Source organism: Ranitomeya variabilis, chromosome 4, assembly GCF_051348905.1.
Source record: "Ranitomeya variabilis isolate aRanVar5 chromosome 4, aRanVar5.hap1, whole genome shotgun sequence".
NCBI lineage: Eukaryota > Metazoa > Chordata > Amphibia > Anura > Dendrobatidae > Ranitomeya > Ranitomeya variabilis.
In genome coordinates this window covers 749,955,767-750,027,855 of record NC_135235.1, presented here as the reverse complement: position 1 = coordinate 750,027,855, position 72,089 = coordinate 749,955,767, and the positions used below count along the sequence as shown (strand labels likewise).

Below are 72,089 nucleotides of genomic sequence, written 5' to 3'. Positions count from 1 at the left end.
GGAGATCAGGTACTGCACTCACTATATTACTATGTGTACAGAGGAGACACCTGCAGGAGGAGATCAGGTACTGCACCCACTATATTACTATATGTACAGAGGAGACACCTGCAGGAGGAGATCAGGTACTGCACTCACTATATTACTGTATGTACAGAGGAGACACCTGCAGGAGGAGATCAGGTACTGCACTCACTATATTACTATATGTACAGAGGAGACACCTGCAGGAGGAGATCAGGTACTGCACTCACTATATTACTATATGTACAGAGGAGACACCTGCAGGAGGAGATCAGGTACTGCACTCACTATATTACTATATGTACAGAGGAGACACCTGCAGGAGGAGATCAGGTACTGCACTCACTATATTACTATATGTACAGAGGAGACACCTGCAGGGGGAGATCAGGTACTGCACTCACTATATTACTACCTGTACAGAGGAGACACCTGCAGGAGGAGATCAGGTACTGCACTCACTATATTACTACCTGTACAGAGGAGACACCTGCAGGGGGAGATCAGGTACTGCACTCACTATATTACTACCTGTACAGAGGAGACACCTGCAGGAGGAGATCAGGTACTGCACTCACTATATTACTATATGTACAGAGGAGACACCTGCAGGAGGAGATCAGGTACTGCACTCACTATATTACTACCTGTACAGAGGAGACACCTGCAGGAGGAGATCAGGTACTGCACTCACTATATTACTATATGTACAGAGGAGACACCTGCAGGAGGAGATCAGGTACTGCACTCACTATATTACTATATGTACAGAGGAGACACCTGCAGGGGGAGATCAGGTACTGCACTCACTATATTACTACCTGTACAGAGGAGACACCTGCAGGGGGAGATCAGGTACTGCACTCACTATATTACTACATGTACAGAGGAGACACCTGCAGGGGGAGATCAGGTACTGCACTCACTATATTACTACCTGTACAGAGGAGACACCTGCAGGAGGAGATCAGGTACTGCACTCACTATATTACTACCTGTACAGAGGAGACACCTGCAGGGGGAGATCAGGTACTGCACTCACTATATTACTACATGTACAGAGGAGACACCTGCAGGGGGAGATCAGGTACTGCACTCACTATATTACTATATGTACAGAGGAGACACCTGCAGGGGGAGATCAGGTACTGCACTCACTATATTACTATATGTACAGAGGAGACACCTGCAGGAGGAGATCAGGTACTGCACTCACTATATTACTACCTGTACAGAGGAGACACCTGCAGGAGGGGATCAGGTACTGCACTCACTATATTACTATATGTACAGAGGAGACACCTGCAGGAGGAGATCAGGTACTGCACTCACTATATTACTATATGTACAGAGGAGACACCTGCAGGAGGAGATCAGGTACTGCACTCACTATATTACTGTATGTACAGAGGAGACACCTGCAGGAGGAGATCAGGTACTGCACTCACTATATTACTACCTGTACAGAGGAGACACCTGCAGGGGGAGATCAGGTACTGCACTCACTATATTACTATATGTACAGAGGAGACACCTGCAGGGGGAGATCAGGTACTGCACTCACTATATTACTATATGTACAGAGGAGACACCTGCAGGAGGGGATCAGGTACTGCACTCACTATATTACTACCTGTACAGAGGAGACACCTGCAGGAGGGGGATCAGGTACTGCACTCACTATATTACTATATGTACAGAGGAGACACCTGCAGGAGGAGATCAGGTACTGCACTCACTATATTACTATATGTACAGAGGAGACACCTGCAGGAGGAGATCAGGTACTGCACTCACTATATTACTATATGTACAGAGGAGACACCTGCAGGAGGAGATCAGGTACTGCACTCACTATATTACTACCTGTACAGAGGAGACACCTGCAGGAGGAGATCAGGTACTGCACCCACTATATTACTACCTGTACAGAGGAGACACCTGCAGGAGGAGATCAGGTACTGCACTCACTATATTACTACATGTACAGAGGAGACACCTGCAGGAGGAGATCAGGTACTGCACTCACTATATTACTATATGTACAGAGGAGACACCTGCAGGGGGAGATCAGGTACTGCACTCACTATATTACTATATGTACAGAGGAGACACCTGCAGGAGGAGATCAGGTACTGCACTCACTATATTACTATATGTACAGAGGAGACACCTGCAGGAGGAGATCAGGTACTGCACTCACTATATTACTACCTGTACAGAGGAGACACCTGCAGGAGGAGATCAGGTACTGCACCCACTATATTACTACCTGTACAGAGGAGACACCTGCAGGGGGAGATCAGGTACTGCACTCACTATATTACTATATGTACAGAGGAGACACCTGCAGGAGGAGATCAGGTACTGCACTCACTATATTACTATATGTACAGAGTAGACACCTGCAGGAGGAGATCAGGTACTGCACTCACTATATTACTATATGTACAGAGGAGACACCTGCAGGAGGAGATCAGGTACTGCACCCACTATATTACTACCTGTACAGAGGAGACACCTGCAGGGGGAGATCAGGTACTGCACTCACTATATTACTACCTGTACAGAGGAGACACCTGCAGGAGGAGATCAGGTACTGCACTCACTATATTACTACCTGTACAGAGGAGACACCTGCAGGGGGAGATCAGGTACTGCACTCACTATATTACTATATGTACAGAGGAGACACCTGCAGGAGGAGATCAGGTACTGCACTCACTATATTACTACATGTACAGAGGAGACACCTGCAGGAGGAGATCAGGTACTGCACTCACTATATTACTACCTGTACAGAGGAGACACCTGCAGGAGGAGATCAGGTACTGCACTCACTATATTACTACATGTACAGAGGAGACACCTGCAGGAGGAGATCAGGTACTGCACTCACTATATTACTATATGTACAGAGGAGACACCTGCAGGAGGAGATCAGGTACTGCACTCACTATATTACTACCTGTACAGAGGAGACACCTGCAGGAGGAGATCAGGTACTGCACTCACTATATTACTACCTGTACAGAGGAGACACCTGCAGGAGGAGATCAGGTACTGCACTCACTGTATTACTACCTGTACAGAGGAGACACCTGCAGGAGGAGATCAGGTACTGCACTCACTATATTACTACCTGTACAGAGGAGACACCTGCAGGGGGAGATCAGGTACTGCACTCACTATATTACTACCTGTACAGAGGAGACACCTGCAGGGGGAGATCAGGTACTGCACTCACTATATTACTATATGTACAGAGGAGACACCTGCAGGAGGAGATCAGGTACTGCACTCACTATATTACTATATGTACAGAGGAGACACCTGCAGGGGGAGATCAGGTACTGCACTCACTATATTACTATATGTACAGAGGAGACACCTGCAGGAGGAGATCAGGTACTGCACTCACTATATTACTATATGTACAGAGGAGACACCTGCAGGGGGAGATCAGGTACTGCACTCACTATATTACTATATGTACAGAGGAGACACCTGCAGGAGGAGATCAGGTACTGCACTCACTATATTACTATATATACAGAGGAGACACCTGCAGGAGGAGATCAGGTACTGCACTCACTATATTACTACATGTACAGAGGAGACACCTGCAGGGGGAGATCAGGTACTGCACTCACTATATTACTATATGTACAGAGGAGACACCTGCAGGGGGAGATCAGGTACTGCACTCACTATATTACTATATGTACAGAGGAGACACCTGCAGGAGGAGATCAGGTACTGCACTCACTATATTACTACCTGTACAGAGGAGACACCTGCAGGAGGAGATCAGGTACTGCACTCACTATATTACTATATGTACAGAGGAGACACCTGCAGGGGGAGATCAGGTACTGCACTCACTATATTACTACCTGTACAGAGGAGACACCTGCAGGGGGAGATCAGGTACTGCACTCACTATATTACTGTATGTACAGAGGAGACACCTGCAGGAGGAGATCAGGTACTGCACTCACTATATTACTACCTGTACAGAGGAGACACCTGCAGGAGGAGATCAGGTACTGCACTCACTATATTACTGTATGTACAGAGGAGACACCTGCAGGAGGAGATCAGGTACTGCACTCACTATATTACTATATGTACAGAGGAGACACCTGCAGGAGGAGATCAGGTACTGCACTCACTATATTACTACCTGTACAGAGGAGACACCTGCAGGAGGAGATCAGGTACTGCACTCACTATATTACTATATGTACAGAGGAGACACCTGCAGGGGGAGATCAGGTACTGCACTCACTATATTACTACCTGTACAGAGGAGACACCTGCAGGAGGAGATCAGGTACTGCACTCACTATATTACTACCTGTACAGAGGAGACACCTGCAGGAGGAGATCAGGTACTGCACTCACTATATTACTACCTGTACAGAGGAGTCACCTGCAGGAGGAGATCAGGTACTGCACTCACTATATTACTATATGTACAGAGGAGACACCTGCAGGAGGAGATCAGGTACTGCACTCACTATATTACTATATGTACAGAGTAGACACCTGCAGGAGGAGATCAGGTACTGCACTCACTATATTACTACCTGTACAGAGGAGACACCTGCAGGAGGAGATCAGGTACTGCACTCACTATATTACTATATGTACAGAGGAGACACCTGCAGGAGGAGATCAGGTACTGCACTCACTATATTACTACCTGTACAGAGGAGACACCTGCAGGAGGAGATCAGGTACTGCACTCACTATATTACTACCTGTACAGAGGAGACACCTGCAGGAGGAGATCAGGTACTGCACTCACTATATTACTACCTGTACAGAGGAGACACCTGCAGGAGGAGATCAGGTACTGCACTCACTATATTACTACCTGTACAGAGGAGACACCTGCAGGAGGAGATCAGGTACTGCACTCACTATATTACTATATGTACAGAGGAGACACCTGCAGGGGGAGATCAGGTACTGCACTCACTATATTACTATATGTACAGAGGAGACACCTGCAGGAGGAGATCAGGTACTGCACTCACTATATTACTACTGTACAGAGGAGACACCTGCAGGAGGAGATCAGGTACTGCACTCACTGTATTACTATATATACAGAGGAGACACCTGCAGGGGGAGATCAGGTACTGCACTCACTATATTACTATATGTACAGAGGAGACACCTGCAGGGGGAGATCAGGTACTGCACTCACTATATTACTATATGTACAGAGGAGACACCTGCAGGAGGAGATCAGGTACTGCACTCACTATATTACTATATGTACAGAGGAGACACCTGCAGGAGGAGGTCAGGTACTGCACTCACTATATTACTATATGTACAGAGGAGACACCTGCAGGAGGAGATCAGGTACTGCACTCACTATATTACTATATGTACAGAGGAGACACCTGCAGGAGGAGATCAGGTACTGCACTCACTATATTACTACCTGTACAGAGGAGACACCTGCAGGAGGAGATCAGGTACTGCACTCACTATATTACTACATGTACAGAGGAGACACCTGCAGGAGGAGATCAGGTACTGCACTCACTATATTACTATATGTACAGAGGAGACACCTGCAGGGGGAGATCAGGTACTGCACTCACTATATTACTATATGTACAGAGGAGACACCTGCAGGAGGAGATCAGGTACTGCACTCACTATATTACTACCTGTACAGAGGAGACACCTGCAGGAGGAGATCAGGTACTGCACTCACTATATTACTATATGTACAGAGGAGACACCTGCAGGAGGAGATCAGGTACTGCACTCACTATATTACTATATGTACAGAGGAGACACCTGCAGGAGGAGATCAGGTACTGCACTCACTATATTACTATATGTACAGAGGAGACACCTGCAGGGGGAGATCAGGTACTGCACTCACTATATTACTATATGTACAGAGGAGACACCTGCAGGGGGAGATCAGGTACTGCACTCACTATATTACTACCTGTACAGAGGAGACACCTGCAGGAGGAGATCAGGTACTGCACTCACTATATTACTACCTGTACAGAGGAGACACCTGCAGGAGGAGATCAGGTACTGCACTCACTATATTACTATATGTACAGAGGAGACACCTGCAGGAGGAGATCAGATACTGTACTCACTATATTACTACATGTACAGAGGAGACACCTGCAGGAGGAGATCAGGTACTGCACTCACTATATTACTATATGTACAGAGGAGACACCTGCAGGGGGAGATCAGGTACTGCTCTCACTATATTACTATATGTACAGAGGAGACACCTGCAGGGGGAGATCAGGTACTGCACTCACTATATTACTATATGTACAGAGGAGACACCTGCAGGAGGAGATCAGGTACTGCACTCACTATATTACTGTATGTACAGAGGAGACACCTGCAGGAGGAGATCAGGTACTGCACTCACTATATTACTATATGTACAGAGGAGACACCTGCAGGAGGAGATCAGGTACTGCACTCACTGTATTACTATATGTACAGAGAAGACACCTGCAGGAGGAGATCAGGTACTGCACTCACTATATTACTACCTGTACAGAGGAGACACCTGCAGGAGGAGATCAGGTACTGCACTCACTATATTACTACCTGTACAGAGGAGACACCTGCAGGAGGAGATCAGGTACTGCACTCACTATATTACTACCTGTACAGAGGAGACACCTGCAGGAGGAGATCAGGTACTGCACTCACTATATTACTATATGTACAGAGGAGACACCTGCAGGAGGAGATCAGGTACTGCACTCACTATATTACTATATGTACAGAGGAGACACCTGCAGGAGGAGATCAGGTACTGCACTCACTATATTACTATATGTACAGAGGAGACACCTGCAGGAGGAGATCAGGTACTGCACTCACTATATTACTATATGTACAGAGGAGACACCTGCAGGGGGAGATCAGATACTGCACTCACTATATTACTACCTGTACAGAGGAGACACCTGCAGGGGGAGATCAGGTACTGCACTCACTATATTACTACCTGTACAGAGGAGACACCTGCAGGGGGAGGTCAGGTACTGCACTCACTATATTACTATATGTACAGAGGAGACACCTGCAGGAGGAGATCAGGTGCTGCACTCACTATATTACTATATGTACAGAGGAGACACCTGCAGGGGGAGATCAGGTACTGCACTCACTATATTACTACCTGTACAGAGGAGACACCTGCAGGAGGAGATCAGGTACTGCACTCACTATATTACTATATGTACAGAGGAGACACCTGCAGGAGGAGATCAGGTACTGCACTCACTATATTACTACCTGTACAGAGTAGACACCTGCAGGGGGAGATCAGGTACTGCACTCACTATATTACTACCTGTACAGAGGAGACACCTGCAGGAGGAGATCAGGTACTGCACTCACTACATTACTGTATGTACAGAGGAGACACCTGCAGGAGGAGATCAGGTACTGCACTCACTATATTACTACCTGTACAGAGGAGACACCTGCAGGGGGAGATCAGGTACTGCACTCACTATATTACTACCTGTACAGAGGAGACACCTGCAGGGGGAGATCAGGTACTGCACTCAGTATATTACTATATATACAGAGGAGACACCTGCAGGAGGAGATCAGGTACTGCACTCACTATATTACTATATGTACAGAGGAGACACCTGCAGGAGGAGATCAGGTACTGCACTCACTATATTACTACCTGTACAGAGGAGACACCTGCAGGAGGAGATCAGGTACTGCACTCACTATATTACTATATGTACAGAGGAGACACCTGCAGGAGGAGATCAGGTACTGCACTCACTATATTACTACCTGTACAGAGGAGACACCTGCAGGAGGAGATCAGGTACTGCACTCACTATATTACTATATGTACAGAGGAGACACCTGCAGGAGGAGATCAGGTACTGCACTCACTATATTACTATATGTACAGAGGAGACACCTGCAGGAGGAGATCAGGTACTGCACTCACTATATTACTACCTGTACAGAGGAGACACCTGCAGGGGGAGATCAGGTACTGCACTCACTATATTACTATGTGTACAGAGGAGACACCTGCAGGGGGAGATCAGGTACTGCACTCACTATATTACTACCTGTACAGAGGAGACACCTGCAGGAGGAGATCAGGTACTGCACTCACTATATTACTATATGTACAGAGGAGACACCTGCAGGAGGAGATCAGGTACTGCACTCACTATATTACTACCTGTACAGAGGAGACACCTGCAGGGGGAGATCAGGTACTGCACTCACTATATTTCTATATGTACAGAGGAGACACCTGCAGGAGGAGATCAGGTACTGCACTCACTATATTACTATATGTACAGAGGAGACACCTGCAGGAGGAGATCAGGTACTGCACTCACTATATTACTACCTGTACAGAGGAGACACCTGCAGGAGGAGATCAGGTACTGCACTCACTATATTACTACCTGTACAGAGGAGACACCTGCAGGAGGAGATCAGGTACTGCACTCACTATATTACTATATGTACAGAGGAGACACCTGCAGGAGGAGATCAGGTACTGCACTCACTATATTACTATATGTACAGAGGAGACACCTGCAGGAGGAGATCAGGTACTGCACTCACTATATTACTATATGTACAGAGGAGACACCTGCAGGAGGAGATCAGGTACTGCACTCACTATATTACTATATGTACAGAGGAGACACCTGCAGGGGGAGATCAGGTACTGCACTCACTATATTACTATATGTACAGAGGAGACACCTGCAGGGGGAGATCAGGTACTGCACTCACTATATTACTACCTGTACAGAGGAGACACCTGCAGGAGGAGATCAGGTACTGCACTCACTATATTACTACCTGTACAGAGGAGACACCTGCAGGAGGAGATCAGGTACTGCACTCACTATATTACTACCTGTACAGAGGAGACACCTGCAGGAGGAGATCAGGTACTGCACTCACTATATTACTACCTGTACAGAGGAGACACCTGCAGGAGGAGATCAGGTACTGCACTCACTATATTACTATATGTACAGAGGAGACACCTGCAGGAGGAGATCAGGTACTGCACTCACTATATTACTACCTGTACAGAGGAGACACCTGCAGGAGGAGATCAGGTACTGCACTCACTATATTACTATATGTACAGAGGAGACACCTGCAGGGGGAGATCAGGTACTGCACTCACTATATTACTATATGTACAGAGGAGACACCTGCAGGAGGAGATCAGGTACTGCACTCACTATATTACTACCTGTACAGAGGAGACACCTGCAGGAGGAGATCAGGTACTGCACTCACTATATTACTATATGTACAGAGGAGACACCTGCAGGAGGAGATCAGGTACTGCACTCACTATATTACTACCTGTACAGAGGAGACACCTGCAGGGGGAGATCAGGTACTGCACTCACTATATTGCTACCTGTACAGAGGAGACACCTGCAGGAGGAGATCAGGTACTGCACTCACTATATTACTATATGTACAGAGGAGACACCTGCAGGAGGAGATCAGGTACTGCACTCACTATATTACTATATGTACAGAGGAGACACCTGCAGGAGGAGATCAGGTACTGCACTCACTATATTACTATATGTACAGAGGAGACACCTGCAGGGGGAGATCAGGTACTGCACTCACTATATTACTATATGTACAGAGGAGACACCTGCAGGAGGAGATCAGGTACTGCACTCACTATATTACTACCTGTACAGAGGAGACACCTGCAGGAGGAGATCAGGTACTGCACTCACTATATTACTATATGTACAGAGGAGACACCACTCACTATATTACTATATGTACAGAGGAGACACCTGCAGGAGGAGATCAGGTACTGCACTCACTATATTACTATATGTACAGAGGAGACACCTGCAGGGGGAGATCAGGTACTGCACTCACTATATTACTGTATGTACAGAGGAGACACCTGCAGGAGGAGATCAGGTACTGCACTCACTATATTACTACCTGTACAGAGGAGACACCTGCAGGAGGAGATCAGGTACTGCACTCACTATATTACTATATGTACAGAGGAGACACCTGCAGGGGGAGATCAGGTACTGCACTCACTATATTACTATATGTACAGAGGAGACACCTGCAGGAGGAGATCAGGTACTGCACTCACTATATTACTACCTGTACAGAGGAGACACCTGCAGGAGGAGATCAGGTACTGCACTCACTATATTACTATATGTACAGAGGAGACACCTGCAGGGGGAGATCAGGTACTGCACTCACTATATTACTATATGTACAGAGGAGACACCTGCAGGAGGAGATCAGGTACTGCACTCACTATATTACTACCTGTACAGAGGAGACACCTGCAGGAGGAGATCAGGTACTGCACTCACTATATTACTATATGTACAGAGGAGACACCTGCAGGAGGAGATCAGGTACTGCACTCACCATATTACTATATGTACAGAGGAGACACCTGCAGGGGGAGATCAGGTACTGCACTCACTATATTACTATATGTACAGAGGAGACACCTGCAGGAGGAGATCAGGTACTGCACTCACTATATTACTACCTGTACAGAGGAGACACCTGCAGGAGGAGATCAGGTACTGCACTCACTATATTACTACCTGTACAGAGGAGATACCTGCAGGAGGAGATCAGGTACTGCACTCACTATATTACTATATGTACAGAGGAGACACCTGCAGGAGGAGATCAGGTACTGCACTCACTATATTACTACCTGTACAGAGGAGACACCTGCAGGAGGAGATCAGGTACTGCACTCACTATATTACTATATGTACAGAGGAGACACCTGCAGGAGGAGATCAGGTACTGCACTCACTATATTACTACATGTACAGAGGAGACACCTGCAGGGGGAGATCAGGTACTGCACTCACTATATTACTATATGTACAGAGGAGACACCTGCAGGAGGAGATCAGGTACTGCACTCACTATATTACTACCTGTACAGAGGAGACACCTGCAGGAGGAGATCAGGTACTGCACTCACTATATTACTACCTGTACAGAGGAGACACCTGCAGGAGGAGATCAGGTACTGCACTCACTATATTACTATATGTACAGAGGAGACACCTGCAGGAGGAGATCAGGTACTGCACTCACTATATTACTATATGTACAGAGGAGACACCTGCAGGAGGAGACCAGGTTCTGCACTCACTATATTACTATATGTACAGAGGAGACACCTGCAGGAGGAGATCAGGTACTGCACTCACTATATTACTACATGTACAGAGGAGACACCTGCAGGGGGAGATCAGGTACTGCACTCACTATATTACTACCTGTACAGAGGAGACACCTGCAGGAGGAGACCAGGTTCTGCACTCACTATATTACTATATGTACAGAGGAGACACCTGCAGGAGGAGATCAGGTACTGCACTCACTATATTACTACATGTACAGAGGAGACACCTGCAGGGGGAGATCAGGTACTGCACTCACTATATTACTACCTGTACAGAGGAGACACCTGCAGGAGGAGATCAGGTACTGCACTCACTATATTACTACATGTACAGAGGAGACACCTGCAGGAGGAGATCAGGTACTGCACTCACTATATTACTATATGTACAGAGGAGACACCTGCAGGAGGGGATCAGGTACTGCACTCACTATATTACTATATATACAGAGGAGACACCTGCAGGGGGAGATCAGGTACTGCACTCACTATATTACTATATGTACAGAGGAGACACCTGCAGGAGGAGATCAGGTACTGCACTCACTATATTACTATATGTACAGAGGAGACACCTGCAGGAGGAGATCAGGTACTGCACTCACTATATTACTACCTGTACAGAGGAGACACCTGCAGGAGGAGATCAGGTACTGCACTCAGTATATTACTATATGTACAGAGGAGACACCTGCAGGGGGAGATCAGGTACTGCACTCACTATATTACTATATGTACAGAGGAGACACCTGCAGGAGGAGATCAGGTACTGCACTCACTATATTACTACCTGTACAGAGGAGACACCTGCAGGAGGAGATCAGGTACTGCACTCACTATATTACTACCTGTACAGAGGCGACACCTACAGGAGGAGATCAGGTACTGCACTCACTATATTACTATATGTACAGAGGAGACACCTGCAGGAGGAGATCAGGTACTGCACTCACTATATTACTATATATACAGAGGAGACACCTGCAGGAGGAGATCAGGTACTGCACTCACTATATTACTACATGTACAGAGGAGACACCTGCAGGAGGAGATCAGGTACTGCACTCACTATATTACTACATGTACAGAGGAGACACCTGCAGGAGGAGATCAGGTACTGCACTCACTATATTACTGTATGTACAGAGGAGACACCTGCAGGAGGAGATCAGGTACTGCACTCACTATATTACTATATATACAGAGGAGACACCTGCAGGGGGAGATCAGGTACTGCACTCACTATATTACTATATGTACAGAGGAGACACCTGCAGGGGGAGATCAGGTACTGCACTCACTATATTACTATATGTACAGAGGAGACACCTGCAGGAGGAGATCAGGTACTGCACTCACTATATTACTATATGTACAGAGGAGACACCTGCAGGAGGAGATCAGGTACTGCACTCACTATATTACTACCTGTACAGAGGAGACACCTGCAGGAGGAGATCAGGTACTGCACTCACTATATTACTATATGTACAGAGGAGACACCTGCAGGAGGAGATCAGGTACTGCACTCACTATATTACTATATGTACAGAGGAGACACCTGCAGGAGGAGATCAGGTACTGCACTCACTATATTACTATATATACAGAGGAGACACCTGCAGGAGGAGATCAGGTACTGCACTCACTATATTACTATATGTACAGAGGAGACACCTGCAGGAGGGGATCAGGTACTGCACTCACTATATTACTACATGTACAGAGGAGACACCTGCAGGGGGAGATCAGGTACTGCACTCACTATATTACTACATGTACAGAGGAGACACCTGCAGGAGGAGATCAGGTACTGCACTCACTATATTACTATATGTACAGAGGAGACACCTGCAGGAGGAGATCAGGTACTGCACTCACTATATTACTATGTGTACAGAGGAGACACCTGCAGGAGGAGATCAGGTACTGCACTCACTATATTACTACATGTACAGAGGAGACACCTGCAGGAGGAGATCAGGTACTGCACTCACTATATTACTATATGTACAGAGGAGACACCTGCAGGAGGGGATCAGGTACTGCACTCACTATATTACTACCTGTACAGAGGAGACACCTGCAGGGGGAGATCAGGTACTGCACTCACTATATTACTACATGTACAGAGGAGACACCTGCAGGAGGAGATCAGGTACTGCACTCACTATATTACTATATGTACAGAGGAGACACCTGCAGGAGGAGATCAGGTACCGCACTCACTATATTACTATATGTACAGAGGAGACACCTGCAGGAGGAGATCAGGTACTGCACTCACTATATTACTATATGTACAGAGGAGACACCTGCAGGAGGAGATCAGGTACTGCACTCACTATATTACTACCTGTACAGAGGAGACACCTGCAGGAGGAGATCAGGTACTGCACTCACTATATTACTACCTGTACAGAGGAGACACCTGCAGGGGGAGATCAGGTACTGCACTCACTATATTACTATATATACAGAGGAGACACCTGCAGGAGGAGATCAGGTACTGCACTCACTATATTACTATATATACAGAGGAGACACCTGCAGGAGGAGATCAGGTACTGCACTCACTATATTACTATATGTACAGAGGAGACACCTGCAGGGGGAGATCAGGTACTGCACTCACTATATTACTATATGTACAGAGGAGACACCTGGAGGAGGAGATCAGGTACTGCACTCACTATATTACTATATATACAGAGGAGACACCTGCAGGGGGAGATCAGGTACTGCACTCACTATATTACTATATGTACAGAGGAGACACCTGCGGGGGGAGATCAGGTACTGCACTCACTATATTACTATATATACAGAGGAGACACCTGCAGGAGGAGATCAGGTACTGCACTCACTATATTACTATATGTACAGAGGAGACACCTGCAGGAGGAGATCAGGTACTGCACTCACTATATTACTACATGTACAGAGGAGACACCTGCAGGGGGAGATCAGGTACTGCACTCACTATATTACTACCTGTACAGAGGAGACACCTGCAGGAGGAGATCAGGTACTGCACTCACTATATTACTACATGTACAGAGGAGACACCTGCAGGAGGAGATCAGGTACTGCACTCACTATATTACTATATGTACAGAGGAGACACCTGCAGGAGGAGATCAGGTACTGCACTCACTATATTACTATATGTACAGAGGAGACACCTGCAGGAGGAGATCAGGTACTGCACTCACTATATTACTACCTGTACAGAGGAGACACCTGCAGGAGGAGATCAGGTACTGCACTCACTATATTACTACCTGTACAGAGGAGACACCTGCAGGAGGAGATCAGGTACTGCACTCACTATATTACTATATGTACAGAGGAGACACCTGCAGGGGGAGATCAGGTACTGCACTCACTATATTACTACCTGTACAGAGGAGACACCTGCAGGAGGAGATCAGGTACTGCACTCACTATATTACTACCTGTACAGAGGCGACACCTACAGGAGGAGATCAGGTACTGCACTCACTATATTACTATATGTACAGAGGAGACACCTGCAGGGGGAGATCAGGTACTGCACTCACTATATTACTACCTGTACAGAGGAGACACCTGCAGGAGGAGATCAGGTACTGCACTCACTATATTACTATATGTACAGAGGAGACACCTGCAGGGGGAGATCAGGTACTGCACTCACTATATTACTACCTGTACAGAGGAGACACCTGCAGGGGGAGATCAGGTACTGCACTCACTATATTACTACCTGTACAGAGGAGACACCTGCAGGGGGAGATCAGGTACTGCACTCAGTATATTACTATATGTACAGAGGAGACACCTGCAGGGGGAGATCAGGTACTGCACTCACTATATTACTATATGTACAGAGGAGACACCTGCAGGAGGAGATCAGGTACTGCACTCACTATATTACTATCTGTACAGAGGAGACACCTGCAGGAGGAGATCAGGTACTGCACTCACTATATTACTATATGTACAGAGGAGACACCTGCAGGAGGAGATCAGGTACTGCACTCACTATATTACTACATGTACAGAGGAGACACCTGCAGGAGGAGATCAGGTACTGCACTCACTATATTACTACCTGTACAGAGGAGACACCTGCAGGAGGAGATCAGGTACTGCACTCACTATATTACTATATGTACAGAGGAGACACCTGCAGGAGGAGATCAGGTACTGCACTCACTATATTACTACATGTACAGAGGAGACACCTGCAGGAGGAGATCAGGTACTGCACTCACTATATTACTATATGTACAGAGGAGACACCTGCAGGAGGAGATCAGGTACTGCACTCACTATATTACTATATATACAGAGGAGACACCTGCAGGAGGAGATCAGGTACTGCACTCACTATATTACTATATGTACAGAGGAGACACCTGCAGGAGGAGATCAGGTACTGCACTCACTATATTACTACCTGTACAGAGGAGACACCTGCAGGAGGAGATCAGGTACCGCACTCACTATATTACTACCTGTACAGAGGAGATACCTGCAGGGGGAGATCAGGTACTGCACTCACTATATTAGTACCTGTACAGAGGAGACACCTGCAGGAGGAGATCAGGTACTGCACTCACTATATTACTATATGTACAGAGGAGACACCTGCAGGAGGAGATCAGGTACTGCACTCACTATATTACTATATGTACAGAGGAGACACCTGCAGGAGGAGATCAGGTACTGCACTCACTATATTACTATATGTACAGAGGAGACACCTGCAGGGGGAGATCAGGTACTGCACTCACTATATTACTACATGTACAGAGGAGACACCTGCAGGGGGAGATCAGGTACTGCACTCACTATATTACTATATGTACAGAGGAGACACCTGCAGGAGGAGATCAGGTACTGCACTCACTATATTACTATATGTACAGAGGAGACACCTGCAGGAGGAGATCAGGTACTGCACTCACTATATTACTATATGTACAGAGGAGACACCTGCAGGGGGAGATCAGGTACTGCACTCACTATATTACTACATGTACAGAGGAGACACCTGCAGGAGGAGATCAGGTACTGCACTCACTATATTACTACCTGTACAGAGGAGACACCTGCAGGGGGAGATCAGGTACTGCACTCACTATATTACTATATGTACAGAGGAGACACCTGCAGGGGGAGATCAGGTACTGCACTCACTATATTACTATATATACAGAGGAGATACCTGCAGGAGGAGATCAGGTACTGCACTCACTATATTACTATATATACAGAGGAGACACCTGCAGGAGGAGATCAGGTACTGCACTCACTATATTACTACCTGTACAGAGGAGACACCTGCAGGAGGAGATCAGGTACTGCACTCACTATATTACTACCTGTACAGAGGAGACACCTGCAGGAGGAGATCAGGTACTGCACTCACTATATTACTATATGTACAGAGGAGACACCTGCAGGAGGAGATCAGGTACTGCACTCACTATATTACTATGTGTACAGAGGAGACACCTGCAGGAGGAGATCAGGTACTGCACTCACTATATTACTATATATACAGAGGAGACACCTGCAGGATGAGATCAGGTACTGCACTCACTATATTACTACCTGTACAGAGGAGACACCTGCAGGAGGAGATCAGGTACTGCACTCACTATATTACTACCTGTACAGAGGAGACACCTGCAGGGGGAGATCAGGTACTGCACTCACTATATTACTACCTGTACAGAGGAGACACCTGCAGGGGGAGATCAGGTACTGTACTCACTATATTACTACCTGTACAGAGGAGACACCTGCAGGAGGAGATCAGGTATATATTACTATATGTACAGAGGAGACACCTGCAGGAGGAGATCAGGTACTGCACTCACTATATTACTATATGTACAGAGGAGACACCTGCAGGGGGAGATCAGGTACTGCACTCACTATATTACTATATGTACAGAGGAGACACCTGCAGGAGGAGATCAGGTACTGCACTCACTATATTACTACCTGTACAGAGGAGACACCTGCAGGGGGAGATCAGGTACTGCACTCACTATATTACTATATGTACAGAGGAGACACCTGCAGGAGGAGATCAGGTACTGCACTCACTATATTACTACCTGTACAGAGGAGACACCTGCAGGAGGAGATCAGGTACTGCACTCACTATATTACTACATGTACAGAGGAGACACCTGCAGGAGGAGATCAGGTACTGCACTCACTATATTACTATATGTACAGAGGAGACACCTGCAGGAGGAGATCAGGTACTGCACTCACTATATTACTATATATACAGAGGAGACACCTGCAGGAGGAGATCAGGTACTGCACTCACTATATTACTATATGTACAGAGGAGACACCTGCAGGGGGAGATCAGGTACTGCACTCACTATATTACTACCTGTACAGAGGAGACACCTGCAGGAGGAGATCAGGTACTGCACTCACTATATTACTATATATACAGAGGAGACACCTGCAGGAGGAGATCAGGTACTGCACTCAGTATATTACTATATGTACAGAGGAGACACCTGCAGGAGGAGATCAGGTACTGCACTCACTATATTACTATATGTACAGAGGAGACACCTGCAGGAGGAGATCAGGTACTGCACTCACTATATTACTACCTGTACAGAGGAGACACCTGCAGGAGGAGATCAGGTACTGCACTCAGTATATTACTATATGTACAGAGGAGACACCTGCAGTGGGAGATCAGGTACTGCACTCACTATATTACTACATGTACAGAGGAGACACCTGCAGGGGGAGATCAGGTACTGCACTCACTATATTACTATATGTACAGAGGAGACACCTGCAGGAGGAGATCAGGTACTGCACTCACTATATTACTGTATGTACAGAGGAGACACCTGCAGGAGGAGATCAGGTACTGCACTCACTATATTACTGTATGTACAGAGGAGACACCTGCAGGAGGAGATCAGGTACTGCACTCACTATATTACTGTATGTACAGAGGAGACACCTGCAGGAGGAGATCAGGTACTGCACTCACTATATTACTACCTGTACAGAGGAGACACCTGCAGGAGGAGATCAGGTACTGCACTCACTATATTACTATATATACAGAGGAGACACCTGCAGGGGGAGATCAGGTACTGCACTCACTATATTACTATATGTACAGAGGAGACACCTGCAGGAGGAGATCAGGTACTGCACTCACTATATTACTATATGTACAGAGGAGACACCTGCAGGAGGAGATCAGGTACTGCACTCACTATATTACTATGTGTACAGAGGAGACACCTGCAGGAGGAGATCAGGTACTGCACTCACTATATTACTACATGTACAGAGGAGACACCTGCAGGAGGAGATCAGGTACTGCACTCACTATATTACTACCTGTACAGAGGAGACACCTGCAGGAGGAGATCAGGTACTGCACTCACTATATTACTACCTGTACAGAGGAGACACCTGCAGGAGGAGATCAGGTACTGCACTCAGTATATTACTATATGTACAGAGGAGACACCTGCAGGGGGAGATCAGGTACTGCACTCACTATATTACTACATGTACAGAGGAGACACCTGCAGGGGGAGATCAGGTACTGCACTCACTATATTACTATATGTACAGAGGAGACACCTGCAGGAGGAGATCAGGTACTGCACTCACTATATTACTGTATGTACAGAGGAGACACCTGCAGGAGGAGATCAGGTACTGCACTCACTATATTACTGTATGTACAGAGGAGACACCTGCAGGAGGAGATCAGGTACTGCACTCACTATATTACTGTATGTACAGAGGAGACACCTGCAGGAGGAGATCAGGTACTGCACTCACTATATTACTACCTGTACAGAGGAGACACCTGCAGGAGGAGATCAGGTACTGCACTCACTATATTACTATATATACAGAGGAGACACCTGCAGGGGGAGATCAGGTACTGCACTCACTATATTACTATATGTACAGAGGAGACACCTGCAGGAGGAGATCAGGTACTGCACTCACTATATTACTATATGTACAGAGGAGACACCTGCAGGAGGAGATCAGGTACTGCACTCAGTATATTACTATATGTACAGAGGAGACACCTGCAGGGGGAGATCAGGTACTGCACTCACTATATTACTACATGTACAGAGGAGACACCTGCAGGGGGAGATCAGGTACTGCACTCACTATATTACTGTATGTACAGAGGAGACACCTGCAGGAGGAGATCAGGTACTGCACTCACTATATTACTACATGTACAGAGGAGACACCTGCAGGAGGAGATCAGGTACTGCACTCACTATATTACTATATGTACAGAGGAGACACCTGCAGGGGGAGATCAGGTACTGCACTCACTATATTACTACCTGTACAGAGGAGACACCTGCAGGGGGAGATCAGGTACTGCACTCACTATATTACTATATGTACAGAGGAGACACCTGCAGGAGGAGATCAGGTACTGCACTCACTATATTACTATATGTACAGAGGAGACACCTGCAGGAGGAGATCAGGTACTGCACTCACTATATTACTATATGTACAGAGGAGACACCTGCAGGGGGAGATCAGGTACTGCACTCTCTATATTACTACCTGTACAGAGGAGACACCTGCAGGGGGAGATCAGGTACTGCACTCACTATATTACTACCTGTACAGAGGAGACACCTGCAGGAGGAGATCAGGTACTGCACTCACTATATTACTATATGTACAGAGGAGACACCTGCAGGGGGAGATCAGGTACTGCACTCACTATATTACTATATGTACAGAGGAGACACCTGCAGGAGGAGATCAGGTACTGCACTCACTATATTACTACCTGTACAGAGGAGACACCTGCAGGAGGAGATCAGGTACTGCACTCACTATATTACTATATATACAGAGGAGACACCTGCAGGGGGAGATCAGGTACTGCACTCACTATATTACTATATATACAGAGGAGACACCTGCAGGGGGAGATCAGGTACTGCACTCACTATATTACTATATATACAGAGGAGACACCTGCAGGGGGAGATCAGGTACTGCACTCACTATATTACTATATATACAGAGGAGACACCTGCAGGGGGAGATCAGGTACTGCACTCACTATATTACTATATGTACAGAGGACACACCTGCAGGAGGAGATCAGGTACTGCACTCACTATATTACTATATGTACAGAGGAGACACCTGCAGGGGGAGATCAGGTACTGCACTCACTATATTACTATATGTACAGAGGAGACACCTGCAGGAGGAGATCAGGTACTGCACTCACTATATTACTATCTGTACAGAGGAGACACCTGCAGGAGGAGATCAGGTACTGCACTCACTATATTACTACCTGTACAGAGGAGACACCTGCAGGAGGAGATCAGGTACTGCACTCACTATATTACTACCTGTACAGAGGAGACACCTGCAGGAGGAGATCAGGTACTGCACTCACTATATTACTACCTGTACAGAGGAGACACCTGCAGGAGGAGATCAGGTACTGCACTCACTATATTACTATATATACAGAGGAGACACCTGCAGGGGGAGATCAGGTACTGCACTCACTATATTACTATATATACAGAGTAGACACCTGCAGGAGGAGATCAGGTACTGCACTCACTATATTACTATATGTACAGAGGAGACACCTGCAGGAGGAGATCAGGTACTGCACTCACTATATTACTACCTGTACAGAGGAGACACCTGCAGGAGGAGATCAGGTACTGCACTCACTATATTACTATATATACAGAGGAGACACCTGCAGGGGGAGATCAGGTACTGCACTCACTATATTACTATATATACAGAGGAGACACCTGCAGGAGGAGATCAGGTACTGCACTCACTATATTACTATATGTACAGAGGAGACACCTGCAGGAGGAGATCAGGTACTGCACTCACTATATTACTATATGTACAGAGGAGACACCTGCAGGGGGAGATCAGGTACTGCACTCACTATATTACTATATGTACAGAGGAGACACCTGCAGGAGGAGATCAGGTACTGCACTCACTATATTACTACCTGTACAGAGGAGACACCTGCAGGAGGAGATCAGGTACTGCACTCACTATATTACTACATGTACAGAGGAGACACCTGCAGGAGGAGATCAGGTACTGCACTCAGTATATTACTATATGTACAGAGGAGACACCTGCAGGGGGAGATCAGGTACTGCACTCACTATATTACTATATGTACAGAGGAGACACCTGCAGGAGGAGATCAGGTACTGCACCCACTATATTACTATATGTACAGAGGAGACACCTGCAGGGGGAGATCAGGTACTGCACTCACTATATTACTATATGTACAGAGGAGACACCTGCAGGGGGAGATCAGGTACTGCACTCACTATATTAGTACCTGTACAGAGGAGACACCTGCAGGAGGAGATCAGGTACTGCACTCACTATATTACTATATGTACAGAGGAGACACCTGCAGGAGGAGATCAGGTACTGCACTCACTATATTACTACCTGTACAGAGGAGACACCTGCAGGAGGAGATCAGGTACTGCACCCACTATATTACTATATGTACAGAGGAGACACCTGCAGGAGGAGATCAGGTACTGCACTCACTATATTACTACCTGTACAGAGGAGACACCTGCAGGAGGAGATCAGGTACTGCACTCACTATATTACTACATGTACAGAGGAGACACCTGCAGGGGGAGATCAGGTACTGCACTCACTATATTACTGTATGTACAGAGGAGACACCTGCAGGAGGAGATCAGGTACTGCACTCACTATATTACTGTATGTACAGAGGAGACACCTGCAGGAGGAGATCAGGTACTGCACTCACTATATTACTATATGTACAGAGGAGACACCTGCAGGAGGAGATCAGGTACTGCACTCACTATATTACTGTATGTACAGAGGAGACACCTGCAGGGGGAGATCAGGTACTGCACTCACTATATTACTACCTGTACAGAGGAGACATCTGCAGGGGGAGATCAGGTACTGCACTCACTATATTACTATATATACAGAGGAGACACCTGCAGGAGGAGATCAGGTACTGCACTCACTATATTACTATATGTACAGAGGAGACACCTGCAGGAGGAGATCAGGTACTGCACTCACTATATTACTATCTGTACAGAGGAGACACCTGCAGGGGGAGATCAGGTACTGCACTCACTATATTACTACCTGTACAGAGGAGACACCTGCAGGGGGAGATCAGGTACTGCACTCACTATATTACTACCTGTACAGAGGAGTCACCTGCAGGAGGAGATCAGGTACTGCACTCACTATATTACTACCTGTACAGAGGAGACACCTGCAGGGGGAGATCAGGTACTGCTCTCACTATATTACTATATGTACAGAGGAGACACCTGCAGGAGGAGATCAGGTACTGCATTCACTATATTACTATATATACAGAGGAGACACCTGCAGGAGGAGATCAGGTACTGCACTCACTATATTACTATATGTACAGAGGAGACACCTGCAGGAGGAGATCAGGTACTGCACTCACTATATTACTATATGTACAGAGGAGACACCTGCAGGGGGAGATCAGGTACTGCACTCACTATATTACTGTATGTACAGAGGAGACACCTGCAGGAGGAGATCAGGTACTGCACTCACTATATTACTACCTGTACAGAGGAGACACCTGCAGGGGGAGATCAGGTACTGCACTCACTATATTACTATATGTACAGAGGAGACACCTGCAGGAGGAGATCAGGTACTGCACTCACTGTATTACTACCTGTACAGAGGAGACACCTGCAGGGGGAGATCAGGTACTGCACTCACTATATTACTACCTGTACAGAGGAGACACCTGCAGGGGGAGATCAGGTACTGCACTCACTATATTACTACATGTACAGAGGAGACACCTGCAGGAGGAGATCAGGTACTGCACTCACTATATTACTACCTGTACAGAGGAGACACCTGCAGGAGGAGATCAGGTACTGCACTCACTATATTACTACCTGTACAGAGGAGACACCTGCAGGGGGAGATCAGGTACTGCACTCACTATATTACTATATGTACAGAGGAGACACCTGCAGGAGGAGATCAGGTACTGCACTCACTATATTACTATATATACAGAGGAGACACCTGCAGGAGGAGATCAGGTACTGCACTCACTATATTACTATATATACAGAGGAGACACCTGCAGGGGGAGATCAGGTACTGCACTCACTATATTACTACCTGTACAGAGGAGACACCTGCAGGAGGAGATCAGGTACTGCACTCACTATATTACTACCTGTACAGAGGAGACACCTGCAGGGGGAGATCAGGTACTGCACTCACTATATTACTGTATGTACAGAGGAGACACCTGCAGGAGGAGATCAGGTACTGCACTCACTATATTACTACCTGTACAGAGGAGACACCTGCAGGAGGAGATCAGGTACTGCACTCACTATATTACTACATGTACAGAGGAGACACCTGCAGGAGGAGATCAGGTACTGCACTCACTATATTACTACCTGTACAGAGGAGACACCTGCAGGAGGAGATCAGGTACTGCACTCACTATATTACTACCTGTACAGAGGAGACACCTGCAGGAGGAGATCAGGTACTGCACTCACTATATTACTACATGTACAGAGGAGACACCTGCAGGAGGAGATCAGGTACTGCACTCACTATATTACTATATGTACAGAGGAGACACCTGCAGGAGGAGATCAGGTACTGCACTCACTATATTACTATATGTACAGAGGAGACACCTGCAGGAGGAGATCAGGTACTGCACTCACTATATTACTACCCGTACAGAGGAGACACCTGCAGGAGGAGATCAGGTACTGCACTCACTATATTACTATATGTACAGAGGAGACACCTGCAGGAGGAGATCAGGTACTGCACTCACTATATTACTATATGTACAGAGGAGACACCTGCAGGAGGAGATCAGGTACTGCACTCACTATATTACTATATGTACAGAGGAGACACCTGCAGGGGGAGATCAGGTACTGCACTCACTATATTACTACCCGTACAGAGGAGACACCTGCAGGAGGAGATCAGGTACTGCACTCACTATATTACTACCTGTACAGAGGAGACACCTGCAGGGGGAGATCATGTACTGCACTCACTATATTACTACCTGTACAGAGTAGACACCTGCAGGAGGAGATCAGGTACTGCACTCACTATATTACTATATGTACAGAGGAGACACCTGCAGGAGGAGATCAGGTAGTGCACTCACTATATTACTGTATGTACAGAGGAGACACCTGCAGGAGGAGATCAGGTACTGCACTCACTATATTACTATATATACAGAGGAGACACCTGCAGGAGGAGATCAGGTACTGCACTCACTATATTACTATATGTACAGAGGAGACACCTGCAGGAGGAGATCAGGTACTGCACTCACTATATTACTATATATACAGAGGAGACACCTGCAGGAGGAGATCAGGTACTGCACTCACTATATTACTACCTGTACAGAGGAGACACCTGCAGGAGGAGATCAGGTACTGCACTCACTATATTACTATATGTACAGAGGAGACACCTGCAGGAGGAGATCAGGTACTGCACTCACTATATTACTATATATACAGAGGAGACACCTGCAGGAGGAGATCAGGTACTGCACTCACTATATTACTACCTGTACAGAGGAGACACCTGCAGGGGGAGATCAGGTACTGCACTCACTATATTACTACCTGTACAGAGGAGACACCTGCAGGAGGAGATCAGGTACTGCACTCACTATATTACTATATGTACAGAGGAGACACCTGCAGGGGGAGATCAGGTACTGCACTCACTATATTACTACCTGTACAGAGGAGACACCTGCAGGAGGAGATCAGGTACTGCACTCACTATATTACTATATGTACAGAGGAGACACCTGCAGGGGGAGATCAGGTACTGCACTCACTATATTACTACCTGTACAGAGGAGACACCTGCAGGAGGAGATCAGGTACTGCACTCACTATATTACTACCTGTACAGAGGAGACACCTGCAGGAGGAGATCAGGTACTGCACTCACTATATTACTACCTGTACAGAGGAGACACCTGCAGGAGGAGATCAGGTACTGCACTCACTATATTACTATATGTACAGAGGAGACACCTGCAGGGGGAGATCAGGTACTGCACTCACTATATTACTATATGTACAGAGGAGACACCTGCAGGAGGAGATCAGGTACTGCACTCACTATATTACTACCTGTACAGAGGAGACACCTGCAGGAGGAGATCAGGTACTGCACTCACTATATTACTATATGTACAGAGGAGACACCTGCAGGAGGAGATCAGGTACTGCACTCACTATATTACTATATGTACAGAGGAGACACCTGCAGGAGGAGATCAGGTACTGCACTCACTATATTACTACCTGTACAGAGGAGACACCTGCAGGAGGAGATCAGGTACTGCACTCACTATATTACTACCTGTACAGAGGAGACACCTGCAGGAGGAGATCAGGTACTGCACTCACTATATTACTATATGTACAGAGGAGACACCTGCAGGAGAGATCAGGTACTGCACTCACTATATTACTACCTGTACAGAGGAGACACCTGCAGGGGGAGATCAGGTACTGCACTCACTATATTACTATATGTACAGAGGAGACACCTGCAGGAGGAGATCAGGTACTGCACTCACTATATTACTATATGTACAGAGGAGACACCTGCAGGGGGAGATCAGGTACTGCACTCACTATATTACTATATGTACAGAGGAGACACCTGCAGGGGGAGATCAGGTACTGCACTCACTATATTACTATATGTACAGAGGAGACACCTGCAGGAGGAGATCAGGTACTGCACTCACTATATTACTATATGTACAGAGGAGACACCTGCAGGAGGAGATCAGGTACTGCACTCACTATATTACTATATATACAGAGGAGACACCTGCAGGGGGAGATCAGGTACTGCACTCACTATATTACTACCTGTACAGAGGAGACACCTGCAGGAGGAGATCAGGTACTGCACTCACTATATTACTATATGTACAGAGGAGACACCTGCAGGAGAGATCAGGTACTGCACTCACTATATTACTACCTGTACAGAGGAGACACCTGCAGGAGGAGATCAGGTACTGCACTCACTATATTACTACCTGTACAGAGGAGACACCTGCAGGGGTAGATCAGGTACTGCACTCACTATATTACTATATGTACAGAGGAGACACCTGCAGGGGGAGATCAGGTACTGCACTCACTATATTACTACATGTACAGAGGAGACACCTGCAGGAGGAGATCAGGTACTGCACTCACTATATTACTATATGTACAGAGGAGACACCTGCAGGAGGAGATCAGGTACTGCACTCACTATATTACTATATGTACAGAGGACACACCTGCAGGAGGAGATCAGGTACTGCACTCACTATATTACTATATGTACAGAGGAGACACCTGCAGGGGGAGATCAGGTACTGCACTCACTATATTACTATATGTACAGAGGAGACACCTGCAGGAGGAGATCAGGTACTGCACTCACTATATTACTATATGTACAGAGGAGACACCTGCAGGGGGAGATCAGGTACTGCACTCACTATATTACTACCTGTACAGAGGAGACACCTGCAGGAGGAGATCAGGTACTGCACTCACTATATTACTACCTGTACAGAGGAGACACCTGCAGGGGGAGATCAGGTACTGCACTCACTATATTACTACCTGTACAGAGGAGACACCTGCAGGAGGAGATCAGGTACTGCACTCAATATATTACTATATGTACAGAGGAGACACCTGCAGGAGGAGACCAGGTACTGCACTCACTATATTACTATATGTACAGAGGAGACACCTGCAGGAGGAGATCAGGTACTGCACTCACTATATTACTACCTGTACAGAGGAGACACCTGCAGGAGGAGATCAGGTACTGCACTCACTATATTACTACCTGTACAGAGGAGACACCTGCAGGGGGAGATCAGGTACTGCACTCACTATATTACTACCTGTACAGAGGAGACACCTGCAGGAGGAGATCAGGTACTGCACTCACTATATTACTATATGTACAGAGGAGACACCTGCAGGGGGAGATCAGGTACTGCACTCACTATATTACTACCTGTACAGAGGAGACACCTGCAGGGGGAGATCAGGTACTGCACTCACTATATTACTACCTGTACAGAGGAGACACCTGCAGGAGGAGATCAGGTACTGCACTCACTATATTACTATATGTACAGAGGAGACACCTGCAGGGGGAGATCAGGTACTGCACTCACTATATTACTACCTGTACAGAGGAGACACCTGCAGGAGGAGATCAGGTACTGCACTCACTATATTACTATATGTACAGAGGAGACACCTGCAGGGGGAGATCAGGTACTGCACTCACTATATTACTACCTGTACAGAGGAGACACCTGCAGGAGGAGATCAGGTACTGCACTCACTATATTACTATATGTACAGAAGAGACACCTGCAGGAGGAGATCAGGTACTGCACTCACTATATTACTATATATACAGAGGAGACACCTGCAGGAGGAGATCAGGTACTGCACTCACTATATTACTACTGTACAGAGGAGACACCTGCAGGAGGAGATCAGGTACTGCACTCACTATATTACTATATGTACAGAGGAGACACCTGCAGGGGGAGGTCAGGTACTGCACTCACTATATTACTATATGTACAGAGGAGACACCTGCAGGAGGAGATCAGGTACTGCACTCACTATATTACTACCTGTACAGAGGAGACACCTGCAGGAGGAGATCAGGTACTGCACTCACTATATTACTATATGTACAGAGGAGACACCTGCAGGAGGAGATCAGGTACTGCACTCACTATATTACTATATGTACAGAGGAGACACCTGCAGGGGGAGGTCAGGTACTGCACTCACTATATTACTATATGTACAGAGGAGACACCTGCAGGAGGAGATCAGGTACTGCACTCACTATATTACTACCTGTACAGAGGAGACACCTGCAGGAGGAGATCAGGTACTGCACTCACTATATTACTACATGTACAGAGGAGACACCTGCAGGAGGAGATCAGGTACTGCACTCACTATATTACTATATGTACAGAGGAGACACCTGCAGGGGGAGATCAGGTACTGCACTCACTATATTACTATATGTACAGAGGAGACACCTGCAGGAGGAGATCAGGTACTGCACTCACTATATTACTATATGTACAGAGGAGACACCTGCAGGAGGAGATCAGGTACTGCACTCACTATATTACTATATGTACAGAGGAGACACCTGCAGGAGGAGATCAGGTACTGCACTCACTATATTACTATATGTACAGAGGAGACACCTGCAGGAGAGATCAGGTACTGCACTCACTATATTACTATATGTACAGAGGAGACACCTGCAGGAGAGATCAGGTACTGCACTCACTATATTACTACCTGTACAGAGGAGACACCTGCAGGAGGAGATCAGGTACTGCACTCACTATATTACTACCTGTACAGAGGAGACACCTGCAGGGGTAGATCAGGTACTGCACTCACTATATTACTATATGTACAGAGGAGACACCTGCAGGGGGAGATCAGGTACTGCACTCACTATATTACTACCTGTACAGAGGAGACACCTGCAGGGGGAGATCAGGTACTGCACTCACTATATTACTATATGTACAGAGGAGACACCTGCAGGGGGAGATCAGGTACTGCACTCACTATATTACTATATGTACAGAGGAGACACCTGCAGGAGGAGATCAGGTACTGCACTCACTATATTACTACCTGTACAGAGGAGACACCTGCAGGAGGAGATCAGGTACTGCACTCACTATATTACTACCTGTACAGAGGAGACACCTGCAGGAGGAGATCAGGTACTGCACTCACTATATTACTACCTGTACAGAGGAGACACCTGCAGGAGGAGATCAGGTACTGCACTCACTATATTACTATATGTACAGAGGAGACACCTGCAGGGGGAGATCAGGTACTGCACTCACTATATTACTACCTGTACAGAGGAGACACCTGCAGGGGGAGATCAGGTACTGCACTCACTATATTACTACCTGTACAGAGGAGACACCTGCAGGAGGAGATCAGGTACTGCACTCACTATATTACTATATGTACAGAGGAGACACCTGCAGGGGGAGATCAGGTACTGCACTCACTATATTACTATATATACAGAGGAGACACCTGCAGGGGGAGATCAGGTACTGCACTCACTATATTACTATATATACAGAGGAGACACCTGCAGGAGAGATCAGGTACTGCACTCACTATATTACTACCTGTACAGAGGAGACACCTGCAGGGGGAGATCAGGTACTGCACTCACTATATTACTACCTGTACAGAGGAGACACCTGCAGGGGGAGATCAGGTACTGCACTCACTATATTACTACCTGTACAGAGGAGACACCTGCAGGGGGAGATCAGGTACTGCACTCACTATATTACTACCTGTACAGAGGAGACATCTGCAGGGGGAGATCAGGTACTGCACTCACTATATTACTATATGTACAGAGGAGACACCTGCAGGAGGAGATCAGGTACTGCACTCACTATATTACTACCTGTACAGAGGAGACATCTGCAGGGGGAGATCAGGTACTGCACTCACTATATTACTACCTGTACAGAGGAGACATCTGCAGGAGGAGATCAGGTACTGCACTCACTATATTACTATATGTACAGAGGAGACACCTGCAGGAGGAGATCAGGTACTGCACTCACTATATTACTACCTGTACAGAGGAGACACCTGCAGGAGGAGATCAGGTACTGCACTCACTATATTACTACCTGTACAGAGGAGACACCTGCAGGAGGAGATCAGGTACTGCACTCACTATATTACTATATATACAGAGGAGACACCTGCAGGGGGAGATCAGGTACTGCACTCACTATATTACTACCTGTACAGAGGAGACACCTGCAGGAGGAGATCAGGTACTGCACTCACTATATTACTACCTGTACAGAGGAGACACCTGCAGGAGGAGATCAGGTACTGCACTCACTATATTACTACCTGTACAGAGGAGACACCTGCAGGAGGAGATCAGGTACTGCACTCACTATATTACTATCTGTACAGAGGAGACACCTGCAGGAGGAGATCAGGTACTGCACTCACTATATTACTATATGTACAGAGGAGACACCTGCAGGAGGAGATCAGGTACTGCACTCACTATATTACTATATGTACAGAGGAGACACCTGCAGGAGGAGATCAGGTACTGCACTCACTATATTACTATATGTACAGAGGAGACACCTGCAGGGGGAGATCAGGTACTGCACTCACTATATTACTATATGTACAGAGGAGACACCTGCAGGAGGAGATCAGGTACTGCACTCACTATATTACTATATATACAGAGGAGACACCTGCAGGAGGAGATCAGGTACTGCACTCACTATATTACTATATGTACAGAGGAGACACCTGCAGGAGGAGATCAGGTACTGCACTCACTATATTACTATATGTACAGAGGAGACACCTGCAGGGGGAGATCAGGTACTGCACTCACTATATTACTATATGTACAGAGGAGACACCTGCAGGGGGAGATCAGGTACTGCACTCACTATATTACTACATGTACAGAGGAGACACCTGCAGGGGAGATCAGGTACTGCACTCACTATATTACTATATGTACAGAGGAGACACCTGCAGGGGGAGATCAGGTACTGCACTCACTATATTACTACATGTACAGAGGAGACACCTGCAGGGGAGATCAGGTACTGCACTCACTATATTACTACCTGTACAGAGGAGACACCTGCAGGAGGAGATCAGGTACTGCACTCACTATATTACTATATGTACAGAGGAGACACCTGCAGGAGGAGATCAGGTACTGCACTCACTATATTACTATATGTACAGAGGAGACACCTGCAGGGGGAGATCAGGTACTGCACTCACTATATTACTATATGTACAGAGGAGACACCTGCAGGGGGAGATCAGGTACTGCACTCACTATATTACTATATGTACAGAGGAGACACCTGCAGGAGGAGATCAGGTACTGCACTCACTATATTACTATATGTACAGAGGAGACACCTGCAGGGGGAGATCAGGTACTGCACTCACTATATTACTATATGTACAGAGGAGACACCTGCAGGAGGAGATCAGGTACTGCACTCACTATATTACTATATGTACAGAGGAGACACCTGCAGGAGGAGATCAGGTACTGCACTCACTATATTACTACCTGTACAGAGGAGACACCTGCAGGAGGAGGTCAGGTACTGCACTCACTATATTACTATATGTACAGAGGAGACACCTGCAGGAGGAGATCAGGTACTGCACTCACTATATTACTATATGTACAGAGGAGACACCTGCAGGGGGAGATCAGGTACTGCACTCACTATATTACTACATGTACAGAGGAGACACCTGCAGGGGAGATCAGGTACTGCACTCACTATATTACTACCTGTACAGAGGAGACACCTGCAGGGGGAGATCAGGTACTGCACTCAGTATATTACTATATGTACAGAGGAGACACCTGCAGGAGGAGATCAGGTACTGCACTCACTATATTACTATATGTACAGAGGAGACACCTGCAGGGGGAGATCAGGTACTGCACTCACTATATTACTATATGTACAGAGGAGACACCTGCAGGAGGAGATCAGGTACTGCACTCACTATATTACTATATGTACAGAGGAGACACCTGCAGGAGGAGATCAGGTACTGCACCCACTATATTACTACCTGTACAGAGGAGACACCTGCAGGAGGAGATCAGGTACTGCACTCACTATATTACTATATGTACAGAGGAGACACCTGCAGGAGGAGATCAGGTACTGCACTCACTATATTACTATATGTACAGAGGAGACACCTGCAGGAGGAGATCAGGTACTGCACTCACTATATTACTACCTGTACAGAGGAGACACCTGCAGGGGGAGATCAGGTACTGCACTCACTATATTACTATATGTACAGAGGAGACACCTGCAGGAGGAGATCAGGTACTGCACTCACTATATTACTACCTGTACAGAGGAGACACCTGCAGGAGGAGATCAGGTACTGCACTCACTATATTACTATATATACAGAGGAGACACCTGCAGGGGGAGATCAGGTACTGCACTCACTATATTACTATATGTACAGAGGAGACACCTGCAGGGGGAGATCAGGTACTGCACTCACTATATTACTATATGTACAGAGGAGACACCTGCAGGAGGAGATCAGGTACTGCACTCACTATATTACTATATGTACAGAGGAGACACCTGCAGGGGGAGATCAGGTACTGCACTCACTATATTACTATATGTACAGAGGAGACACCTGCAGGGGGAGATCAGGTATTGCACTCACTATATTACTATATGTACAGAGGAGACACCTGCAGGAGGAGATCAGGTACTGCACTCACTATATTACTATATGTACAGAGGAGACACCTGCAGGGGGAGATCAGGTACTGCACTCACTATATTACTATATGTACAGAGGAGACACCTGCAGGGGGAGATCAGGTACTGCACTCACTATATTACTATATGTACAGAGGAGACACCTGCAGGAGGAGATCAGGTACTGCACCCACTATATTACTACCTGTACAGAGGAGACACCTGCAGGAGGAGATCAGGTACTGCACTCACTATATTACTACCTGTACAGAGGAGACACCTGCAGGAGGAGATCAGGTACTGCACTCACTATATTACTACCTGTACAGAGGAGACACCTGCAGGAGGAGATCAGGTACTGCACTCACTATATTACTATATGTACAGAGGAGACACCTGCAGGAGGAGATCAGGTACTGCACTCACTATATTACTACCTGTACAGAGGAGACACCTGCAGGGGGAGATCAGGTACTGCACTCACTATATTACTATATGTACAGAGGAGACACCTGCAGGGGGAGATCAGGTACTGCACTCACTATATTACTATATGTACAGAGGAGACACCTGCAGGGGGAGATCAGGTACTGCACTCACTATATTACTACATGTACAGAGGAGACACCTGCAGGGGGAGATCAGGTACTGCACTCACTATATTACTACCTGTACAGAGGAGACACCTGCAGGGGGAGATCAGGTACTGCACTCACTATATTACTACCTGTACAGAGGAGACACCTGCAGGAGGAGATCAGGTACTGCACTCACTATATTACTATATGTACAGAGGAGACACCTGCAGGAGGAGATCAGGTACTGCACTCACTATATTACTACATGTAGAGAGGAGACACCTGCAGGGGGAGATCAGGTACTGCACTCACTATATTACTATATGTACAGAGGAGACACCTGCAGGAGGAGATCAGGTACTGCACTCACTATATTACTACCTGTACAGAGGAGACACCTGCAGGAGGAGATCAGGTACTGCACTCACTATATTACTATATGTACAGAGGAGACACCTGCAGGGGGAGATCAGGTACTGCACTCACTATATTACTACCTGTACAGAGGAGACACCTGCAGGAGGAGATCAGGTACTGCACTCACTATATTACTATATGTACAGAGGAGACACCTGCAGGGGGAGATCAGGTACTGCACTCACTATATTACTACCTGTACAGAGGAGACATCTGCAGGGGGAGATCAGGTACTGCACTCACTATATTACTACCTGTACAGAAGAGACACCTGCAGGAGGAGATCAGGTACTGCACTCACTATATTACACCTGTACAGAGGAGACACCTGCAGGAGGAGATCAGGTACTGCACTCACTATATTACTACCTGTACAGAGGAGACACCTGCAGGAGGAGATCAGGTACTGCACTCACTATATTACTACCTGTACAGAGGAGACACCTGCAGGAGGAGATCAGGTACTGCACTCACTATATTACTATATGTACAGAGGAGACACCTGCAGGAGGAGATCAGGTACTGCACTCACTATATTACTACCTGTACAGAGGAGACACCTGCAGGAGGAGATCAGGTACTGCACTCACTATATTACTATATGTACAGAGGAGACACCTGCAGGGGGAGATCAGGTACTGCACTCACTATATTACTACCTGTACAGAGGAGACACCTGCAGGAGGAGATCAGGTACTGCACTCACTATATTACTACCTGTACAGAGGAGACACCTGCAGGAGGAGATCAGGTACTGCACTCACTATATTACTACCTGTACAGAGGAGACACCTGCAGGAGGAGATCAGGTACTGCACTCACTATATTACTATATGTACAGAGGAGACACCTGCAGGAGGAGATCAGGTACTGCACTCACTATATTACTATATGTACAGAGGAGACACCTGCAGGGGGAGATCAGGTACTGCACTCACTATATTACTACCTGTACAGAGGAGACACCTGCAGGAGGAGATCAGGTACTGCACTCACTATATTACTATATGTACAGAGGAGACACCTGCAGGGGGAGATCAGGTACTGCACTCACTATATTACTATATGTACAGAGGAGACACCTGCAGGAGGAGATCAGGTACTGCACTCACTATATTACTATATGTACAGAGGAGACACCTGCAGGGGGAGATCAGGTACTGCACTCACTATATTACTATATGTACAGAGGAGACACCTGCAGGAGGAGATCAGGTACTGCACTCACTATATTACTATATGTACAGAGGAGACACCTGCAGGGGGAGATCAGGTACTGCACTCACTATATTACTATATGTACAGAGGAGACACCTGCAGGAGGAGATCAGGTACTGCACTCACTATATTACTATGTGTACAGAGGAGACACCTGCAGGAGGAGATCAGGTACTGCACTCACTATATTACTATGTGTACAGAGGAGACACCTGCAGGAGGAGATCAGGTACTGCACTCACTATATTACTATATGTACAGAGGAGACACCTGCAGGGGGAGATCAGGTACTGCACTCACTATATTACTATATGTACAGAGGAGACACCTGCAGGGGGAGATCAGGTACTGCACTCACTATATTACTATATGTACAGAGGAGACACCTGCAGGAGGAGATCAGGTACTGCACTCACTATATTACTACCTGTACAGAGGAGACACCTGCAGGGGGAGATCAGGTACTGCACTCACTATATTACTACCTGTACAGAGGAGACACCTGCAGGAGGAGATCAGGTACTGCACTCACTATATTACTACATGTACAGAGGAGACACCTGCAGGAGGAGATCAGGTACTGCACTCACTATATTATTATATGTACAGAGGAGACACCTGCAGGAGGAGATCAGGTACTGCACTCACTATATTACTATATGTACAGAGGAGACACCTGCAGGAGGAGATCAGGTACTGCACCCACTATATTACTATATGTACAGAGGAGACACCTGCAGGGGGAGATCAGGTACTGCACTCACTATATTACTACCTGTACAGAGGAGACACCTGCAGGGGGAGATCAGGTACTGCACTCACTATATTACTACCTGTACAGAGGAGACACCTGCAGGAGGAGATCAGGTACTGCACTCACTATATTACTATATGTACAGAGGAGACACCTGCAGGGGGAGATCAGGTACTGCACTCACTATATTACTATATGTACAGAGGAGACACCTGCAGGGGGAGATCAGGTACTGCACTCACTATATTACTATATGTACAGAGGAGTCACCTGCAGGAGGAGATCAGGTACTGTACTCACTATATTACTATATGTACAGAGGAGACACCTGCAGGAGGAGATCAGGTACTGTACTCACTATATTACTATATGTACAGAGGAGACACCTGCAGGAGGAGATCAGGTACTGCTCTCACTATATTACTACCTGTACAGAGGAGACACCTGCAGGGGGAGATCAGGTACTGCACTCACTATATTACTATATGTACAGAGGAGACATCTGCAGGAGGAGATCAGGTACTGCACTCACTATATTACTACATGTACAGAGGAGACACCTGCAGGAGGAGATCAGGTACTGCACTCACTATATTACTACCTGTACAGAGGAGACATCTGCAGGGGGAGATCAGGTACTGCACCCACTATATTACTATATGTACAGAGGAGACACCTGCAGGAGGAGATCAGGTACTGCACTCACTATATTACTATATGTACAGAGGAGACACCTGCAGGGGGAGATCAGGTACTGCACTCACTATATTACTACCTGTACAGAGGAGACACCTGCAGGAGGAGATCAGGTACTGCACTCACTATATTACTATATGTACAGAGGAGACACCTGCAGGGGGAGATCAGGTACTGCACTCACTATATTACTACCTGTACAGAGGAGACACCTGCAGGAGGAGATCAGGTACTGCACTCACTATATTACTACCTGTACAGAGGAGACACCTGCAGGAGGAGATCAGGTACTGCACTCACTATATTACTATATGTACAGAGGAGACACCTGCAGGAGGAGATCAGGTACTGCACTCACTATATTACTATATGTACAGAGGAGACACCTGCAGGAGGAGATCAGGTACTGCACTCACTATATTACTATATGTACAGAGGAGACACCTGCAGGAGGAGATCAGGTACTGCACTCACTATATTACTACATGTACAGAGGAGACACCTGCAGGAGGAGATCAGGTACTGCACTCACTATATTACTACCTGTACAGAGGAGACACCTGCAGGAGGAGATCAGGTACTGCACTCACTATATTACTACCTGTACAGAGGAGACACCTGCAGGAGGAGATCAGGTACTGCACTCACTATATTACTATATGTACAGAGGAGACACCTGCAGGAGGAGATCAGGTACTGCACTCACTGTATTACTATATGTACAGAGAAGACACCTGCAGGAGGAGATCAGGTACTGCACTCACTATATTACTACCTGTACAGAGGAGACACCTGCAGGAGGAGATCAGGTACTGCACTCACTATATTACTACCTGTACAGAGGAGACACCTGCAGGAGGAGATCAGGTACTGCACTCACTATATTACTACCTGTACAGAGGAGACATCTGCAGGAGGAGATCAGGTACTGCACTCACTATATTACTACCTGTACAAAGGAGATCAGGTACTGCACTCACTATATTACTACATGTACAGAGGAGACACCTGCAGGGGGAGATCAGGTACTGCACTCACTATATTACTATATGTACAGAGGAGACACCTGCAGGGGGAGATCAGGTACTGCACTCACTATATTACTACCTGTACAGAGGAGACACCTGCAGGAGGAGATCAGGTACTGCACTCACTATATTACTACCTGTACAGAGGAGACACCTGCAGGAGGAGATCAGGTACTGCACTCACTATATTACTACCTGTACAGAGGAGACACCTGCAGGAGGAGATCAGGTACTGCACTCACTATATTACTACCTGTACAGAGGACACACCTGCAGGAGGAGATCAGGTACTGCACTCACTATATTACTATATGTACAGAGGAGACACCTGCAGGGGGAGATCAGGTACTGCACTCACTATATTACTATATGTACAGAGGAGACACCTGCAGGAGGAGATCAGGTACTGCACTCACTATATTACTATATGTACAGAGGAGACACCTGCAGGGGGAGATCAGGTACTGCACTCACTGTATTACTATATGTACAGAGGAGACACCTGCAGGAGGAGATCAGGTACTGCACTCACTATATTACTATATGTACAGAGGAGACACCTGCAGGAGGAGATCAGGTACTGCACTCACTATATTACTATATGTACAGAGGAGACACCTGCAGGGGGAGATCAGGTACTGCACTCACTATATTACTGTATGTACAGAGGAGACACCTGCAGGAGGAGATCAGGTACTGCACTCACTATATTACTATATGTACAGAGGAGACACCTGCAGGAGGAGATCAGGTACTGCACTCACTATATTACTACCTGTACAGAGGAGACACCTGCAGGAGGAGATCAGGTACTGCACTCACTGTATTACTATATGTACAGAGGAGACACCTGCAGGAGGAGATCAGGTACTGCACTCACTATATTACTATATGTACAGAGGAGACACCTGCAGGAGGAGATCAGGTACTGCACTCACTATATTACTATATGTACAGAGGAGACACCTGCAGGGGGAGATCAGGTACTGCACTCACTATATTACTACCTGTACAGAGGAGACACCTGCAGGAGGAGATCAGGTACTGCACTCACTATATTACTACCTGTACAGAGGAGACACCTGCAGGGGGAGATCAGGTACTGCACTCACTATATTACTGTATGTACAGAGGAGACACCTGCAGGAGGAGATCAGGTACTGCACTCACTATATTACTATATGTACAGAGGAGACACCTGCAGGAGGAGATCAGGTACTGCACTCACTATATTACTATATGTACAGAGGAGACACCTGCAGGGGGAGATCAGGTACTGCACTCACTATATTACTACCTGTACAGAGGAGACACCTGCAGGAGGAGATCAGGTACTGCACTCACTATAATACTACCTGTACAGTGTATCAACTCAAGTTTTCAGCAGTGATATGTGAGGAGCTGTCATGTATCCAGGCAGGTTGTCAGCAGTGGTCGGTGAGGAGCTGTCATGTATCCAGGCAGGTTGTCAGCAGTGGTCGGTGAGGAGCTGTCATGTAACCAGGCAGGTTGTCAGCAGTGGTCGGTGAGGAGCTGTCATGTAACCAGGCAGGTTGTCAGCAGTGGTCGGTGAGGAGCTGTCATGTATCCAGGCAGGTTGTCAGCAGTGGTCGGTGAGGAGCTGTCATGTCTGGTCACGTCGCGGTGACTTCTCTGACCGTCCGGTCACCGGGTTAATGATTACAATGTTCTCTCCTATAAGGGCCGGTCCGGGGGCCGCTCTCCCGCCATCTGAACATCAGCTTTTCGCACCATGTCGCGGCTTCTTCTCACCGTTACTGCTCTTTGTCTCATCGGTTTCTCCGTAGCAGGAAAAGGTTCGTCATGGGTTGAATGTGCGGAGAGACGCCATGTCTGACCGTCCACTGTGTGCATAGGGGGCTACAGGCAAATAATGTGTGTGACCGCGGACGGGGGTCCGAACATGGAGGGAGAGGACGAACAGTGCAAGACCCCCGACCAGTAATGTCCCCAAATAACCGAGCGGTCACAGCACAGGACCATGGTGATACTGACTGCTGAGCCATGTATCTAATCCTCTCCTGTGTGATACTGTCTGCTGAGCCGTGTATCTAATCCTCTCCTGTGTGATACTGACTGCTGAGCCGTGTATCTAATCCGCTCCTGTGTGATACTGTCTGCTGAGCCGTGTATCTAATCCTCTCCTGGGTGATACTGACTGCTGAGCCGTGTATCTAATCCTATCCTGTGTGATACTGACTGCTGAGCCGTGTATCTAATCCTATCCTGTGTGATACTGACTGCTGAGCCGTGTATCTAATCCTCTCCTGTGTGATACTGACTGCTGAGCCGTGTATCTAATCCTCTCCTGTGTGATACTGACTGCTGAGCCGTGTATCTAATCCTATCCTGTGTGATACTGACTGCTGAGCCGTGTATCTAATCCTCTCCTGTGTGATACTGACTGCTGAGCCGTGTATCTAATCCTCTCCTGTGTGATACTGACTGCTGAGCCGTGTATCTAATCCTCTCCTGTGTGATACTGACTGCTGAGCCGTGTATCTAATCCTCTCCTGTGTGATACTGTCTGCTGAGCCGTGTATCTAATCCTATCCTGTGTGATACTGACTGCTGAGCCGTGTATCTAATCCTATCCTGTGTGATACTGACTGCTGAGCCGTGTATCTAATCCTATCCTGTGTGATACTGACTGCTGAGCCGTGTATCTAATCCTCTCCTGTGCTACTGACTGCTGAGCCGTGTATCTAATCCTATCCTGTGTGATACTGACTGCTGAGCCGTGTATCTAATCCCCTCCTGTGTGATACTGACTGCTGAGCCATGTATCTAATCCTATCCTGTGCTACTGACTGCTGAGCCATGTAGCTAATCCTATCCTGTGTGATACTGACTGCTGAGCTGTGTATCTAATCCTATCCTGTGTGATACTGTCTGCTGAGCCGTGTATCTAATCCTCTCCTGTGTGATACTGTCTGCTGAGCCGTGTATCTAATCCTCTCCTGCGTGATACTGACTGCTGAGCTGTGTATCTAATCCTCTCCTGCGTGATACTGACTGCTGAGCTGTGTATCTAATCCTATCCTGTGTGATACTGACTGCTGAGCCGTGTATCTAATCCTATCCTGTGTGATACTGACTGCTGAGCCGTGTATCTAATCCTCTCCTGTGTGATACTGACTGCTGAGCCGTGTATCTAATCCTCTCCTGTGTGATACTGACTGCTGAGCCGTGTATCTAATCCTCTCCTGTGTGATACTGACTGCTGAGCCGTGTATCTAATCCTCTCCTGTGTGATACTGACTGCTGAGCCGTGTATCTAATCCTATCCTGTGATACTGTCTGCTGAGCCATGTATCTAATCTTCTCCTGCGTGATACTGACTGCTGAGCCGTGTATCTAATCCTATCCTGTGTGATACTGACTGCTGAGCCGTGTATCTAATCCCCTCCTGTGTGATACTGACTGCTGAGCCATGTATCTAATCCTATCCTGTGATACTGACTGCTGAGCTGTGTATCTAATCCTATCCTGTGATACTGCCTGCTGAGCCATGTAGCTAATCCTATCCTGTGTGATAGTGACTGCTGAGCCGTGTATCTAATCCTATCCTGTGATACTGTCTGCTGAGCCATGTAGCTAATCCTATCCTGTGTGATACTGTCTGCTGAGCAGTGTAGCTAATCCTCTCCTGTGTGATACTGACTGCTGAGCCGTGTATCTAATCCTCTCCTGTGTGATACTGACTGCTGAGCTGTGCATCTAATCCTCTCCTGTGTGATACTGACTGCTGAGCCGTGTATCTAATCCAATCCTGTGTGATACTGTCTGCTGAGCAGTGTATCTAATCCTGTCCTGTGTGATACTGACTGCTGAGCTGTGTATCTAATCCTGTCCTGGGTGATACTGACTGCTGAGCTGTGTATCTAATCCTGTCCTGGGTGATAGTGACTGCTGAGCCGTGTATCTAATCCTCTCCTGTGTGATACTGACTGCAGAGCCGTGTATCTAATCCTCTCCTGTGTGATACCGTGTACTGAGCCGTGTATCTAATCCTCTCCCCTCAGTCTGCTCCCGGCCTCCAGAGCTGGTGAATGCTTTCTTCCGCCCGGGTCGGGTGGTCTATGACCCTCTGGATTTCGTCACTTACTTCTGTGTCCCAGGATTTGTGAAGGATTCTGGGAATGATCGGGCCGTGTGCCAGACGCAGGGACACTGGGAGCACGCGAGGCTGCGATGTAAGAGTAAGTACGGGGCCAAACATTTACATACAGAGCACGGCCCGGACATGGTGCTGCTCATGATTTACATACAGGCCACACCCCGGACATGGCAATGCCCATCATTTACATAGACCACACCCCAGACATGGTGCCACCCATCATTTACATACTTAACACCCCTGCTCTTGGCCCTCCCCCTCATTTACACACATTACACCCCCTGCTCCTTGCCCTCCCCCTCATTTACACACATTACACCCCCTGCTCCTTGCCCTCCCCCTCATTTACACACATTACACCCCCTGCTCCTTGCCCTCCCCCTCATTTACACACATTACACCCCCTGCTCCTTGCCCTCCCCCTCATTTACACACATTACACCCCCTGCTCCTTGCCCTCCCCCTCATTTACACACATTACACCCCCTGCTCCTTGCCCTCCCCCTCATTTACACACATTACACCCCCTGCTCCTTGCCCTCCCCCTCATTTACACACATTACACCCCCTGCTCCTTGCCCTCCCCCTCATTTACACACATTACACCCCCTGCTCCTTGCCCTCCCCCTCATTTACACACATTACACCCCCTGCTCCTTGCCCTCCCCCTCATTTACACACATTACACCCCCTGCTCCTTGCCCTCCCCCTCATTTACACACATTACACCCCCTGCTCCTTGCCCTCCCCCTCATTTACACACATTACACCCCCTGCTCCTGGCCCTCCCCCTCATTTACACACATTACACCCCCTGCTCCTGGCCCTCCCCTTCATTTACACACATTACACCCCCTGCTCCTTGCCCTCCCCCTCATTTACACACATTACACCCCCTGCTCCTTGCCCTCCCCCTCATTTACACACATTACACCCCCTGCTCCTTGCCCTCCCCCTCATTTACACACATTACACCCCCTGCTCCTTGCCCTCCCCCTCATTTACACACATTACACCCCCTGCTCCTTGCCCTCCCCCTCATTTACACACATTACACCCCCTGCTCCTTGCCCTCCCCCTCATTTACACACATTACACCCCCTGCTCCTTGCCCTCCCCCTCATTTACACACATTACACCCCCTGCTCCTTGCCCTCCCCCTCATTTACACACATTACACCCCCTGCTCCTGGCCCTCCCCTTCATTTACACACATTACACCCCCTGCTCCTTGCCCTCCCCCTCATTTACACACATTACACCCCCTGCTCCTTGCCCTCCCCCTCATTTACACACATTACACCCCCTGCTCCTTGCCCTCCCCCTCATTTACACACATTACACACCCTGATCCTGGCCCTCCCCTTCATTTACACACATTACACCCCCTGCTCCTTGCCCTCCCCCTCATTTACACACATTACACCCCCTGCTCCTTGCCCTCCCCCTCATTTACACACATTACACCCCCTGCTCCTTGCCCTCCCCCTCATTTACACACATTACACCCCCTGCTCCTGGCCCTCCCCTTCATTTACACACATTACACCCCCTGCTCCTTGCCCTCCCCCTCATTTACACACATTACACCCCCTGCTCCTTGCCCTCCCCCTCATTTACACACATTACACCCCCTGCTCCTTGCCCTCCCCCTCATTTACACACATTACACCCCCTGCTCCTTGCCCTCCCCCTCATTTACACACATTACACCCCCTGCTCCTTGCCCTCCCCCTCATTTACACACATTACACCCCCTGCTCCTTGCCCTCCCCCTCATTTACACACATTACACCCCCTGCTCCTTGCCCTCCCCCTCATTTACACACATTACACCCCCTGCTCCTTGCCCTCCCCCTCATTTACACACATTACACCCCCTGCTCCTGGCCCTCCCCTTCATTTACACACATTACACCCCCTGCTCCTTGCCCTCCCCCTCATTTACACACATTACACCCCCTGCTCCTTGCCCTCCCCCTCATTTACACACATTACACCCCCTGCTCCTTGCCCTCCCCCTCATTTACACACATTACACACCCTGATCCTGGCCCTCCCCTTCATTTACACATATTACACACCCTGCTCCTGGCCCTCCCCCTCATTGACCCTGTGTTCCCCTTCCAGGACGGCAGTGCCCCGGCCCCATAGCCCCGCAAGATGGCAGCGTGCATTTTACGGAGGTGACTTATCAGAGTGTCGCCCACTTCTCGTGTGATGAAGGGTAAGAGGACGGAGCGGGATAGAGAGCGTCCGCCGCACTGCATTGTGGGAGCCTCAGTCTCATCAATATTCAGTGTCAGATCAAGAGGACAATGGCGTCCACAGGAGGCAATAGTGCCCCCCCCCCCCCGACCCATGATTACCAGCACAGTATATATATACCACCACAGTGCACGAGCTTCTCATAAAAATAGAATATCATCAAAAAGTGAATTTGTTTCAGTTCTTCAATACAAAAAGTGAATCTCCTATATTATATAGAGTCATTACACACAGAGTGATCTATTTCACTTCTTTATTTATGTTGATGATTATGGCTTACAGCCAATGAAAACCCAAAAGTCGTTATCTCAGTAAATTAGAATAATTAACAATAAACACCTGTAAAGGCTTCCTAAGTGTTTATAAAGGTCCCTTAGTCTGTTTCAGTAGCTCCACAATCATGGGGAAGACTCTGACCTGACTGATGTCCAGAAGCGTCACTTACACCCTCCACATATAAAGTAAATTTTGCATTTGGAAGACAAGGTCTTAGAGTCTGGAGGAAGAGTGGAGAGGCCACAATCCAAGCTGCTGGAGGTCTAGTGTGAAGTTTCCACAATCAGTGATGGTTTGGGAGCCATGTCACCTGCGGGTGAAGGTCCACTGTGTTTTATCAAGGCCAAAGTCAGTGCAGCCGTCTACCAGGACGTTTTAGAACACTTCATGCTTCCCTCTGCAGACAAGCTTTATGGAGATGGAAATGTCATTCTCCAGCAGGACTTGGCCCCTGTCCACACTGCCAACAGTACCAATACCTGGTGTACAAACAACAGTATCACTGGGCTTGATTGGCAGCAAACTCGCCTGACCTTAACCCTATAGAGAATCTATGGAGTATTGTCAAGAGGAAGAAGAGACACCAGACCCAGCAATGCAGACGAGCTGAAGGCTGCTATCAAAGCAACCTGGGCTTCCATAACCCCTCAGCAGTGCCACAGGCTGATCGCCTCCATGCCACGCCGCATTGATGCAGTAATTGAAGCAAAAGGAGCCCGACCAAGTATTGAGTGCATTTACTGAACATACATTTCTCTAGGACAACATTTCAGATGTTAAAATGATTTTTCCAAGCTGGTGTTATAAAGTATTCTAATTTACTGAGATAATGACTTTTCGGTTCTCATTGGCTGTAAGCCATAATCATCAACATTAACAGAAATAAACACGTGAAATCGATCCCTCTGTGTAATGACTCAATAGAATAGATGAGGTTCACTTTTTGTATTTAAGAACTGAAATAAATTAACTTTTTGAAGATATTCTAATTTTGTGAGATGCACCTGTATAGGAGCCCTCCACAGTATATAGAAGCCAGTACATTATATAGTACCTCGCCACAGTATATAGGAGCCACCAAAATATATACAATAGAACTCCACCACAGTATGTAGGATTACACCACAGTATATAGGAGACAGTAGAACTCCACCACAGTATATAGGAGCCCACCACTGTATATAGGAGCCCACCACTGTATATAGGAGCCAGTACAGTATATAGAACTCCACCAGAGTATATAGGAGCCAGAACAGCATATAGGTCCCCACCACAGTATATAGAACTCCACCAAAGTATATAGAAGCCAGTACATTATATACAATAGAACTCCACCACAGTATATAGGAGCCAGAACAGCATATAGGTTCCCACCACAGTATATAGGATCCCCACAGTATATAGGAACCAGAACAGCATATAGGATCCCACCACAGTATATAAGAGCCGGTACAGTGTATAGAACACCACCATGGTATATATTAGCCCACCACAGTATATAGGAGCCAGAATAGCATATAGGAGCCCACCACAGTATATAGGAGCCAAAACAGCATATAGAAGCCCACCACAGTATATACGAGCCAGAACAGCATATAGGACCCCACCACAGTATATAGGAGCCAGAAAAGTATATAGGAGCCCACCACAATATATAGGAGCCAGAAAAGTATATAGGAGTCCACCACAGTATATAGAAGCCCACCACAATATATAGGAGCCAAAAAAGTATATAGGAGGCCACCACAGTATATAGGAGCCCCCACAGTATATAGGAGCCCCCCACAGAATAAAGGAGCCCACCACAGTATATAGGAGCCCCCACAGAATATAGGAGCCCACCACAGTATAAAGGAGCCCACCACAGTATAAAGGAGCCCACCACAGTATATAGGAGCCCCCACAGTATATAGGAGCAACCCTGAAGAATATACTCAATGGATCATCCAATATGCAAACTGTCCAGTGGCATCAAATTCCGGGCGCTTGGCCCCTCCAGGAATCTGTTGTGAGGGGTTGTCACACTCAGCTACTTTCCTAGGTAGACAGAGGAACCGTTCTGGTACAAGATCACCTGCTGGTGTATTGTGGACAGGGTGTAGCAAAATAAACAGAGCCTTGCTGGCATAATGGTAAAACAAACAAAACACAGTCCATAAGAGTCCATTTCCTACAGGGTCTACCTGCAGTTATCCTGCACAGTCCTCAGCTCCTCCTGGAGCTATGTGGGAGTTCCTCCTCTCCCAAGACACCACATCCTCTGACTCTCAGGTCCAGGTATTTAACACCCATGTGATGGTCACATGATCTTGACCTCACACAGGTCATGTGAGGAGGTGGACCTCCACCCACCCTCTCTGTGAAGGTCCACTAAAACCAGCCCATAACATAACTTAACCCTCTACATCACTGACCGCAGTATGTGCAGTGAAACATATCTTTCTTCATACACTGTGTTAGAGACCCTGTCACACTGTGTAACATTCATAATGGATGTCAGATGTCCCCCCCCCCCCATGTCAGAGAGGAAGTGAGGGGCTTACTGATTACCAACATACTCAATGAAGAGCTACAGGAGTGTCAGGAAGAGACAGAGTAATCTGGAGGGAGGAGAACAGAGGAGTCTGGAGGGAGGAGAAGGACAGAGGTGTTAGGAGGAAGGAGAAAAGAGGAGTCAGGAGTGAGGAGGATAGAGGAGTCAGGATGGAGGAGAAGGACAGAGGAGTCAGGAGGGTGGAGAAGGACAGAGGAGTCTGGAGGGAGGGGAATAGAGGAGTCAGGAGGGAGGAGAAGGATAGAGGAGTCTGGAGGGAGGGGAATAGAGGAGTCAGGAGGGAGGAGGACAGAGGAGTCTGGAGGAGAACAGAGGAGTTTGGAGGAGGACAGAGGAGTCTGGATAGAGGAGGATGAGGAGTCTGGAGAGAGGAGAGTGGATGAGTCTGGAGGGAGGAGGATGGAGGACTCTGGAGAGAGTAATATAGAATAGTCTGGAGGGAGTAGAATAGAGTAGTCAGTAGGGAGGAGGACAGAGGAGTCAGGAGGAGGTGGAGAACAGAGGAATCTGGAGGGTAGACGAGGAGGATGGAGGATTCTGGAGGGAGGAGGACACCACTGTAGGAGAACAGAGGAGTCTGGAGGAGGAGGATAGAGGAGTCTGGAGGGAGGAAGAGGACAGAGGAGTCTGGATGGAGGAGGAGAACAGAGGAATCTGGAGGGTAGACGAGGAGGATCGAGGATTCTGGAGGGAGGAGGACACCACTGTAGGAGAACAGAGGAGTCTGGAGGAGGAGGATAGAGGAGTCTGGAGGGAGGAAGAGGACAGAGGAGTCTGGATGGAGGAGGACAATAGAGGAGTCTGGAGGGAGGATGATGAGGAGTCTGGAGGGAGGAGGACAGAGCACAGAAGAGTGTGGAGGGAGGAGGACGGAGGAAGAGGGAGGAAAACGGAGGAGGATGGAGGGAGGAGGACAGAAGAGTGTAGAGGAAGGAGAATGGAGGAGTCTGGAGGGAGAGGACAGAGCACAGAAGAGTGTGGAGGGAGGAGGACGGAGGAAGAGGGAGGAAAACGGAGGAGGATGGAGGGAGGAGGACAGAAGAGTCTAGAGGAAGGAGAATAGAGGAGTCTGGAGGGAGAGGACAGAGCACAGAATAGAGAGGAGGGAGGAGAATAGAGAAGTTTGGAGGGAGGAGGATGGAGGAGTCAGGATGGAGGAGGATGGAGGGAGGATAAATGTTATCAGAGAAATAATTTTTGCCCAAGAGTCTTTATAATGTAGACGATACTTTAGTGTTTTGGGGAAAAATTAGTTGGTAAAAACTAAATTCTATAGAAAATAAGAGAACAGATAACGACCTAAAAACCTGCCGCTTCTTCCCTGCTGTACTCCGTCCTCCACTCATCTGACCACTGCAGGCAATCTCTGGCCTGGATGGTCCGGTGCCTGTCATGTCAGAGTAATCCCCCATCGCCCACTGCAGGGAGGTAACCGAGACCTGCGAGGGAGGCAGAGCATCCGCTCCGGGGGTTTCCCTGGTCCTTTATGACCAGCAGCAGCGGTGCTGCCGATCCTGCCGCCAGCAGTCATTCCTGGCCGTTCAGACCCCACAAATCATCCCTTTCCCTGGATGATGGGCGTTGGTTTCAGCCATTACATGGCCGTGCGGCTTCTCCTTCTTCTGGACGCTCCACGTAAGGAGACAGTGAGATCCACCGCTATACAAGAACCAGTAAACAACTCCGTCATCTCTGATACATTGTAACAAACCCTCAGCTGTGTCTCTTCCAGGCATCGATTACGTGGCGTAAATGAAAGCGAGTGTTTGGCGAGCGGAGCCTGGAGCGGCCCCTCCCCAGTCTGTGAGAGTAAGTCCGAATGGTAGATTAGGGGTCCCTAGACATACCGGGGTACAGGGGTGCGCTCGGCCGTCTCGGCAGCACTGAGATTGTACATTATTTCCCCTTTAAGATGTGACGTGCCCTTATCCCGTGATCCCGAGATTGGGGCGACTGGACTTTTATCAGCCCCGGGAAGGCAACGTCTCCATCTACCGGGACGTGGTGCGCTACAGCTGTGACCTCAGCTACGCCCTGATCGGCAATGAGACGGCCACATGCCGCACCAACGGCACCTGGAGCCATGTTCCTGAATGCCGGAGTAAGATCGGCCGGGTGACCACCACAATGGTCCGCGCGGCTCCCGGGGGGCTCGTCGCCCCATTCCCAGATATCATTCTGACTTCTCCTTGTAGATGTGAAGTGTCAGCGCCCGGCGGAGATCCCCAACGGGTACATGAGCTTCGCCCCTTACCGCAAGTACAACTACAAGGAAGAGGTCACGTACGGGTGTAACCCGCCGTACACCCTGGTCGGCCCCCGCTTCTCCTACTGCGACAAAGATGGAGACTGGACCCCGAAGCCGCGCTGTCAGGGTAAGATCCGCCGTAGCTCTGCGGCACCGCCGTCACCACACAGCACTCACTTTACGGTGCCACCATGATTACAGCTCCGTGCCACGTGCCCACGCCTAAGGCCAACGTCCTGCACAACGGGCGGAAGACGCGCGTGGACGAGATCTCCCTGCAGCAGATCCAACATGGAGACGTTATCACTTATTACTGCAAGAACAAGAAGGAGAAGTGCGCCTACAGCGTGCTGAGCCGGTGCCACGACGGCAACTTCACTGTACCCGCCTGCTACAAAAGTAAGTGCCCCCTGTTCTCCTCCTGGCCTGATAGCCAACATGGCCCCATAAAGCTCTCCCCGGATGCTGTCTTGTTCTGGCGGCGGACATTCTGTTCCCAGGCAGGGGTGCACTCACTTTCGGGAATAGTGTAAAGCGATTTTATTAATAATGAATGGAGATGACCACAACCCCTATCCTCCTGTATCCGGCAGTCTCCGCACGGATAATGGATGCCATCAGTACATCGCCATTCTCGGCCATCTTGCCACACGGATAATGGACACCATCACTACATTGCTGTCCGCGTCCATCTTGCCACACGGATAATTTTCTCGCTTCATCTCAGACTTCACATTTCTGTTTTCTTTTCCTCCAGAACCCGGACTCCTCCACTTACTCTCTAGTGACCCCTCAACGATGACTCCATGCCCGCAGGAAACGCAGCAGCGCACAGTATAGTGAGATGGCGGAGCGCCACCGAGAGGAGTAATAAAGGCGTAAAACAAAGACTCCAGATTAAAAACTGATCCATTGACATCACAGAAAAAATGAGTAACATGGGAAATAAATTTACTGATATGGAAATTATTGATAGGAAAATTATTACTTAGTGCCTAAGTCCCTGCACGATCCCCCAGTAGACCGAAAGTGCGTAAGTCCCTCAAGAATCCTCCAGTAGACCGAAAGTGCGTAAGTCCCTCCAGAATCCTCCATTAGATCGAAAGTGCGTAAGTCCCTCCAGAATCCTCCATTAGACCGAAAGTGCGTAAGTCCCTCCAGAATCCTTCAGTAGATCGAAAGTGCGTAAGTCCCTCCAGAATCCTCCAGTAGACCGAAAGTGCATAAGTCCCTCCAGAAACCTCCAGTAGACCAAGAGTGCGTAAGTCCCTCCTGAATCCTCTAGTAGACCGAAAGTGCATAAGTCCCTCCAGAATCCTCCTGTAGACCGAATGTGCGTAAGTCCCTCCAGAATCCTCTAGTAGACCGAAAGTGCGTAAGTCCTTCCAGAATCCTCCGGGAGACCGAAAGTGTGTAAGTCCCTCCTGAATCCTCCAGTAGACCGAAAGTGCGTAAGTCCCTCCTGAATCCTCCAGTAGACCGAAAGTGCATAAGTCCCTCCAGAATCCTCCAGTAGACCGAAAGTGCATAAGTCCCTCCAGATTCCTCTAGTAGACCAAAAGTGTGTAAGTCCCTCCAGATTCCTCTAGTAGACCGAAAGTGTGTAAGTCCCTCCAGATTCCTCTAGTAGACCGAAAGTGCATATGTCCCTCCAGAATTCTCCAGGAGACCGAAAGTGCGTAAGTCCTTCCAGAATCCTCCGGGAGACTGGAAATATGTAAGTCCCTCCAGAATCCTCCAGTAGACCAAAAGTGCGTAAGTCCCTCCTGAATCCTCTAGTAGACCGAAAGGGCGTAAGTCCCTCCAGAATCCTCTGGTAGACTGAAAAAAAGTCCCTCCAGAATCCTCCGTTAGACCAAAAGTAAGTCCCTCCACAATCCTCCGTTAGACCAAAAGTGCATAAGTCCCTCCTGAATCCTCCAGTAGACCGAAAGTGCGTAAGTCCCTCCATAATCCTCCAGTAGACCGAAAGTGCGTAAGTCCCTCCAGAGTCCTCCGGGAGACCGGAGGTATGTAAGTCCCTCCAGAATGCTCCAGTAGACCAAAAGTGCGTAAGTCCCTCCTGAATCCTCTAGTAGACCGAAAGGGCGTAAGTCCCTCCAGAATCCCCTGGGAGACCGAAAGGAAGTCCCTCCAGAATCCTCCGTTAGACCAAAAGTGCGTAAGTCCCTCCAGAGTCCTCTGGGAGACCAAAATGCGTAAGTCTCTCCAGAATCCTCCGCGAAACTGAAAGTGCATAAGTCCCTCCTGAATCCTCTGGGAGACGAAAAGTGCGTAAGTCCCTCCAGAATCCTCCTGTAGACCAAAAGTGCTAAGTCCCTCCAGAATCCTCCGTTAGATCGAAAGTAAGTCCCTCCAGATTCCTCCAGTAGACCGAAAGTGCGCAAGTCCCTCCTGTATCCTCCAGTAGACTGAAAGTGCATAAGTCCCTCCAGAATCCTACTGTAGACCGAAAGTGCATAAGTCCCTCCAGAATCCTCCAGTAGACCTAAAGTGCGTAAGTCCCTCCAGATTCCTCTAGTAGACCGAAAGTGCATAAGTCCCTCCAGAATCCTCCTGTAGACCGAATGTGCGCAAGTCCCTCCTGTATCCTCCAGTAGACTGAAAGTGCATAAGTCCCTCCAGAATCCTACTGTAGACCGAAAGTGCATAAGTCCCTCCAGAATCCTCCAGTAGACCTAAAGTGCGTAAGTCCCTCCAGATTCCTCTAGTAGACCGAAAGTGCATAAGTCCCTCCAGAATCCTCCTGTAGACCGAATGTGCATAAGTCCCACCTGAATCCTCCAGGAGACCAAAAGTGCGTAAGTCCTTCCAGAATCCTCTAGTAGATCGAAAGGGCGTAAGTCCCTCCAGAATCCTTTGGGAGACCGAAAGTAAGTCCCTCCAGAATCCTCCGTTAGACCAAAAGTGCGTAAGTCCCTCCAGAATCCTCCAGTAGACCGAAAGTGCGTAAGTCCTTCCTGAATCCTCTAGTACACCGAAAGGGCGTAAGTCCCTCCAGAATCCTCTGGGAGACTGAAAGTAAGTCCCTCCAGAATCCTCTGTTAGACCGAAAGTGCGTAAGTCCCTCCAGAATCCTCCAGTAGACCGAAAGTGCGTAAGTCCCTCCAGAATCCTCTGGGAGACCAAAATGCGTAAGTCCCTCCAGAATCCTCCTCGAAACCGAAAGTGCGTAAGTCCCTCCAGAATCCTCTGTTAGATCAAAAGTAAGTCCCTCCAGAATTATCCGTTAGATCGAAAGTGCGTAAGTCCCTCCAGATTCCTCCAGTAGACCGAAAGTGCGCAAGTCCCTCCAGAATCCTCCGGTAGACTGAAAGTGTGTAAGTCCCTCTTGAGTCCTCCGGTAAACCAAAACTGGCGTCAACTAACTCAGTATTCTCAGCGCCTTCTATTATGTTACCGACTCCATCACATCTATGGGATACTTCGCATGTTTTGGTTGATGCAGGTACACTGCTAGTCAGGGGCGTAACAAGTGCAGTCACAGAGGTTGCGACTGGGCCCATGAAAGTGAGAGGCCCGTTGACACTAGCGCAAACTTCAACTGGATGTGCGACCTGTTGGGTCCATGTGCAGCAAGACACACAGCCGACCAATCAGAGCCCAGCAGCTGGCGTCGGCGTGCACGTGGAGAATGGACCAGAGAAAGTGAAGGAAAGAGTTGTCTCAGGAGATTAGAAAGATCATTATAGACAAACATGTTAAAGGTAAAAGTTATAAGACCATCTCCAAGCAGCTTGATGTTCCTGTGACTACAGTTGAATATATTATTCAGGTCCATGGGACTGTAGCTGACCTCCCTGGATGTGGCCGCAGGAGGAAAATTGATGGCAAATCAAAGAGATGGATAATACGAATGGTAACAAAAGTGCCCATAAAAGCTTCTAAACAGAATAAAGGTGAACTACAAGCTCAAGGAACATCAGTGTCAGATCGCACCACCCTGTTATGATCCCAATGGCAGAGGATCTCAGAGATTACAGCAAAGTCTGCAAACATAAATACCAGCTCATAGGGAAGTGGTAACTAGGCTGACCATATACCTGATCCTAGCACAAGCAACTAACAGTAGCCGGGGAACGTGCCTACGTTGATTCTAGACATCTCGCGCCAGCCGGAGAACTAACTAACCCTGTCAGGGAAAATAAGACCTCTCTTGCCTTCAGAGAAAAGACCCCCAAAGTTATAATACAAGCCCCCAACAAATAATAACGGTGAGGTAAGAAGAAAAGACAAACGTAAGAATGAACTAGATTTTAGCAAAGAGAGGCCCACTGACTAATAGCAGAAGATAGTAAGATGACTTATATGGTCAGCAAACAACCCTGCAAAATATCCACGCTGAATATCCAAGAACCCCCGAACCGACTAACGGTGAGGGGGGAGAATATCAGCCCCCTAGAGCTTCCAGCGATATCAGGAATCACATTTTGTACAAGCTGGACAAAAATATGAACAATGCAAATAAACAAAAATAAGAAAGCAGGACTTAGCTTATCTTGCAAAGAACCAGGACCTGAAGACAGGAGCAAACAGAAATGAACTGATTACAACGATGCCAGGCACTGGACTGAGAATCCAGGAAGTTTAAATAGCAACACCCCAGGCCTAACGAACCAGGTGAGTACCAACCTGGGAAAAGACAATCCAAGTGCCAAACCACTAGTGACCACAAGAGGGAGCCAAGAAGTATAGTTCACAACAGTAGCCCCCCTTTAAGGGGGGGTCACCGAACCCTCACCAAGACCACCAGGGCGATCAGGATGAGCAGCGTGGAAGGCACGAACCAAATCGGCCGCATGAACATCAGAGGCGACCACCCAGGAATTATGCTCCTGACCATAGCCCTTCCATTTGACCAAATACTGAAGCCTCCGTCTAGAGAGACGAGAATCCAAGATCTTCTCCACCACGTACTCCAACTCGCCCTCAACCAACACCGGAGCAGGAGGCTCAACAGCAGGAACCACAGGCACAACGTACCGCCGCAACAAAGACCTATGGAACACGTTGTGAATGGCAAACGACACCGGAAGATCCAAATGAAAAGAAACCGGGTTAAGAACTTCCAAAATTTTATAAGGACCAATAAAGCGAGGCTTAAACTTAGGAGAGGAAACCTTCAGAGGGACATACCGAGAAGACAACCAAACCAATTCCCCAACACGAAGTCGGGGACCCACACCGCGGCGGCGGTTGGCAAAACGCTGAGCCTTCTCCTGTGACAACTTCAAGTTGTCCACCACATGATTCCAAATCCGCTGCAACCTATCCACCACGGAATCCACCCCAGGACAGTCAGAAGACTCAACATGACCCGCGGAGAAACGAGGATGAAAACCAGAGTTGCAGAAGAATGGCGAAACCAAAGTAGCGGAACTAGCCCGATTATTAAGGGCAAACTCAGCCAATGGCAAGAAGGTCACCCAATCATCCTGGTCCGCAGAAACAAAACATCTCAAATAAGCCTCCAGTGTCTGATTAGTTCGCTCCGTTTGGCCATTAGTCTAAGGATGAAAGGCAGATGAAAACGACAAATCAATGCCCATTTTAGCACAAAAAGATCGCCAGAATCTGGACACAAACTGGGATCCTCTGTCGGACACGATATTCTCAGGAATGCCGTGTAACCGAACCACATTCTGAAAAAACAAAGGAACCAGATCGGAAGAGGAAGGCAACTTAGGCAAGGGCACCAAATGGACCATCTTGGAAAAACGATCATGTTAAATAATAATTAATTGACTTATTCTTGGTCTTGATGCAGTATAGAACACATTGCTTCATGCTGACAGTACAAAGAGCTATTTATGTATATAGGAGCTCAGAGCATAAGTCCACTCCATATACAGGGAACACGTGATCTGTAGAAAAGATATATAAGTGTCTCTTAGGAGGGTGTGGGGGTCTTTTGTCACGTGGGACTGTCACCTCCCATCTTCACCTCATTCTCTCCATGGATGTCTGACGAGGAAGCAACAGCTGATAGCTGCAGCCATGATGACCTTCAAACTTCAGACACACAGACAAATGGCTTCCATTCAGGACTTGGGAAAGAGGGGTAACTAATGCTGTTCTCTACACATGGACAATCCGTTCGTAACTATTTTCATCTGTTTTATGTTTTTGCTGCAAAGTGATTTTTCTATGGACAATCAATAAATCACTATACTTTTTATGTGAATATGATGCCATTTTTCTTTTAAGAATAACGCACCTGGTTAAGTCCTGATTTAAATGAATGTGCAGAATAAGCATATTTAACATTGCTGAAGCCAGCCAGTTTTGATTTTTGTGCTATTTTTTTTTCGTGAATTTCCTTCATTTTTGCACACGGGGGGAAGACAGAAGAGTTTGCAAGATTTTGTGCTAGTATTCAGAAATTTCACTTCAAAACTTCAAGTCACAAAGATCTCAAGAAGAACCTATGACTTTGTAAACGAACAGAGACTAACAGGTGTTAGTTGAATTGACAAGTAGTAGGAGTACTACAAGTGCCGGACGTGTTGAAAATAGACGTGCTAAAAATAGCCGTGGTGAAGTCCGGAGCCCAGCAAAAGAACTACAAGCTGAGATTTCAAGGTAAGACAAATGGATTTCATTAATTCATTTGCTAAATCAAGTCAGATAGAATTTGTAAGTTTATACAGATCTAGTGTAGAAATATTTTGGTTATCTTTATATGCGGAATGCAGAATCGCGAATATGAAGTTAGATTCTAAGCTAGTATCTAGGAAAAAAGAAAAAGAGCAACTGAAAAATATATTACATATGGTTAATGTATTTCATGAGTTTGTTACAGAAAAGTCCAAAAAAGATTGTGTAGAAAGAATTTCTAAGGAAATGGAAATTAATGATGTCCCCAAGATTGAGTGTAAAGTAAAGAGTGAGGAAGAGGAAGATGTGACGCACATGTCTGTAATGGCGGCCACTCTTGACTTTGTGCCTCATGATGAAAAACAAGATGGAGGACACGTAGGAGACATGACAACTGACAAAGATGATGTGGAAGGGCCACTAAAAATAGAAGACGGCTCAGAGGCCCAACTCCAAACTAAATCTAGGAAGACCTTGTTAAAATTATGTAAAATCATTCCTGCATATGATGACAAAATCGATGTGTGCAGAAATTCAGAAATATTTGAAAGTTTTGCCGATAAGTATGATCTGACTAATCAGGAGAAAAATCAATTATTTAAAATTTGGCTACCAGTAAGTTTCTCCAGGAAATTCTCACTAAAAATGCAGAATGAAGAATTCCATGAAGAAATGACTGATGTAGAGAGATTAAAAATGTTGATATTTTGTGGACTAAAAGAAAATTATCCAGATCTTGATATTCTTCTAAAATTGAGGATTGGCCGGAAAGAATGTACTTTTACATTCATGTCCATTTTTGAAAGGGTGTACAGGATGATCAGTACTAATTCCAATAAAAAATCAATGATAAATTGTTTTGTAAACAAATTCAGATTCCTAAATCCTGTATCTCGTGTTATTGCGTCACAGAAAGATTCTTTATATGAATGTGCACAGTCCATTGAATTCTTTAGAAAACATGAGAATCTTGAAAGGAAAACAAATCATACTAAGGTTTTTAAATCAGACAGAATTATATCTTATCAGAAGCCAAAATCAAAATCTCCAAAACTGACCCAGAATCACATCTATGAAGAACGAAGAAAATTACATATTTGCTACAAACCCTATGAGTCTTCCACTGAAGCTGCACTGAAAGGGTTAAAAGCTGAAGGGTCAGATCTGTCTGTAAAGATGGCGGAAATTGACAGACAGAAACAAGTGGTGAGTATCCCCGGGCCTGCTCAACTGAACACTCCATTATTGCAGCTCTTCAACTTCAAAGAGTCCATAGGGTTAATGACCTTATTAAATGGTGTTTACCAACAGATTATTGACAGAGAGATAAATTTTGGGTTAGGAATTGGCTAAAAATGTAATCAATTATATGAGGTGTAGGGGAGTTATACAATGTATTATTTATTAATATGTAATTATTTTATACAATATATTTCTGCAGTTATATATATATATTAATATAGTATACAGTAAATACTGTAGCATATTTGTATAAGTACAGACTATATTAACTGTATTTTTGTATGTATAGTGAAATAATTAGAATTTATTCTACTTAGAATTACATTAATTACATATATTAAATATATGCATATGTATAACATTTAAATTATTTTGTTTCTGAATAAATATGAAATTAACCTTTATCTTTTATTTTTCCTTAGAGCTTTCATTTCAAAAACAGGAATTGAACAAAAAAAAACTTTTTACATGAATTTATGTTTTATTTACACAGGAAGCTATAATAACTGCATGATTGTATATATTTAACACTTAATAAAAAAAAAATATACATAACTAATAAACTAAAAACTTGTTTTTTTTCCTTTGCATGGAAATAATGTAGTTTTTCTCCTTCATTGCATGGTGTGACAGGTCACTCTCTTGTTTCAACTTAAAGCTGTAAGAAGAAATTTTTTATTCTCCTCAGCCTTTACATTAAAACGGATTCAGTTGCAGACTTGTACTAAATATAACTGTACAACAAATGCACACATTTCATATGGAAGAGTCCTATCTATAGGTTAGAACATAGTGTTAAGTTAGATAGTGTTAGAGAATAATATTTGGGGAATATTCAAATAAATATTAGAATACTAAATTTAATAGTATACAATGCGCATTGATTGATTGATAATTAGGACACAATATATTGGGTTAATATACATGTTTTTTGTATGTAATATATGTAGTGTCAACTTTTATGTGAGTGACAGATAAGCAGCTGCTAAGAATGAAGTGTAACGTAAGGAGCGTGGAGCGTGGTACGTGCAGTATGTAAGAGGCCTCATGATTTATGGTATGTGGAGAGAAAGAAAATAACAAAAAACTTGTGTGTATGAAAATAAGAGTCAGTTAAATTACAATGTTAAGATATATATTTAAATATTATTTACTCAACATATATTTACATATATTTCTTTAATTATTATTTCTTGATTTAGTAATAGTGAATAAGTGCAATCACACATCAATATGGTTTATCAAGTATACATTTAGAATAATTTTCCCAAATTATAATTTTTTTTCATATTCAATGTTTTTTATTGATTACATAAATGGATACCCATTTTCAAACAAATATATGGCACAAGCTGATCTGACAGTTCTAAAATTAATTATTTGTAATTTTGGTTTTTACAAATTAATTTTTTCATAAAATAATATTTTTTTGATATTAAGGGGGAAATGTGTTTTTGATCCAGATTACATCATCACATTTCATCAATACCTCTTTTTCACACATTTTAATAAAAAAGAAATATTAATAAGGTATTATTGGGTACAATACAATAAGTATTATAAAAGTCATTTTTTTTCCTCTAATGAAGGGTATTATATGCAAAGCTGCATAATTTCAATATTTGGGTAATCCAAGATTATGACAACATCTAGATAATGGAAATATTAAAGGGAATGTGTTATTGAGACATAACCTCTGCATTTATCATCAACATATAAAGGTGTTGTGAAATTGGATTTTGGGCTCCCCCGGTGGCCACTGGTGGAATTGAACTGGTGTGCATCATCTCCTCTGTTCACCTGTTTCCATCAGGATGTGGGAGTTGCTATTTAGCCTTGCTCCTCTGTCACTTCCATGCCGGTCAACATTGTAATCAGAAGCCTTTCTGTGCATGTTCCTGCTTCTAGACAACTCCCAGCTAAGTTGGACTTTAGTCCTCGTTTGTTTTTGCATTTTGTTCCAGTTCACAGCTGTAGTTTCGTTTATGTGTCTGGAAAGCTCTTGTGATCTGAAATTGCCACTCTGATGTTATGAGTTAATACTAGAGTCTTAAAGTAATTTCAGGATGGTATATTGATAGAGTTTTCAGCTGACCATGAAAGTGCCCTTTCTGTCTTCCTGCTATCTAGTAAGCGGACCTCAATTTTGCTAAACCTATTTTCATACTACGTTTGTCATTTCATCTAAAATCACCGCCAATATATGTGGGGGCCTCTGTCTGCCTATCGGGGAAATTTCTCTAGAGGTGAGCCAGGACTATATTTTCCTCTGCCAGGATTAGTTAGTCCTCCGGCTGGCGCTGGGCGTCTAGGAATAAAAAACGTAGGCAACGCTACCCGGCTACTGTTAGTTGTGCGGCAGGTTTAGTTCATGGTCAGTTTAGTTTCCATCCTTCCAAGAGCTAGTACTTATGTTTGCTGGGCTATGTTCTCTTGCCATTGAGAACCATAACAGTTTGACCGGCCAAAAAGGGTTAAATTAATTGACAGAGAAAGGAGAGAAAAGAGAAGTCTGCTGAAGATTTTTTTTTTTTTTCCTTCCCTTCAGTTCTGAGTGTGCTTGTAATTGAATTTCTTGCAAGTCTGCCTATATTGCAGCCTTTCTCTCTCTCTCTCTCCTTCTAATCCTGGAATGGCTCTGTGTTCACCTGTTTAAAATGGATATTCAGAGTTTAGCTGCAGGTTTGAATAATCTCACCACGAAAGTTCAAAATTTACAAGATTTTGTTGTTCATGTTCCTATATCTGAACCTAGAATTCCTTTGCCTGAATTTTTCTCGGGGAATAGATCTTGCTTTCAAAATTTCAAAAATAATTGCAAGTTGTTTTTGTCCCTGAAATCTCGCTCTGCTGGAGATCCTGCTCAGCAGGTCAGGATTGTGATTTCCTTGCTCCGGGGCGACCCTCAGGATTGGGCTTTTGCATTGGCTCCAGGGGATCCTGCGTTGCTCAATGTGGATGCGTTTTTTCTGGCCTTGGGGTTGCTTTATGAGGAACCTCAGTTAGAGCTTCAGGCGGAAAAGGCCTTGATGTCCCTATCTCAGGGGCAAGACGAAGCTGAAATATACTGCCAGAAATTCCGTAAATGGGCTGTGCTTACTCAGTGGAATGAGTGCGCCCTGGCGGCGAATTTCAGAGAGGGTCTCTCTGATGCCATTAAGGATGTTATGGTGGGGTTCCCTGTGCCTGCGGGTCTGAATGAGTCCATGACAATGGCTATCCAGATCGATAGGCGTCTGCGGGAGCGCAAACCTGTGCACCATTTGGCGGTGTCTACTGAGAAGACGCCAGAGAATATGCAATGTGATAGAATTCTGTCCAGAAGTGAACGGCAGAATTTAAGACGAAAAAATGGGTTGTGCTTCTATTGCGGTGATTCAACTCATGTTATATCAGCATGCTCTAAGCGTACTAAGAAGCTTGATAAGTCTGTTTCAATTGGCACTTTACAGTCTAAGTTTATTCTATCTGTGACCCTGATTTGTTCTTTATCATCTATTACCGCGGATGCCTATGTCGACTCTGGCGCCGCTTTGAGTCTTATGGATTGGTCCTTTGCCAAACGCTGTGGGTATGATTTGGAGCCTCTTGAAACTCCTATACCCCTGAAGGGGATTGACTCCACCCCATTGGCTAGTAATAAACCACAATACTGGACACAAGTAACTATGCGGATTAATCTGGATCATCAGGAGATTATTCGCTTTCTTGTGCTGTATAACCTACATGATGTGTTGGTGCTTGGATTGCCATGGCTGCAATCTCATAACCCAGTCCTTGACTGGAAAGCTATGTCTGTGTTAAGCTGGGGATGTAAGGGGACGCATGGGGACGTACCTGTGGTTTCCATTTCATCATCTATTCCCTCTGAGATTCCTGAATTCTTGACTGAATATCGTGACGTTTTTGAAGAACCTAAGCTTGGTTCATTACCTCCGCACCGGGAGTGCGATTGTGCCATAGATTTGATTCCGGGTAGTAAATACCCTAAGGGTCGTTTATTTAATCTGTCTGTGCCTGAACATGCTGCTATGCGAGAATATATAAAGGAGTCCTTGGAAAAGGGACATATTCGTCCTTCGTCATCTCCCTTAGGAGCCGGTTTTTTCTTTGTGGCTAAGAAAGATGGCTCTTTGAGACCGTGTATTGATTATCGGCTTTTGAATAAAATCACGGTTAAATATCAATATCCGTTGCCACTGCTGACTGATTTGTTTGCTCGCATAAAGGGGGCCAAGTGGTTCTCTAAGATAGATCTCCGTGGGGCGTATAATTTGGTGTTGTGAAATTGGATTTTGGGCTCCCCCGGTGGCCACTGGTGGAATTGAACTGGTGTGCATCATCTCCTCTGTTCACCTGTTTCCATCAGGATGTGGGAGTCGCTATTTAACCTTGCTCCTCTGTCACTTCCATGCCGGTCAACATTGTAATCAGAAGCCTTTCTGTGCATGTTCCTGCTGCTAGACAACTCCCAGCTAAGTTGGACTTTAGTCCTCGTTTGTTTTTGCATTTTGTTCCAGTTCACAGCTGTAGTTTCGTTTCTGTGTCTGGAAAGCTCTTGTGATCTGAAATTGCCACTCTGATGTTATGAGTTAATACTAGAGTCTTAAAGTAATTTCAGGATGGTATTTTGATAGGGTTTTCAGCTGACCATGAAAGTGCCCTTTCTGTCTTCCTGCTATCTAGTAAGCGGACCTCAATTTTGCTAAACCTATTTTCATACTACGTTTGTCATTTCATCTAAAATCACCGCCAATATATGTGGGGGCCTCTGTCTGCCTATCGGGGAAATTTCTCTAGAGGTGAGCCAGGACTATATTTTCCTCTGCCAGGATTAGTTAGTCCTCCGGCCGGCGCTGGGCGTCTAGGAATAAAAAACGTAGGCAACGCTACCCGGCTACTGTTAGTTGTGCGGCAGGTTTAGTTCATGGTCAGTTTAGTTTCCATCCTTCCAAGAGCTAGTACTTATGTTTGCTGGGCTATGTTCTCTTGCCATTGAGAACCATAACATAAAGGCCTTATTTTTATTTTTATTTTATTCTCATTTTTTCATTTTTCACTATTTCTTATTTTTATTTGTTTATCATTTTTATTTTTCATTTTTTTTTTCATTTTTTCCTTCAATTTTTATTCTCAACTTTTATTTTTCATTTTTCATTTTTTCTTCAATTTTTATTCTCAATTTTTCATTTTTTATCTCAAAAAGAAAAATCAATATTTAATAAAGTAATGTCTAATACAAGTATATTGCTTTATCAAATATAATGATCATATGGTTTCATTATATAAGAAATGTTTCAATTCTGAGTTAAATACAACAATTCTTTCACTCATTCATTCATTTATTCATATTTATATATATATATATTCTTATTTTGGTTCATGGCTACACATTCTTACATATTATTGGTTATAGTTTATTAATAAAGTTTTAGTAATATCAGCATTTGTTACATAAAAGACACACTGACATATATGGGTTCATAAAGAAATTACACCCATGACATAAAAATGTCCTTTTACATGAAGAATATGGTTAATAATATATTATCATTTTCCATTATTATTATTATTATTTTATTTTTCCAAATATATTATTGAGTCCATATTAATATTCCGATAATTATATGGATATTATTGATTGCTATGGTAAGCTATGATATTATAGGTTAGGAAAATTACCAGATTTGGTATAGAATAGGGAATGAAGACTTCAATCAAGATATTAAAGTTACGTTAATAAAGACTTTTCATATTTTTATATTCAATTAAAAGTTACAAGAAAAAAAAAGACGTTATCCAGAGTTCCACAAGGTAACAATGCTATGATAGATAATAATAGACTGTGTCAAATACAATTCATGTCACCACACACAACTACAGCATCCATCACTGACAAGTATGAGTACAATATCCTACCTGCCAACCATGGAGAGGATGATGATCCTATGATGCTAAGATGAACTGTGTTATTATGTTCCAGTGGTTTCCTATCACCTATAAGACTTCCATGAAGGCTGGTGGACGATCGTTGATTGTCAGGACGCTACAACCCTGACATGTGTCCGGTGCACTAAAGACTGGTTATGGTGCTATGTTTAGCAGGGAAGAGTCAATTTAACCCTTGCTGTGCTGACCAAAAACACCTGTTCCAAGACCACTACGGATGATATGGAGATTCCAGATGATTTCCAAGGCGAGCCAAAGTAAGTCCAGGTCTCTAAAGGTGACACTACACAGATATTAAAGCTACATCACATCTATGAACTTTGTTTTCTTATCAACATTTGAATTTATGGACTTTGATTGACACATGACACACAGTCTCTACAATATCAAAATGAAGACCAGATGACATCAGATGACATCAGACCTGAGATGCTTCAAGTAGACATAGGGAAGTATAATCACATATATTTTATCTGAATATTAGTCACGGCTTACCATAACATGAATTTACATATCATTATATTATTGAATACGTAGAACAATATTATTATTATTATTATTATTGATATTATGAACACTAAATTATTTTGCTAAAGAAGAAGAAAAGAAGATATTAATATATTTAATTTGAGGGTTCCAATCAATGTCTTTCACCCTCAAAAGGGGGAATTGTTAAATAATAATTAATTGACTTATTCTTGGTCTTGATGCAGTATAGAACACATTGCTTCATGCTGACAGTACAAAGAGCTATTTATGTATATAGGAGCTCAGAGCATAAGTCCACTCCATATACAGGGAACACGTGATCTGTAGAAAAGATATATAAGTGTCTCTTAGGAGGGTGTGGGGGTCTTTTGTCACGTGGGACTGTCACCTCCCATCTTCACCTCATTCTCTCCATGGATGTCTGACGAGGAAGCAACAGCTGATAGCTGCAGCCATTGTTATGGAAATATTAGGGTTGGATAAATATATCCCTGTGTGTGCTGTGGCCGCTCCCAATTAGACTGAGTATTTTGAGCGCTCATCAAGAATGGACTGTACACAACTGTGACAGAACAACATTCCATCAATACTGATACTTTATTGTACATACATAGTTTTATATTTTCACATAGAAAGGAGTGGTTAGGGGTTGTCAGGGGTGGTTAGTTAATTATCATATTGTCTAGCTCCTCTGTCATTGGTTATCTAAACATATATGGAATATTGTGATTAATGCTCATATGACTGCTGATCAAGCAACTAAACTCGAGTTCTCTGTCTAGGACAAAGTGGAGACACCTGACACTGTTGGTCTGCCGTTTCAGCAAGATTCAGCTAGATTCTAGGCATTATCTCAGACATCTGACCCGATTTCCTGTTTTTAAGATGGAAAAACACCATATGATCTGTCTGGGTTATATCAGGCTTATATCAGTTCAGTTTGTGTCAGCCATTTTAAACCATTGATTATAATGTATATATTAGTTGTGAGCATATAAGTATATATTTGATTATAGAGGAGTATACATGCAAGTGAGATCTACATGATATATATATTTCTATCACAAGCCCCCCTTAGATATCACTTGCCCTAATCCTAGCCTCCTGTCCCAAAGCGCTGCAACTCTTTTGTGCTGTTGGCGAACTGACACAAGCCTAACGCCTGTGCCCCACTCCATACAGACTTTTCGCAAATGGGCGGTCAGGAGATCTGTCCCTAACGGGGGTTCGTTGCAATCAGTCTCTTAGTCAATAGCATGTGTAGTGAGCGATGTGCAGTCTTTATCAGGTAGGTCATCTCTTCGGTCAGGCAGGGCATCCACGACATCATTCTGGCTTGGGTGTCATCTTCTGGTAGGGGAGCTTTCTTGCCATGCGATGAGTGGATCCAAGCGAGTCTTCCCTCCAGTTTCACAGAGTTTGGTGTCATCAGCAGCACTTGAACAGGACCATCAAATCTGGGATCGAGTGGTGTTCTCCTTACAAGCTTTTTCACCAACACCCAGTCTCCTGGCTTCTAGGAGTGCATACCGGACACTGAATCTGGATCTGGCAATGAAGAAAAAAACTCGAGAATGGATGTTAGCAAGTTTCTTGGTGATTTCAATTACATAAGCAGACAAAGTATCATATTACATAGTCAGCTGCTAAGGGAAAGGATACCCCTAACCTGGGACTAGACACAAACAAAATTTCACATGGTAACAGCTTTCCTGGGCCTCTGGGAGTGTGCCTAACACTGAGTAGTGTGATTGGGAGTGTGTAGGCCTAAGTCTGACCCTACTGCTGACTAGATCTCTCATGTGAGGTTTGCTGTGAATGCGGGTCCCTCGTCACTCTCTATCACTTCTGGGACCCCATAGCTGCATATCTCGTCTCTGAGAGTAGCTTCTTTGCAGTAGTCTTTGCTGACTGGTTCCTCACTGGGAAAGCTTCTGGCCATCCTGAGAACACGTCCGCGACCACAAGGGCATATTCGAATCCTCCACTTGGCGGCATCTGGATGTGGTCTATCTGGATCCTCTGGAAGGGGGTACAGTGGTCTGGCAAGTTGATGTGTGGGAACTTTCTTCATTCTTCCAGGGTTGCATTTGCCACAGGTCAGACAGCTGTTTATGAACTTGGCTGTTAGGGTGGAGATTTCTGGGGCGAACCAGTAAGCACCAATCGGATCATTCATCTGTGTCTTTAATCTGTGTGTGGGCCCAAGTGCCTACTGGACCACCATAGGGTGCATGCTTCGGGGTAAACAGGGTTTGTAGTCCATTTAGTATACCCTTCCTTCTTCATGTGTTGCTCACTTCTGCATCCAGCATTCCTTCTTGTCCTTTGGGGCTTGCTCTTGCAACTTTTTTGAGCAGATCCCAGGATGTCATCTTGTCAGGTTTCCTGTCTTCAGCCGTCCTGTAGTAGCCGTCCGGCTCTACGACCTCTTCCACTTGTCCATATTGTCTTCCCTTGACTGTTTCTTTGGCTGTCATATCCGCCATGTTGTTGCCTCGTGCCCCTACTGTGTTCAGTTTTCCATGCGCCTTGACTTTTAGCATTGTCACCACTTTTGGAAGTTGAAGTGTGTTCAGCAGGTCCTTAATGGCTCCATTGATGCTTCACGGTTGTTCCGCTGGCTGTTATGAAGTCCCTTGCAGCCCAGATGGGTCCGAAGTCGTGTGCTATGCCATGCAAGTACCTTGAATCGGTAAACATTTTCTCAGTCTTGTCTTCTGCCATCTGGTAGGCCTTCATCAGCGCTATCAGTTCTGCTTCCTGGGCTGACAGACTGGGCGGCAGACTTCTGGACCACAGGATCTCTTGATTGCTGGTCGCTGCACCTCCCGTGTGGAATCTTCCTTCATCATCTGCAAATCTGGAGCCATCCACATAGAGGATCAACTCTGGGTTGGTCAGTGGCTCTTCTGCCACCTTGGGTAGTCCTGCTGTTTCCTGTTGCATGATGCTGAAGCAATCATGGTCATCCGTCCGGAGCAAATTCAGATCCCTGCAGAAGGTATCATGCAGATTTTGATCAGACTTTTTATCTGAGGATCCGTATCTGTATCCCCCTTGGGAGTGGGAGTAGAGTGGGCGGATTGAGGACTGTGCATTTGGAGATGGTGACATTGTTGGGCAGGAGTAGAGAGCACTGGAGGCGAAGATGCCTGGCGGTGGAGAGATGTTTTAGCTGGGTTTGGTTGAGGATTGCTGAGATGTCATGCAGAGCCAGGATTTCCAATGGTTTTTTCCACTGATGTCAGTAGTCCTGTCCAGGAGGGCGTGTGCTGCAACTGCTGATCTCATGCGGGAGGAAGAGGCTCCCCTTGCAACTGGATCCAGGCAAGCTGAAAAGTAGTCCGAAAGTCTCTGTTTTCCCCCCTGAAGCTGTGTCAGGACTCCAGTAGCAAGGCCTTCTCTTCTCATCAAGTAGAGACGGAATGGCTTCTTGTAGTCAGATAGGCCTAGTGCTGGCGCTGAGACTACAGAGCCTTTTAACTTCTTGAACGAACTGAAGGCCACATCTGTCTGGAGGAACGGGGTCACGCTGTTTTATTCACACAGAGGCTGCATTAGGACGGAAGCATCAGGGATCCAGGCTCTGCAATATGAAACTAGACCAAGGAAGGCCTGTAGCACCTTTGGAGTTGTCGGAGGGACCATCTTCTCCACTGTGGTCTTCCGGTCATCTGTCAGGTGTTTCGCCTGGTGCGCAATACAGTGTCTCTGGAACGTAACTTGCTTCAGACACCACTGGACTTTGTTCTTTGAGATCTTGCAGTGCTGCTCCGCCAGGCAGAGTAGGAGATACAAGGAATGGGCTTTACACGTGTCAAAGTCAACTGCACAAAGGAGTAGATTGTCCATGTATTGTAGCAGGGTTACTTCTGCTTGTTCTGTGACTCAGTTGGTGAGAACTGTGGACATTGCTTTGGTGAACTGTGAAGGGCTGTTCTGGGCCCACTGTGGCATCACTGTCCATGTGTGGTGTCCCCCCTGGTGCATTAAGGCAAACAGGAACTGGTCTTCCGGATGAGGGGGAACACTGAAGAAAACCTTAGCCAGGTCGGTCACTGTGAACACTTTTGCTGTGGCAGGCACATTCGAGAGCAGAGTGTGCGGATTCGGCATAATTGCAGTTTCAAACACTGTGGCGTCATTCTCAGCTCTCAGGTTATATACCATTCTGAACTTGGCTGGCTCTCCTTTTACAGTCTTTTTCTTGACGGGGAAAAGCGGGGTATTGCAAGGCGATTTGCGAGGAACAATGATTCCTATTTCCAGGTGGACCTTCAGTTGGTCAGAGGCAGCTTGACTCTAGGCCTGGCCTGGGCCTTACGAGGGTACGGGGTACATGGCTTGAGTGACACCCGTACTGGGGCAACTTGAGGTTTTTCTCACGTGCTGGGGTCCCTTAGACCATAGACTTTCTGGTACTACATCCAGTACCTCCTTGGGTAGGCCTCATTGGTTGCTTAATGTTCTTGTAGGGCCGCCAGCATGACTCTTCTTGGGTCAGGGATGAAGAAAGTGTCACTGTCCCATCTTCGTGGAACACTGTGGTTGCCTTCAGCTTCTGCAGTAGGTTCGCTCCCAGCAGGTTGAGTGGAAGTTCCTTGACACCACAAACTGGGACAGGATAGAGTGTCCTGGCTGAGTGCACACGCTCAGTGGCTTTGTAAGCTGAGAAGGTCTGACTTGACCATCAATGCCCATGCGAGACACAGAGAATTCTGATAGGCAGGTGGGATCAGCGAGTTCCACAGGTGTCATCACACTTCTGGCTGCACCACTTTGGATCTGACAACGCCATCCATTTTAAGGGTAATTTGAGGTACTGGTCTTGCAGATGAAGTTTTACATGTCAGGAGCGTAGTGTCTTGCAGACCTGGCTTGCTTGCCTCTGTCCTATGGACGGGGTACTTCACTGCTTTCTGCACTTCCTCCTTGACCTGTTTCTCTGGACCAACTCTTGGATTGCATGGGTCCAGTCTCTTCGGGGGCGTGAGTGCTTTGCACTGGTTCTGGAAATGGCCAAACTTGCCACAGATGTAACACTTGACACTTTTTCTGTCTTTGTAGGGTGGTTGCGCTTTCAGGTCAGTGGTCACCATGAGAGGGGGTGTCTTCTGCACCCCTGGTTGGGACTCAATCCCTTTGGCTACTGTGGACAACGGCATGATGGATACTGTAGCGGCAGCGGGGTCCGGCCTGCTGATTGAAGCTGCGGTGGTAAGACGGGGCCTGCAGGTGCATTCGTGACGAGGCCCGGGGTGCCATGAGACCGGCGGCTGCATCCAACCCAAGGTCTTGGGGCATTACAGGGGCTGCGGCTGCATCTGCCATCACTTCTTCCTCCTGCTCCGACATAGCTTCTCCCCTTTGCTAACCTTATTGAGGTCGGTGTCTCCTCTCTGGAGTCTGCAGCGGTTCTTCTGGTGGTGTGTTGGTCGGCACTTTGCAGCGTCTTCACCTCTGGCTCCCCTTCGAGCGTTCTCAGCAGCACGGCACCCGTTTCCTTCTTCGCGCTCTTTGTGGTGCTATAATGGTGGCAGTTTTGGTGACAATCGGCAATAGACAGTCTCCTAGGCGCACATAAAACATTTTTTCTGGGTCAGTCCACTGCTATTGACCTGTTCCTAGGCCTAGCCACTATCAGTGGTTTCCTGATTGGCTGTCTCAGTCCATGCCCAAAGGCCTGTGTATCTGGTCATGAATGGTGAAGCCCAAGTCTTGGAATACTTGCATTACTCTGCAATGAAACTTCTTTACAGACTCTGTCTTTTCTTGGCTCATGTCATGGCTCACTCTCTGAGCTGTTCAATTAGCTGTGGCCCTGACTTCCAAGCGTGTACGTCTGATTCTGCTGGAAGTTTGAATTGTTCCTTCATGATTGGCCAGAGTGCATCACCTGCTTCTATTTTCATTCATGGCCCAGAGATCATTCCAGCTGGCTGCATATGTTTACTGCTTCTGCTACATTCTTCGGTAAAATGGCATGGGATGCATCCCTGGGTCTGGAAGATTGTCATCTGACTTGAAGTGCAGTGCACATAGTGTAATGGTGGTGCCTCTATCTGCCCCTGCATTCTTGGTGCCTGTGGGCTTCTTTTCTAGTACTAGACAGCATGTATGATGTTCCCTCTTCATCTTCATCAGAGGAATAGTTGTGATAGCTTGTACTGGGGTCATACACTGGCTGATATTGGACTCAGAAGTTGCTTTTTTTTTTTTTTTTTTTATGTGAGGATGTCTCCCCCCTTGCTGAAGCTATGATGGATTAGGATTATAGTTTCATGTTGGTGTGAATGTGGATGTAGGCAGCTCTGACCGGTGCTGAAGCTGTACATTATCAATACATGGTGATATCAAAGTTCATGTAAAACCTTAAGGGTTACAATATTGTTGACTGTGAAATGAGGTAACGGAGGATCTGTCAGTGAGCTCGTTCCGATATCATTCCTCCCCCCTCTGCACCCAGGGCTGAGCTGACTGCTGCCTGATATGTCTGGGGCTGCCCACTGTAGGGGGGCTTTCACCTTCTTTCCCCGATATCACAACTGGCAATGGCTGGACTGTGCCAGGGACACCTTGTGCTGTAAGCACCATATTGTTTGAATTGGGCGTTGGCCCAGCCGGCAACACGGAGGAAAAAAGAGGAAGAAGAAGAGGGAGGGGTTGAGGAGTGAGACAAAGGAATAGTAGGAAGGGAGAGAGAGAGAGAGAGAGAGAGAGAATGCGGAGAGAAAAAGACTGACAGAGAAAAAAAAAAAAAAAAAGAAAGAGGATAGAGGAGAACAACAAGAATAATAGAGAGGAGCAATTATGCCTTCTCCCTGTAGGGAGAGACGGGGCGCACCACATACTGTGCAAAAATAACTACCTAAACCATGGATTCTGCTAAAAGCAGACTGCGCAGATTCTCCCGTCTCATACCCACAAAAATCACTTCCTGGTTTGCTCATATAACTTTCTGTACCACCTAAACGATGTAAGCTCTGCTGCCACTTCATACCATGTATTAGTATTCAGCAATCTAACATCAGCTACTGTAACTTCCCTTATTTTCCTTTCTACGTCATGCCACTCCGCAGCTTGAAATCTGCCATTCTAATGAATTTCACGTACTTTATACCTTCCAAAATCTTCACATACTTAACACCTTCGTATTCTGCCACTATCTAGGGGCTGTTTTCTCATCAGGAAGTAAGAAGACTTTCCTGTTGCTCGGCCACTTTGTTCCCCATGGCAAAAGCAAAAAATGAAAATGAAAAACACATAAAAATGAAAAAAGAAAACAGTACTAAAAAAAACTTCTAAAAATGAGTATATAAAACTCTAAGAAAAACCCAAAACGATAAGAAAAACCGTCAAAAACTTAGTTCACAACCAAAAACTCAAAACTTTGATACAATAGTAAAGAAAAAAACTTTTTTCAAAAATATATATATATAAAAAATAAAAAGGTAAAGAGATTGAAGATTGAGGAAAACTTAATTAAAAAAACTTTAAAATGCCGCAAAAAGAAAAAAGACCCCCTAAGAGAGTTAAAAAAATTAAAAATGAAAACGGCTGTCAGTCAGAGACACACTTCCTCTTAGATATCACGTATGCCATTGCAATAATATCAAATGTCACTAAAATCACGTTTCTGAAAACACTTATGTCACATCAAAAATGATAGATACAACTTAAATTTCACTTCTTCACAAAAAAAAACTACACATACCCAGCACTGCAGCTGAAAACAGTCCGGAAAAAAAATGTGACAGTTTGATTTACAATGCATATCTCTCTGCTAAACAGCACGGAGAAAGAGGAAGTTCGGACAAGAGAACTATTTCTGCTTCTTAAAGCGGCAATAGTACATGACACAAACAGACAGATATATTTCTATCACACCATGATGACCTTCAAACTTCAGACACACAGACAGATGGCTTCCATTCAGGACTTGGGAAAGAGGGGTAACTAATGCTGTTCTCTACACATGGACAATCCGTTCGTAACTATTTTCATCTGTTTTATGTTTTTGCTGCAAAGTGATTTTTCTATGGACAATCAATAAATCACTATACTTTTTATGTGAATATGATGACATTTTTCTTTTAAGAATAACGCACCTGGTTAAGTCCTGATTTAAATGAATGTGCAGAATAAGCATATTTAACAGATCACACACCACCCAGATGACAGACATTCCTTGAGACACCGGAAGATCAGAAATGAAATCCATGGAAATGTGTGTCCAAGGCCTCTTCGGGACGGGCAAGGGCAAAAGCAACCCGCTAGCACGAGAACAACAAGGCTTAGCCCGAGCACAAGTCCCACAGGACTGCACAAATGACCGCACATCCCGTGACAAGGAAGGCCACCAAAAGGACCTAGCCACCAAATCTCGGGTACCAAAAATTCCCGGATGCCCTGCCAACACCGAGGAATGAACCTCGGAAATAACTCTGCTGGTCCACTTATCAGGAACAGTCTGTCGGGTGGACAAGAGTCAGGTCTACCAGCCTGAAATCTCTGCAACACATGTCGCAAATCAGGAGATATGGCCGACACGATTACTCCCTCTTTAAGAATACCAGCTGGCTCCGAGACTCCAGGAGAGTCAGGCACAAAGCTCCTAGAAAGAGCATCAGCCTTAACATTCTTCGAACCAGGCAGGTACGAGACCACAAAGTCAAAACGAGAGAAAAACAATGACCAACGAGCCTGTCTAGGATTCAGGCGCTTAGCAGACTCGAGATACATCAGATTTTTATGATCAGTCAAGACCACCACACGATGCTTAGCA

At 46.1% G+C, this 72,089-nt stretch overlaps 1 protein-coding gene across 1 annotated transcript; it reads left to right on the top strand.

Moving 5' to 3' along the window:
- Nucleotides 1-39,244: 39,244 nt before the first annotated feature.
- Nucleotides 39,245-49,987, top strand: APOH (apolipoprotein H). The gene is made up of 8 exons (XM_077254692.1): nucleotides 39,245-39,354; nucleotides 41,584-41,760; nucleotides 43,809-43,905; nucleotides 48,509-48,585; nucleotides 48,689-48,877; nucleotides 48,972-49,151; nucleotides 49,226-49,423; nucleotides 49,782-49,987. Exons 1-8 carry the CDS (start codon nucleotides 39,291-39,293, stop codon nucleotides 49,862-49,864), a joined length of 1,065 nt encoding a protein of 354 aa, XP_077110807.1. The 5' UTR covers nucleotides 39,245-39,290; the 3' UTR covers nucleotides 49,865-49,987.
- The last annotated feature ends 22,102 nt before the right edge of the window (nucleotides 49,988-72,089 follow it).

What these genes read in the sequence shown, in the direction of transcription:
- APOH (XM_077254692.1), top strand. Translation starts at nt 39,291, where the DNA reads ATGTCGCGGCTTCTTCTCACCGTTACTGCTCTTTGTCTCATCGGTTTC. An exon ending in CGCGAGGCTGCGATGTAAGA is followed by an intron (nt 41,761 to 43,808) that starts GTAAGTACGGGG and finishes TTCCCCTTCCAG; the next exon opens with GACGGCAGTGCCCCGGCCCC. An exon ending in CCATGTTCCTGAATGCCGGA is followed by an intron (nt 48,878 to 48,971) that starts GTAAGATCGGCC and finishes TTCTCCTTGTAG; the next exon opens with ATGTGAAGTGTCAGCGCCCG.